At 33.3% G+C, this 72,089-nt stretch overlaps 2 protein-coding genes across 2 annotated transcripts; both read right to left on the bottom strand.

Annotated features, from left to right (window-relative positions):
- Positions 1 to 26,283: 26,283 nt before the first annotated feature.
- LOC110642147 (protein phosphatase 2C 29) lies at positions 26,284 to 34,326 on the bottom strand. Its single transcript, XM_021794102.2, has 4 exons — positions 32,288 to 34,326; positions 29,397 to 29,510; positions 28,178 to 28,442; positions 26,284 to 26,964 (listed from the first exon to the last, which is right to left on the bottom strand). Exons 1-4 carry the CDS (start codon positions 34,136 to 34,138, stop codon positions 26,840 to 26,842), a joined length of 2,355 nt encoding a protein of 784 aa, XP_021649794.2. The 5' UTR covers positions 34,139 to 34,326; the 3' UTR covers positions 26,284 to 26,839.
- A 23,569-nt stretch (positions 34,327 to 57,895) lies between these two features.
- On the bottom strand, positions 57,896 to 59,450 carry LOC110642144 (glycine cleavage system H protein, mitochondrial). Its single transcript, XM_021794097.2, has 4 exons — positions 59,227 to 59,450; positions 58,898 to 58,986; positions 58,340 to 58,510; positions 57,896 to 58,160 (listed from the first exon to the last, which is right to left on the bottom strand). Exons 1-4 carry the CDS (start codon positions 59,330 to 59,332, stop codon positions 58,032 to 58,034), a joined length of 495 nt encoding a protein of 164 aa, XP_021649789.1. The 5' UTR covers positions 59,333 to 59,450; the 3' UTR covers positions 57,896 to 58,031.
- Between the last annotated feature and the right edge of the window lie 12,639 nt (positions 59,451 to 72,089).

Here is a 72,089-nt window from a genome sequence, read left to right as displayed (position 1 = left end):
TAATGTGTAATATTCTACCATCTCACTTTCTCATCTTTATTTAATTTTAAAATTTTGGCCCTCTTATTTCTCTTTCTTCCTAGTAGAAGGTGAAATCGTATTTTCTTTTGCTCTCTTTTTTTCTTCACTTCTGTAGGTGAAAAATATTTTTGTACCTTTCTTTTTCTTTCTTTCGTTGATGATGTCTTAGTTTAATGGGAGAAGGTTATTACCCAATGGCATTCCTCTTTGTCTATATAAAGAAGAAGCAAAATTAACAATATTATTGATGTCCAATTTGAATATGCTTGCTTCTAGAGTGTTAGACATGATTTTTTGACAAGTTTATAGCACTAGTATTGTCACATCTTATGGGAATATGATCAAATTTAATTTCAAAATCTTCAAGCTGTTGTTTCATCCACAAAATTTGTTCAACACAACTTCCAGCTGCAATATATTCAGCTTCTGTTGTGGAAAGTGCAATAGAAGTTTGCTTTTTACTGTGCCATGAAACTAATGCATGACCTAGAAATTGACAAGTTCCAGATGTGCTTTTTCTGTCCAATCTACTACCAGCAAAATCTGAATCACTATAACCAATAAGATCAAATGATTCTCATTTTGGATACCACAAGCCAATGTTGTGTGTGTCAATGAGGTACTTAAAAATTCTTTTAACTGTTACAAGATGAGATTCTTTTGGACATGATTGAAATCTTGTACATAAACATATACTAAAATGAATGTCTGGTCTAGATGCTGTCAAGTAGAGTAAAGAACCAATCATACCTCTATAGAGTTTATTATCTATCTCCTTACCTTTTTCATCTTTTTCTAATTTAACTGTTGAGCTCATGGGAGTCCCGATGCTTTTCATATCTTCCATTTTGAATTTCTTTAGCATATTCTTTATGTGCTTGGACTGATTTATAAAAATTCCATCTTTTATTTGTTTGATTTGCAATCCAAGGAAGAAAGTAAGTTCACCTATCATACTCATTTCAAATTCACTTTTCATCATATTGAAAAATTTTTTACAAAGGGAATGGTTAGTAGCACCAAAAATAATATCATCTACATATATTTGCACAATAAGCATGTCTTTTCCTAGTTTCTTAATGAAAAGAGTAGTATCCACTTTTCCTCTTTTAAAATCATTTTGAAGCAGAAATTTACTAAGTCTCTCATACCATGCTCTAGGAGCTTGCTTTAAACCATAGAGAGCTTTAGTAAGCTTGTAAACATGATTTGGAAAATGAGGGTCTTCAAAACCAGGAGGTTGAGCCACATAAACTTCTTCATCAATATATCCATTTAAGAATGCACTTTTAACATCCATTTGATAAAGCATGAAATTCTTAAAACATGCTAATGCACACAACATTCTAATAGCTTTAATTCTAACAACCGGAGCGAAGGTTTCATCAAAATCAATACATTCCTCTTGGTTGTATCCTTGAGCTACTAGTCTAGCTTTATTTCTAATTACATGTCATTTTTCATCTATCTTATTCCTAAATACCTATTTAGTTCCAATAACAGAATGCTTTTTAGGTTTAGGAACAAGTGTCCACACTTTATTTCTTTCAAATTGATTTAATTCCTCTTGCATAGCAAAAAGCCAATTTTCATCATTTTGAGCATCATCATATGTTTTGGGTTCAAATTGAGAAACAAAATCAACATTACTAAAATATCTTCTAAGTTGAGCTCTTGTCATCATTCTTTGTGATGGACTATCAAGAATGTCGTCTTTGGAATGATTTCTATGATACCTCCATTCTTATGGAATGTCTTGATGTTGAGATTCCTCAATTTGTAATTCTTCCACATTTGGTTGGGAGTCTTCTTGAATTTTAACATTTGTGGAGCAAGGAAATTCTTCTTCTTTGTCATTTTGATCATCCTCCACTAGTTGTTTTGAATCAAGCTCATCTTTATTTGAATTCTTTGAATTTAGAATCTGCTCAATTTCATCATCACAAGAATCTTTCCTTTGCAAGAAAGTGTTAGCATCATCAAAAAGTATATGCATTGATTCTTCCATGATCAAGGTTTTTCTATTGAAAATCCTATATGCTTTGCTATTTGTTGAATAACCTAGAAATATTCTTTCACAATATTTAGCATCGAATTTCTTGAGATTGCTGTCTTTGTTATTCAAAATGTAACATTTGCAACCAAAGACATGAAAATATGCAATATTAGGTTTTCTTCCTTTCCAAAGTTCATAAAGAGTTTTCTTTAAAATAGCTCTAATGGAAACTCTGTTCAAAATGTAGCATGCTGTATTTACAGCTTCTGGCCAGAAATATTTTAGTAAACTGTTTTCATTTAGCATTGTTCTTGCCATTTCTTGCAAAGATCTGTTTTTCCTTTCAACAATTCCATTTTGTTGTGGAGTTCTAGGAGCTGAAAATGTATGACAAATACCATTTTGAGAGCAGAAATTTTCAAACAAACTATTTTCAAATTCTTTTCCATGATCACTCCACAAAAATGTAATGCAATAACCTTTTTCATTTTGAGTTCTTTTGCAAAAAGCTTCAAATATATCAAAGGTTTCATCTTTATGAGCAAGAAAGAAAGTCCATGTGAATCTTGAAAAATCATCAACAATTACAAATGTATATGCCTTGCCTCCTAGACTTCTAGGTGTGATTGGACTAAAAAGATCAAGATGTAATAACTCTAATGGTCTAGACGTAGTTACAACATTTTTTTATTTAAAAGATGATTTTGTATGCTTACCAAGTGCACATGCTTTGCATTGAAACTCTTTTTCAAATCTTAACTTTGGAAGCCCTTTAATAAGATTCCTTCTAGAAAGTTTAGAAAGTATACTCATGCTAGCATGTCCTAATTTTCTATGCCATAACCATGCACTATCATCTGAAGCCATAAAGCATGTTTCACAATTTTCTTCAAGACTTGTTAAATCAAGTAGATAAATATTATCTATTCTAGCACCAACAAACATAACATTGTTTCCATGAATCTCACAATGTGTAGAAGTAAAAATAACTTTAAAACCATTATCACACAGTTGACTAATACTTAAAAGATTATATTTTAATCCTTGTACTAATGCAACATTCTCAATGCAAGGATTTTTACCAATAGTTCCACATCCAATAATTTTAGCTTTACTTTTATCACCAAATTTGACATAACCTTCTTCTTTCAAAGTAAGAGAGGAGAATTTGCCTTTATTTCCTGTCATGTGCCTAGAGCAGCCACTATCTATGTACCAATGTTCTGTTTCCAGCATACTCCTTAGGCAGACCTGAAATCAGTTAACTGTCCTTAGGTACTCAAGCAACTTTGGGTCCTTGTATGTTAGTAATATTGGGTAGGGTTCCTTTAGGCACCCATACTTTCTTTGCCTTAAAGGTTTCTTTCCTAATAGGACAAGCATTAATCATATGACCTTTATGATTACAATAAAAGCAAGTAATATTTGGTTGAGAAAAAGATGAAGCTTTAACAAAATAATGTTTGTACTTTCCATATTTCATAAATCCATCATTGCCAATTCCAAATTTTTCATTTGTGGATCTTTGATTCCCAAGAAGTATATCAAGTATTTCTTTTCCTTTTGTAAATTTAGTTAAATCTCTTGTCAAAGATTCAACTTTTGCTTCAAGAATTCTGTTTTTCTCAAGAAGTTGTTCACACACTTCTTTTGATCCTTGAAGCTCATCATTAACTTCCTTAAATAATTTCATTTGAGATTTATAAAATTCATTTTCCTTTGAAACTATACTCAAAGAAATGTTTTCTGATCTTAAAGCACAATTTTCATGAATCAAAATTTTGCATTTCTTTTTAAAAGATCTATATTTATCATATGTCTTTACGAATGCAAGTTCTAATTCATTAACATTATAAAGTTCAAGATTTACCTCATTATCACTATCTTCGATGTGTGAGCTTTCACATTTTTCTTCAATTGCCATCATACAAGTGTTTGCAGCTTCTTTGTCACTTTTTTCATCATTTGATGAAGAGTCACTATCACTCCACGTTGCCGCCATTGCCTTTTTACTTTCATCCTTTCTAAACTTGTTTTTCTTCTTCAATGTAGGACACTTTGGCTTAATGTGGCCTGGTTTGTTACACTCATAACAAACTATTTCACTTGAATGATTTGGAGTCTTTGGAGCATATTTCTTTGTGAACTTCTTGTATTTGCTTCCACCTTTTCTAAATGCTCTTTTGAATCATTTGACTATCATAGCCATATCTTCATCATCATCACTTGAAGCACTTGAATCGTTACTTGAACTAGCTTTGAAAGCAACACTTTTCTTTTTCTCATCTACCTTTTCGGATATGAAGGCTATACCTTTCTTTTTCTTTTGATCACCTTCTTTCTCATCTTTCTTATAGATCATCTCATGTGCAATGAGAGAACCAATTAGCTCATCATAGGTGTATTTTCTGAAATCCTTGGTGTCTTGAATAACAGTGGTCTTTGCTTCCCATGACTTTGGAAGAGATCTCAAAATTTTCTTTACGAGTTCTTGTTCCTCAAATCTCTTTCCAAGAGCTTTAAGAAGATTGACAAGATCTGTAAATCTGGTACTCATTTTAGCAATAGTTTCACCAGGTTTATCTCAAATAACTCATAATCACGGATGAGGAGGTTTGCCTTTGACTCTTTCACCACATCAGTTCCTTAATATGTGACTTCTAGTTTGTTCCATATTTCTTTTGCAGTTTGACATCCTGAAATACGATGATACTCATTAATATCAAGAGCACAATGAAGAATGTTAATAGCCTTGGCATTGGTAGAAATTTTCTTCCAATCATTATCATCAAATTCAACTTCAGCTTTAGGAATTTGCAAAGTTCCTTCACTGGTTTTATAAGGAATAGAAGGACCAACTTTAATTATTCTCTAAGCATCAATATCAACCGATTGTATAAAGTTTCTCATTCTAGTTTTCCAAAAAGAGTAATTTGTGCCATTAAAAAGTGGTGGTCTAGTAATTGAATAACCTTCAGCTAAGGGGGCAGGTATACCAGCTAAGTTTCTAGATGAACCAGCCATGTGAATGGATCACTCTAAGGGGTTTAATCCTCAAGCAAGAGAGACAAGCTCTGATACTAAATTGATGTCCCAAAATATGTCCAAGAGGGGGGTGAATTGGACTCTAAAAACAATTTTTCAGTTCTTGCTCAAAACCTTTGAAAAATTACAGCTTGATTCAACCTAATTTTCTAATGTGAAATATGAATAATATAGCTCTATTGATAAGTTGATTCAAAGTTGAGTCATAAACAATCAGTATACTGATCTAACAGAATATATTAGCATTCAGTAGAAATTTCAGTAATCTGAATAAGTTCACAATACAGCAAACAGAGTAGTACACCAAATATAATAGTTGACAGCAAATAAAACAATAAGCAAATTAATTCAGATATCAGCAGATTCAGTAGTAAACCAATTTTTTCAGTTTGCACCAAGGTTAACAATAAACAGTATCAACTTTCATATCAACAAAAGCACCTCAATCAGAAAGTTAAAATGCATAAATGTAAAGAGTAAGGGTTGAGAAAATTAAACAATGAATTTTATAGTGGTTCGGCTCAACTAGCCTACATCCACTCTCTCAAAGATTCCACTTTGAGTCTTCACTCCACTAATCTTCTTTTTTAAAGGCAAGAGACAAAAGCCCTTTACAAATCTTGTCACCAAATCTTTTACAAGTAGCTTCACACTTCTACCAAGTGTTATCCCAAATACTTTTCAAAATCAAGCTTCAATAGGTGCTTGAATGACCTCTCATAAATGATAATAAAGTGTTTAAAACTCAATCTCACTCAATACAACAGAATCTATAAAGAAGAGATGAGTAGGTAAGCCAATGATGAGCAATAAAAACACTTTGAGCACTTTGAATGAAAGCTTTTATGATCTTAAAAGGTTAGGAATAGTAGAGAAACTTTCATTAAGTGCAAAATGGCCAAGGATAGGTGTATTTATAGGTTTGGAACGTTTCTGACCGTTTGAGAACTCATTTGAACGTTACAATTTTGAATTTCAAGAAAATAGCCGTTATTTTATCTTTTTCTGTGATGTTGTGCAGAGTTGAGACAGTTAGCATACTAAAACAAGTAGCAAACTTGTTAGCATATCAGGAAAACTTTTCTGCATAACTTTGAAAACTTTAAAACTTTATACCAAATCATAATCAAATGCTTTTAGGCCATTGATTATATTTAAAAGAAAATAATTGAGGGATTAAAAATAAGTATCATTGGCTTCTACTCCTCAATTTTTTTCACAAGCAATCCTAAAAGTTCAAAACTAACTTCTATGCTACATGTACCTTCAAATTTGATCTTCAATGCAGCTTTGGAAGGTAACATTTTCTTCCTTTATCTCCTTTAATTCGTCCTGTGTTATCTTAAAATGTCAATCTTTCTTCAAAAGCATGAATCCATCATGAAATCCTTGAGTCTTTTTCTTTGTTATTTGAGAAGCACAACACTTAAAACAATATTAGTTTGATTCTAGTTGAGTTTTGATATCATTAAAATCTATGTTTCTTTGAGCTTGTGGGGTCAACAATTATGGACCAATGTAAACATTGAAAGAAGCTTTTCTAAGTTAAATATCACTATTCAAATATACATTGTTAAAGCAATTAGCTTATGACTAACCTTGATTATGGGCCATTTTTGCTTCTGCAGCTGCGAATTTGATAATAGTCCCTCAAATCTTATCCTTCGAATCAACTAATAACAAAAAGTAATGTACCCAAAATGGTTGCTCTATAGTGGACAACATTAAAAATTTCCAATAAAATCTAAACTAAATAATGTTGAATCAACCATACGCATTGAAAAAAAGTTACAACAAATAACGTACCTTAACTGAATCAGGCAAAAACAGTAAAGAAAATCCTAAATAGTGAACTTGAAAGTGATTTGTGAGGTAATAGCAGATTCATGAGGAAAATAGTTATCAAACTCATAATCCTTTGAGGGAACAATAAGTAAACTAACGAATCAATGATCTAACGAACGAACAAATCAAGGAAACAATAAGCGAGAGAGAGAAAATAAAGATGAGAAAAATAGCATTCAAGCAAACAGTGACAAAAGAAGCTGTATTATAAGCTTCAAGTGAAATCTTTGATCAACAATGAAGGATGAGACATCGCAAGAAAAAATTGAAGGATTTCAAGTGATGATTTCCAATGAAGAATGAGCTTAATGATGAAAGAAATTGAGGGCATACAACCTACTGCATCCAAGAGAGAGAAAATGTGAGATGAGAGAGTGGAGTAATACACACTGGAGGATAGAGAAAAAGGAAAAAAATAATTTTTATTTTTACCTGAATATGCCACATCATCTTTTTACCTTTAAATTGGTTGTTGTAGGTTGTATGTTGATTAAAGTGTTATTTATTATAATTTATGAGGTTTTAAATGAAGTTTTAAAATTCATGTACTATGGTGTTACCAACCCTAAAATTCATATACCATGAATGAAATTTACCCCTAAAATTTGTATATGTTAATTATTGAAACAATAATAGAAAACTAATCAATACACTAAAATTTGTATATGTTAATTATTAAAACAATAATAGAATAATTATTAATCTAAATACTAATCATTATTATATAATAAGTATAATAACTGTCAGAACAATAAGTGATTTTATTAAATATAAAATATTTTAAATATTTTAATGGGTATATATTTTGAGTGGGGTCAATTGACCCTATTCATTACGTGGTAGATCTGCCCTTGACAACACATATAGATTTTAAGATGCTTTTTTTAATATCATTTTGTATATTAAAAAATATCAAGATAATATATTTTGTATATGATATTAAAATAATAAATAATATCAAGATAATATATTTAAACATTAAGATAATATATAAAGTAATAAATATTACATATAATATCATGAATAATAACGTTATAAATTAATGTAAAAAATGTTAAAAACTTTAGATTACAAGATTATGCACATTATTTAATGTTTATTGATAATTTTTATTAATAATTTTTTTTAAATTTTTAACGGTATAAAAGATATAACGTTAAAATCTACATTTATTACCCTTGTAATTTAATTCTTTTATTTAAAATATGAGAATTGATTATATAAAAAAAAATTTTAGTTTTTAATTAAAGAAGTGTGATTAAGGATAAAATTAAATCCAAAGCTACACTGAAAAAAGTTAAAGTGTGGAAATAAATTAATAATTAGGCTTTTTTTTTTAATAAATCACATAATTTTGTTTATCACATAATAAAATACACACACACATATATATATATATATATATATATATATATGAGTTAATTACAAAAATGAATAGCTATTAAAATCATGTTAATTTTAAAAGATTTTTTATTTTTATATAGCCCACGATCTGAAGTACCAGGCACGTCCAACCCACCACTAACAAGTGCAGTTCCTTAATAACCCAAAGAATTACGTCGCCATGAAAACCTGTGGAACACTAACTCTTTATTTGGATCCTTAACTTGGCAGGAGAAATGAAGATAAATTAAAGAGAGGAAATGAAAAGAAAAGAAAAGAAAGTAAATTTAATTTAATCTATATTGTTTGGATAGGTTATTAGAATAGGAGATAAATATAATTTCTCCTACTGAAAAAATAATTATTGTACCTTCATTTTGTTTTTTTATGATTATATTGTAGAAGAATATTTAGGTATTTTAACTATCATTTCTCTCAATTTCTTTTCATTTCTCCTTATTTCTCTTCGTTTCTCTTCAATTCTCCCTTCTAATTGATGTCCCAACAAAGGAATTTAAAGAAATCAATTTTTTTTTTCTCTTCTCTTCTCTCCATTTCTCTCAATCCAAACAAAGGGTAAGGAAAGAAGATTGAAGAACCAAAAGATTATATATATATATGTATATATATTCTGCAATTTTTTACTTATTTTTCTCCCTGGAATCTAATTAACCAAAAGTCCTTTAGCAACTTTTCTTACATTCTATTAAATTAATTTAGAAATTCCCATCTCTGAAATTGAATGAATATACTCAAATTTACTTTCCAGCATTTTCAACTAGTATTCCAAAGAAAGAGAAAAGCATTTGCAAAACCATCATCATGATGATGATGAGTATGAGTGGTGGAAATTCTCCCAAAAATGTAAATTATTGACCAAATTAAAAAAAAAAAAAAGGGAAATTGGAGTAATCAAAGTCTTGGTGATGAGGTGGTTAACAATATAGAAGAAATGTGAAATGCGAAAAGCCTTGTTGGTCATACATCTGATTGGTAGTGAATGATAATGGAAGAAATATGAAGAAGGAAGGCATTCTCTTTTATGGGGAATTGGAAAATCATAGTAAGACCTTATCCCTAGTCGTTGTTTGTCTAGTGCTTTCGGTTCCTTTGTCTCTTGGTGCTGTATTGGACCATTGTTTGACACCACCCACTCTCTGCAACCAACGGTGCTTGTAGTGCCCCTTCACACGAGCCACAGACGATGGGTCGGGAATTTAAGAATCCCATTCGATAGAGTACCATATTAGTTAATTTTATATATATTCTTTTACTATTAAAATCGATTACCAATAAATTTATATGTTTATTAAAATTTCAGAATTTCCATTTATTAATTATAAAATTGTAAAATAAATATTTAGTTATTGAATCACATAACCAGTTAAATGCTTTCCAATGTGTAAAAAAATAATAGCCACTTAAAAAATGTTTTGATAGCAATGAAGAAAGCTCATCACAACCTTAATTCAATTAAAATTTACATGATTTATTGTGAAACTCACATATAAAATAGGCTAAATTTATATATTTATACATTTATATTTCGAATATATATGTAAATTTTTCTCTAATTCTACTGTATAATGAAAAGGATATGAATATCTGTGGAAGTTATAAAAATAGATAAGGTCTAATTTATTATTATCATCATCTATTTTTATTTGTCATTTAAATTTTTACATGGTGATTAAGAAATTAATTAAATTACTTAAATTATAATAAAATTCTATATAATTTAACTAAATTATCATTTATCTCACCTAATTAAGAGAGAGAGGAAGGTGATAAGATGAGTTATAGAAATAATTATTATATTTAGTAGAGATAAAAATAAAATTAAAAAAAATTAATTAATTTTTTTTATTTTTTTCAAAATGATAAATAAAAGTGGACAAATATATTATTATTAATAGTAGCATAAGAGCATGCAATTATTAATAAGGTATTGATATTGATCCAATGCATTATAAAACTTGACAAATTAATTGATATCCTTTATATTAAAAGTCAACTTTGAATATAAATAAATGGGTCACCCATTGTAAGATGGGTTGGTGAATATAGGTCCATTACTAAGGCATTGCCAAGAGAGAGAGATGTGACAATTTGCTTTCCCACATCAATGGATGAGGTGAGATTGAAGATAGATTCAGAAATAATGATAAAGAGAAAGCTTTAAAAAGTCATTTGGCTTCATCCTCCAATATTTGGTCTCTTATCTCATAATAAGTGTGAATGAAGATAAAAAGTCACTTTGGATGCCTCTAACTTTTGATTATGCCTTGCAATAATTTGGTCATTTGGCCAAATTATAATAATTAAAAAAACTAAAACCAAAAGCAGCCTCCAAACACTATTTGGCAAAAGGAAAGTAATTAAGACAAATTCATGAGATAACATGTACCCTCTTTTCTCTTTCCAATAATCACTTAATAACCAAAATTGTCTCCTCTAATCATCATTATTATGCCAATGCTTAGCTATATGACCTTTGAAACATGTAGCAAACATGTCTCGACATTGAAATAATCGTGGCTTTTTATCCTAAATTGAATCGAATTGAATTTATTTTAATATTTTAATTTAATTTTAATTATTTACTAAAAATCAAACTGAAATTATAACGAATCAAAAATTGAATTTATGCTTATATTTTTTCTATGATTGTTTTAGATGTATTATTACTTTCAATATAATTATATAAGTTATATGTTTATGTATAATTATGAATTAAATACATCGTAACATTATATTTTATTTTTCTATATTTTTTTAAAAATTTTAGTTATAAATAAATTAAATTATCATATAATTCTTAATTATAAGTATACTATTATATATATATATTACAATTATATTGTACCTTATAATTAAAGATTATATAATTAATAAATATCTAAAAAGTATATTATATGGTATATTTGTACGATGATAATATATAACATGCTTAATCTTAAATTATATATGTACCTTATAATTAAAAATTATATAATTTAAAAATAGTTAAAAGATGTGTTATATGATAAATTATATATTAATAACCTACTTCAAAAATTAAATGCTACTTCAAGTATGACTTTTTATAAAACTAATTGCATAAAATTATTTTAAGAACCGAATTAAGAAACGTATTGAATCGAAATTGAAACAATGAAAAATCAAATCAAAATCATAGAAAAATTTTTGTTCAATTTTGATTCTAAACAGATCTTAAATTGAAATTGAAACTGCATACCCTTAAAAGTAATGACTTATCGACATCTGGGTTTATTTATAAAATCATGAACTTAATCACTAACCCAGCTAATTGTCGGTATGCTATTGCTTGGCATAAAATAAGAATAAAATTCAACAATAGGTAAGATTATTTAAGATTTGTTAATATGAAAATTTTGACCCTAATTACATGCTTTAATTAGTGAGTCTATCTTAAAATGGGATGCAACTATAGGAATGTCATGCTAATATGGTCAAAACTATAGTATTGGAAGACATGAGTGATTTTAATATTGGACAACAATATATTTGAAAATCCTACCTCGGGTTTTGCGAGCTCAGCTTTCTTTTAAGCAGAAAAATCTTAAACAAACATGGCTTTATTCTAATATCCAAATTTAGAAATTCAAAGAGCAATCACCTTAGCCGAATTTTAATCCATTGCACATGAAAAATATTGAACAGTAAATGGAAAAAGGTTTACCGGCCACAGGGAAGCGGTGGCCGGAAGCTAGTTAGCCAGTGGTTCTTCCTCTACTTCCTAGGGTTAGGTTGCTGCTTGTTTGGACATTGTATTGGGCATGCCCTTTGGGCTTGGGCAGTTTATTGAACCCCTTTTATCAATAAAATTACCTTTGACTAAAAAAAAATAATAATAATAAAATAGAAAATATTGAAAACCTTAAAATATTATTATATTTAATAATTTTAGATATTGAAAATTGTGGAAACTTGACTGTGGAAAGTAATGGGACATCAGTTGTTGAATTTTTTTTTTATTATATATATTAAAAGATATTTTTGAAACCATTGATAATGAAGCAATCAAACAATATTATTGAAAAACAAAAACTCATCAAGAACAATTACAAATTTAACATTATAATAAAAGTTTATTATATTATGAAATTATTTTTTCTACTCAATTATTATTATTATACATTGAAAATTTATATGCATTATTATTTTTTTTTTCTGAATAAATAGTTTATTATTATATATAATATTTTCTTTTTTTTTTTGAATTGAGTAAAATAAAATTTTTTTGACTCTACTGGCTTAATATTTTGGCTTTCTCCCTTAGTTATCAGCGAATGCATAGACATAACTTATGATCAATTTGACTTTTCATTACTACATATTTATAAAATTCAAGGGTTTAATAATTATTTCATTACTACATATTTATTATAATATCCTTATGGTAATTTTTTTATTAATAATTTTTTTTAGTATTTTTTTAATAATATTTTTATATTAATTTTTAGTAATAATTTTTTATATTATTAATTTATATTAAATTTTTTTTTAAAAATTTTTTAAATTAATAACTGTCACGACCCAACCTATGGGCCGGACCGGCACTAGGACCTGGGCCAGCCTAAAGCCCCCGAGGCCCGTAGTAAGCCTTAACTATTCATTAACCCAACTCTAAGGCCCATTTGGGCCCAATTTCGAGAAAACAAACGGACAGAGTCCGGCCATAAAATGGACTTTCCAACGGGGAGTTTTTGACTCACCCGACCTGTAAACACAATAAATACTCAATTGGGGAGCTCAGCTCACCCTCCACATACTCATCAACATAAAATAAATGGGAGCTTAGCTCCCTCATCCAATCCATCAACATGCATAACATATTTAAGTTTACAGGTCCAACATGATAAAAATATTACAGACCAAATTCAAATAAATACTGCTAACACATGCGGAAATTCTAGGAGTAATTAAAATTACACAATATTGATAAACAACCTGCGAGGTAGAAAAGCGTTAACCTGCAACAAAATATCCTCGTGGCTGTAAAAATTTTTGAACAGAGTGAGCGTTCGACTCAGAGAGTAAAATATCAATCTTAACTATAATCTCTATAACTATCTCAAACTAATGCAACTGTAGAGTGAAATGCAACATCAACACCATATTCACATCATAGCATCAAAAGGTAATTTGGAGCACTCACACACCTGTAACATCATTCATAGTATATGGGAGCCGATCCACTCTCTTAAATCCAACTGTGCCGTGAAGAACTCACTGACTTCCACTTAAATACCAAATCGGGTCCCAAATAAGAACTCAAGCCGTGTCTACCAAGGACCGGTCCAAGAACTCAAGCCGTGTCTACCCGTCCTATCCATAGTCCACACCACATCACACGCACGCCAACGCACGCACACCGCTCCAAATTACCACAACAACACTCATGGCACGCACGCTTATCAATGCAACATAATTCGTGCCTAGAGTTTAACTACATAAATATATGCATATAAGTGATGCATGGGCATGCCGAACATATAATAATATCGAAATTACGATTAAAATTAATATTTTACTCACGCACTTGACGACAAATTGGTGGGAGGAGGAAGAAGGCATCGGCTCACCTGACAATCATATTACATTTATTTAATACAATCTGACTCAATACAACAAAGAAAAAGACCAATTACGTCCTAAGTCGTGCCGAAAATCCGGCAGAGTCTCCCCTATACCTAGGACCTACCCGACCTGCAAAAGGGCTAAAAACGCACTTCTATATTCACAATCCACATATCAACAGTTCAATCATATCACACAGCCTCGGCCCATCAAATCAGACATCAATCACAATACGCAAAATTTCAATTTAGTCCTTATTATTGATCATTTTTGCAAAAACTGCCCAAACAAGCTCTAAAAATTATAAAACTTTGCCCCGCGGTCCTTAGCAATATTACTAAGCTATTGCAAAAAGAATCGTAATTTTCTAAGCTAGCACGAATATTTTATGGATTTTTAATCCTATTTAAGCACTAGAAAATTACGTAAAAATAAGGTTCGGGTTTACCTTTGCCGATTCCGACTTCGGGAACGCGCTCAGGACGTCTGACAATGGGGGGCTAGCCAAAACCTCGGCCCAATTCGGAGACTTTTCCGAGAACGTGCGTCTCGCCGAATTTTGCACCGATCAATCGCCGAATTTCCGCGAATCGAGGATACCTACACGAAGCCCTTAACACGGGGGTTAGTACATAAATTTTTCAGAATTTTCTAAGCTCATTTAATGGTCGAAAATACACTGCGAAGTTCCGTGGGACCCACCGAAAAACGGTGTCGGAAAAATTCGAAATTTATGTCGTTGCGAAGCTCTCGACGAATGGAGCGTGCTGGTGGCCTCGGTTTCCTCGTGGGATTCACGATTTTCGAGAAATTTAGCCCAAAAGTCGAAATGGGCTAAAATCTTCCCGAGCAAAAATCGGACAATCCGCTTGATGGATTTCGGCGTTCTTGGTGTCTATGGAAAGCTCTCGCCGAGTAGATGGTTTTGGACACAAGACCCGGTCCAATCGGACGGATTTGGCCGAGGAAGTCGGGCAGGGGGAATCGCGCGCCGGGAGGCGGCGGCGAGGGGAGGACGCAGGAGGCGCCGGCCAGGGGAGGGGAGGAGAGAGAAAAGAGAGAGAGAAGGGGAGAGCGTCGCTGGGGAGGAAGAGGAAGAAAGAGAAGAGACGGCCTGATTCGACCGGTCCGATCCGTCCGGCTCGATTCGGCCTGATTCGAAATACAAAATTTTGAATTTTTACTCGCCTGGACCAAAACGAGGTCCAAAATTTCAAAAATTCGAAAACTCAAAAATACGTAGACTCCAAATATATTTTTAGTTTTGCCACGTGGTCTTTAAATTAATTTTTAAAAATCATCAAAGTTTATATTTTGAAAATCGAACCCGATTTTTAAAATCCAAAAATCTCAAAATTCCTAAAATTTAAATAAAATTTAAATATCAAAAATACTCATAATTAATAAAATTTTGGGGTGTTACATTCTTCCTCTTACGTAAAAATTCGTCCTCGAATTTTTACACAAGCGTAATAAAGCACATGATTATACATTGAACAAATAGGGTACTTGCTACGCATGTCCCGCTCGACTCCAGTGCACTCTTCCACCGATCGACTCTCCACAAAACCTTAAACATAGTGATCTGTTTAGATATTATTTGTCTCACTTGGTAGTCCACTATTGCTACAGTCGCTCCTCAAATGTCAAATTCTCCTTTAGCTCTATCACATCGTACATGAGAAGGATCGGAATGTATTTCTGAGCATGGAGATGTGAAACACGGATGAACGTGAGAAAGGTTGGGTGGTAGCTCCAACCGTGAGGCAACGGCTCCAACTCTATCAAGAACCTCAAAAGGTCCGATATACCGAGGTGCCAACTTGCCCTTCTTTCCGAATCTCATGACTCCTTCATTGGAGATACCTTCAGAATACATAGTCGCCATCGCAAACTCCACATCCTCCGTCTGGGTCCGCATAACTCTTATGTCTCTTGAAAAGTTGTCCTCGCTCGTTCTCGATTAAAGGAACTACCTCTGAAGTGTACTGTAATAGGTCTACATCATGCACCCTTGCTTCCCCCATTTCTGTCCAACACAGAGGAGACCTACACTTTCTTCCATATAGTGCCTCATAGGGTGCCATCCCTATGCTGGAGTGATAACTGTTTTTATAGGCAAACTCCACCAAAGCTAGCCGCTCATCCCATTGACCTCCAAAATCCAAGACACTCATGCGAAGCATGTCTTCAGATGTTTGGATTGTCCTTTCGAGGGTGGAAAGTCAGATCAAGTTCAATTGTGTGCCAAGTGCCTCCTGCAACTTTCTCCAAAACCGAGAAGTGAATCGCCCTCGATATTATGGGCGGAACTCCATGCAACTGACTATTTCTCGAATGTAGAGCCGCATACTGTGCTACGTAGTATGTAGTCTTTCTGGTAAGAAGTGAGCTGATTTGGTCAAGCGGTCTACAATTACCCATATCGAATCATATCCTCGCGTGGTACGAGGCAACCTACCACAAAATCCATTGTGATCATTTCCCACTTCCATTCGGGATAGGAGCTCTTGCAGCTTCCCGACGGTCTCGTGTTCAAACTTCACCTTCCGACAAGTCAAGCACTTGGACACAAAGTCCGCAATGTCTCTCTTCATGCCATTCCACCAGAGCTATCTTTCACATCATGGTACATCTTGGTGGAACACAGGTGGACTGTGTAGTGTGCCTCTTGCATGATTTCATTTACGAGATTGTCCACATCGGGCACACATATCCTAGAACCTTGCACTAGGGCGCCATCATTGGCAAACCCAAACTCACCACCTTCACCTTGTACTCTTTCTATGATCTTCATCAATTGTTGGTCTCAGGCCGTTTTTGGAAACTCTAACTCTATCCTCAAGTCCGGCCTCACCAAAAGTGAGCCAACAATACCCTCATCTGAAAGATCTAGGATTAAACCTTGATCCATCAACTCATGTACCTCCCGAATCAATGGTCTCTTCTCTCAAATGTGCGCCAAAGCTGTAAGATTTTCTCGCTCAAGGCATCTGCTACAACATTGGCCTTCCTGTGGTGGTACCGATGGTGCAATCATAGTCTTTCGTAAGCTCCATCCATCTCCTCTGTCTCAAGTTCAAGTCCTCTATTGGAAGATGTATTTCAAACTCTTATGGTCGGTGTATATCTCGCACACTTCCCCATACAGTAGTGTCTCCGCATTTTTAGTGCAAAGACTACACCGCCATTTCCAAATCATGGGTGGGGTAGTTCGCTCATGCCTCTTGATTGCCTTGAAGCATAAGCCACAACCTTTCCATTCTGCATCAAAACGCACCCTAGGCCAACTCGAGGCGTCACAATACAGTGTATCCTTCACCACTCACGGTAGTGTCAACACAGGCGGTGGTTAGACACTCCTTAAGCTTTTGGAAACTCTCCTCACGATCATCTGTCCAAATGAATGGAACATTCTTCTGGTCAACTTAGTTAGGGAGCCGCTATCCCGAGAAATATTGTACAAAACGCTCAGAGTAGCTAAACCTAAAAACTTCGCACCTCTGTAGGCCTAAGCCAATCGATGACTTCAATTTTCTTGGGATCCACTTGAATGCCATCACCGAAACCACGTGTCCCAAGAATGAGATGCTTTCTAGCCAAAATTCACATTTTGAAAATTTGGCATATACCGTGCTCCTCAACGTCCGCAACACCATCCTCAAGTGCCACACGTGTTCTTCCTCGGTCCGAGAGTATACGAGAATGTCATCTATGAATACGATGACAAACGGTCCAAAATGGCTTGAACACCTGTTCATCAAGTCCATGAAGTGGTGCATTAGTGAGTCCAAAAGACATCACCAAGAACTCATAATGATCATATCTTGTTCGAAAGCCGCTTTGGACACGTCCTCATTCCCGATTCTCAAGCGATGGTAGCCTGATCGCAGGTCTATCTCGAAAAAGAATCTAGCTCCTTGGAGCTGATCAAACAAATCATCGATTCGAGGAAGTGGATACTTGTTCTTCACAGTGACCTTGTTCAGCTGTCTGTAGTCGATACACAACCTCAATGACCCATCCTTCTTTCTCACAAATAGAACAGGAGCACCCCAGGGTGATGTGCTCGGACGTATGAAACCCTTGTCCAAAAGCTCCTGTAGTTGCTCCTTCAGCTCTTTCAATTCTGCTGGTGCCATCCTGTAAGGTGGCATCGATATGGGGTTTGTACCCGAAATAACATCAATGCAGAACTCTATTCCCTTGTGGCAACCTCGAAGCTCTTCAGGGAAGACATCCATGAATTCTCTGACAACAGGAACATTTTCCATGCTGACACATTCTACAGATGTATCTCTCACCAATGCCAAATACCCTTGGCATCCACGCCTCAACATTTTTCTAGCACTAATTGCTGACACCAAATTATATGGAGCCACGCTCCTGTCACCATCAAAACTAAACTCTTCCACACCAGGTATGTGGAAGTATACCTTTTTGTTCCTGCAGTCTAAGGTGGCATAATGAGTTGCCAACCAGTCCATTCCCAGGATTACATCGAAATCCACATCGGTAGAGGAACCAAGTCTGCTGGGAGGATCTTTCCATCCACTACCACTGGGCTACCCGGAAAAACCATATCTACATCTATGTTGTCACTAAGTGGGGTAGCTACTGACAAAGGGCACTCTAAAGTTATGGGATTTCTACCCAACCTCATGGCAAATACAGGGGAGACAAATGAGTGCGTAGCACCCGGATCTATCAAAACACGAGCCTCATAAGACGGATACTGTAAGAATACGCCACAACCGCATTTGAAGCTTGAGCATCTGGTGGGTCGTGGTGAAAACTCGAGTTTGTCCCCTACGAGTGGCGTAACCACGACATCGACTTCTACCTCTGACCGCCTCCAAATCCACGCCCCTTGTCCTCGGCCATCGATCGCCGCCATGTTGGAAGCACCGGATACAATTGTCGAGAACATTTGCAACCTCGTGACCCCATCGCTCATCAAAACGGGCGATCTCTAGCAAAGTGGCCGGTTGGCCACACACAAGCATACTCGACCCCATCAAACAAGGTCTGAATGTCCTCTTCACACTGCACACGGTGCCAAAGAGGATCTGAACCAGAGCTAATCGCTTGCGAACTATTACCACCGCTGATCCGCGGGTCTCAACCCTCGGATTTGTGTCTAAAACCACTCCTCTTATTTCTCGCTTCTTCCTCTGTAAGTAGTTTGGCCACCACTATCCATAGTACCCATGTGGGGAACACCAAGAACCCTCGCTCTGCTTTTTCTTTGCTCTTCCATTGTCATCCACAAAGATAGCTAACCTCAACATGCTGCTCGATCCACCACCACATCAAAAGATCGGACATCATGGCGTTCGCATACCTCTGTCAAGCCCCTTTAGGAATCTTTTCACCTTCATCTTTTCTCAGAGCTGCTGCAGGGGCATATCTGCTCAATTCCGTAAATTGCAGAGCATATTCATCTACTGCACCGCCATTCGTCTTAAGGCCTCAAAGGCCCATCTTTGATCTCTCAAGCTTTCGCACAAACCGATTGATGAACAGTTCCACAACCGAGCCCATGTCAAACCCTCCATCCGGTAACACGTAGTCATTCATCCATTGTCTAGGCATGGGCCCCATGACGTCCGCATACACTCTATCAATCTTCTATCACCAATCGTAATTCTGCTCTGCCATGCAGGAATCCAAAACCGATATGCGTCGTCTGACACATCATAAGTACCGGGCACCAACTTCTTGAAGTTTATGATCTGTTTGTAAGATTCCTCTCTTGGTGCGGTGGACTGCTGCTGCTGTGGAGGATGGACTATATACTGAGCCATCATATCGATGGTTCTCTCGCAGAGTAAGCGCCATGGGGTCCATGGGACCTGTGCCATAAAGGACTGCTCTCAGGGGTTGGTCGCTCCTCTACTTGAGCCTCTAGGCCTCCTACCCCGCCTCCTGGGCGGCGCCTCATCTGCCGACACCTCGTCGGGCACATCCGTTCTCGTGCAAGCCTCTCCGCTTCTACGCATTTTCTGAAATTCAGAAAGATTAGCCCACAAAATTCAAGCGCACATTACACAGCTCTATAGACTCATATTTATACATAACATATGGAGCAGAAACTAGAAGCAAAGATGACAATGCAAGACGAATGTGGACCCTATATTTCCGCATGTGACTCCTAGTAGACTCTTCCCAACACTTTAGACAACTTTTCCCTAGCAATCTGGAGCCTAAGCTCTGATACCACATTTGTCACGACCCAACCTATGGGCCGGACCGGCACTAGGACCTGGGCCAGCCTAAAGCCCCCGAGGCCCGTAGTAAGCATTAACTATTCATTAACCCAACTCTAAGGCCCATTTGGGCCCAATTTCGAGAAAACAAACGGACAGAGTCCGGCCATAAAATGGACTTTCCAACGAGGAGTTTTTGACTCACCCGACCTGTAAACACAATAAATACTCAATTGGGGAGCTCAGCTCACCCTCCACATACTCATCAACATAAAATAAATGGGAGCTTAGCTCCCTCATCCAATCCATCAACATGCATAACATATTTAAGTTTACAGGTCCAACATGATAAAAATATTACAGACCAAATTCAAATAAATACTGCTAACACATGCGGAAATTCTAGGAGTAATTAAAATTACACAATATTGATAAACAACCTGCGAGGTAGAAAAGCAGTTAACCTGAACAAAATATCCTCCCGTGGCTGTAAAATTTTTGAACAGAGTGAACGTTCGACTCAGAGAGTAAAATATCAATCTTAACTATAATCTCTATAACTATCTCAAACTAATGCAACTTTGAGAGTGAAATGCAACATCAACACCATATTCACATCATAGCATCAAAAGGTAATTTGGAGCACTCACACACCTGTAACATCATTCATAGTATATGGGAGCCGATCCCTATCTGACTCTCTTAAATCCAACTGTGCGAAGAACTCACTGACTTCCACTTAAATACCAAATCGGGGTCCCAATGAAGAACTCAAGCCGTGTCTACCCGAAGGACCGGTCCCAAGAACTCAAGCCGTGTCTACCCGTCCTATCCATAGTCCACACCACATCACACGCACGCCAACGCACGCACACCGCCTCCAAATTACCACAACAACACTCATGGCACATTAACGCTTATCAATGCAACATAATTCGTGCCTAGAGTTTAACTACATAAATATATGCATATAAGTGATGCATGGGCATGTCGAACATATAATAACATCGAAATTACGCTTAAAATTAATATTTTACTCACGGACTTGACGACAAATTACCGTGGGCGGCCGGGCGAGGAAGAAGGTCATCCTCACCGACAATCATATTACATTTATTTAATACAATCGACTCAATACAACAAAGAAAAAGACCAATTACGCCCTAAGTCGTTAGAAAATCCAGAGTCTCCCTATACCTAGACCTACCCGACCGCAAAAGGGCTAAAAACGCACTTCTATATTCACAATCCACATATCAACAGTTCAATCATATCACACAGCCTCCCGGGCCCATCAAATCGATCATCAATCACAATACGCAAAATTTCAATTTAGTCCTTATTATTGATCATTTTTGCAAAACCGCCCAAACAAGCTCTAAAAATTATAAAACTTTGCCCGCGGTCCTTAGCAATATTACTAAGCTATTGCAAAAGAATCGTAATTTTCTAAGCTAGCACGAATATTTTATGGATTTTTAATCCTATTTAAGCACTAGAAAATTACGTAAAAATAAGGTTCGGTTTACCTTTGCCGATTCCGACTTCGAACGCTCAGACGCTCGACAATGGGGCTAGCCAAAACCTCGCCCAATTCGAGACTTTTAATTTGCGATCAATCGCGAATTTCCGAATCGAGGATACCTACGAAGCCCATAACACGGGGTTAGTACATAAATTTTTCAGAATTTTCTAAGCTCATTTAATGGTCGAAAATACACTGCGGTTCGTGGGACCCAGAAAAACGGTGTCGGAAAAATTCGAAATTTATGTCGTTGCGAAGCTCTCAACGAATGGAGCGTGCTGGTGGCCTCGGTTTCCTCGTCGGATTCACGGTTTTCGAGAAATTTAGCCCAAAAGTCGAAATGGGCTAAAATCTTCCCGAGCAAAAATCGGACAATCCGCTCGATGGATTTCGGCGTTCTTGGTGTCTATGGAAAGCTCTCGCCGAGTAGATGGTTTTGGACACAAGACCCGGTCCAATCGGTGGCCGGATCGGCGGCCGAGGAAGGCGCGCGCGGAGGAGGGAGGCGGTGGCCGTGGCGGAGGAGGAGAGAGAAAAGAGAGAGAGAAGGGGAGAGCGTCGCGCGCGGGAGGAAGAGGAAGAAAAAGAGAAGAGACCGGTCCGATTCGACCGGTCCGATCCGGTCCGGTTCGATTCGAAATACAAAATTTTGAATTTTTACTCTGCGTCAGGATCGAAAACGAGGTCCAAAAATTCCGAAAAAATTTCCGAAAACTCAGAAAAATACTTAGACTCCAAATATATTTTTAGTTTTGCCACGTGGTCTTTAAATTAATTTTTAAAAATCATCAAAGTTTATATTTTCGGAAAATCGAACCCGATTTTTAAAATCTGAAAAATCTCAAAAAAATTCCTAAAATTTAAATAAAATTTAAATATCAAAAATACTCATAATTAATAAAATTTTGGGGTGTTACAATAACAGACTAAAATCCATTGCTAATAGCAACGAATATTTTAGAATTTAGGGACACCTAAAATATCTACCCAAGCTTCAATACAACAAATTGGATAAATTCCTAGAAATGCTAGCCATAGAATACATCTAAGGTGTTTAAACAGTAAGAAAGATAGGCTAGCTTTAATCACAACTGATATGCCCAAGAGAATTTCTAAAAGAAGGGTTGATTGAACACTTTTTGGATTTTTCAACTCTTTCTTGTAGTCTCATAAAAATTCTTAGCTTAGTGCAAAGATGCAGCAACAAGCCATAATAAAGTATCAAACAAAGTGTAGCATCTACATTTTAAGAAATATGCTTTGTTTTGAGACATGAAAATTGGGTATCATAGAGGGGATTTGTTGATATCTCAAAATCTAACTTATCAATCAAATTTAAGCATCAAACAAGCATAAACTAAGCATCATTCACATATATCTTTAAATATCAAGCTTGGCAAATAATCACCATTTAATCACATTTAAACTGCAAGAATGAAAGAGATTATTCGGTACACAAGGCCTACATCAATTACTCAAAGATATTTTTTAGATTTCTTTCTTTTTTACTATATGCAACTTTTTTCATGAGACTTTTGCAGCCATAGATCTTCCAGGCTTCCTTTAGTGCTTGTAATCATCCTTAATCTTCAATTTAGGTGCTTAAAAAAACCTTTATAAGAATTTTTTTTTTTTTTCTATTCTCTTAAAACTCTTAATTACAATATAAAATCTAATAAAGAAAATATCAATTTTAAGATTTTTTACAAGATGAAAACTTCTTCATAGCTCTTTGAAATACTCTCAGAATTATCAGTTTTCATAACTCATAAAAGGAGTAAGATAGCTCTTTATATTTGAAGTTTCAAAAAAAAAAAAAATACCAAGTCTTGATTTGATAGAAACCTAGCCATTGTTGAACAAGTCATCAAAAAATTATTAGGTGCACTCAATATTTATACGCCTCTCTCATATATTACATGAGATCTACCTTTTAAAATTAAATATGAAATGATTTTTTATTTCTATAGAGAGCATTATTTTTTAGTGCTTTCAATATATTTTAAAATCTTTCCAAGTTATCATGTCTGAAAATAGTGTGATAATTTCAAAATTAGCATGCTAATTAATAATATTGCTTATATGCAATTGTGCATAAGTGCACTTGGAACCTAAGACTAGATTAGCATGCTATTTTAGCTACTGTTACAATGAGTTTGATTTTCAAAAACCTTTTAAAAATTGATTTTAGTATTTCTAAAACATCAAAACATTATATTAAAAGTATTTTCAAACTAGTACAAAAAAAGAAAATAGAAAAACAAAGAGTGATCTTGTAAGGTATTTTCTCTCCATCTTTGTATATCAAATCTAAGAACTTAAAACTAAAGAATATGAATCATGGGTTGATATTAATTTTCCATTTTTTATATTAAAATTCTTTAAAAAATAATTAAAATGTGATTTCATAATTTCTTATATTACAAGGCAATTATTTACTTTATATGTTAAAAAACAAATGCTTATACTTTGGCCATTAGTCAAATATTTTTTTATACAGTTCACTATAATGAATTTAAACTTCAACAGTATACCTTATATGCTTTTAAAAATTTAAAACATAATTTTAATTAAAATTATCAGTAAGCACCTAATGATGTGTATAAATCTTGCAACTTAAAATTTTTAATAATATTTTTACACTAAATTATAATGCTATTATATATGATGTATATATTATTTATTACTTTATATGTTATCTTGATATCTAAATATGTTAGCTTAAAAAAAGTTGTTAAAGTTTAAATTTATTGCACATAGTAAAGTTAGCCCTTTTGTTTTGGGTAAAAAGTGAGAGGCAGAGAAAGAAAAAAGAAGGGGAGAGAGAGAGAGTTAGGAGAGAGAAAATGGGATTATTTTTATGATAGAATTAAATGATTTTATGAGAAATATAATATTAAAATTCAAAATCACAATTATATCCTCTAATATTTATAAGCTGAAGTTTAGCCTCATACTAATGAGGATTAATCTGTAATTTGACATTTCAATTTAAAAAATCAATGGCTTTCTTTAGCTTTGCTTTTGAATTTGGAGAAATTATATGCTGCCACTGTAATTTCATATAGCATACCTATATGAATTGGTAAATCAATAAATAATAAACATATAAATAAAGTAATTATTAAATTTTAAAAAAAAATAAATAATTATTTTGAAAATAAAAAGATAAGAATGAGTGATCATTGCATCCAAAATCAAAAGTTGGGATTTAGTGTTAAAATAAAAAAAGTTTAGTATAATCGTTTAGACTTTTAGATATAATTGTCTATTGGTAATTAACCTATTTTGATTTGCATAAAACTTGAAATAATATAAACATGAGTAATTAACAATGTAATTAAGAGTCAATCCAACAACCTATAATACTTGAACTAAGATAATCCATGATATAAACAACCCAAATTCTAAAAATATAACATTTTAATCCAAAACAATTCTCTAATCTTGTGTTTAAATGGAAGAATTTATAATATGATATTTGAATTTGATAAAGGGCATGTTTTAATCAACTTATTAACATATAATAGGCTAAAAAATATGGAAAAGTCTTATTTGAGTGTGGATATGAAATGATTTATAAAATGATATTATTTCAAATCCTAATTAGTAAAATGATATTATTTAAAATTCACAATTTATCAATAATTTATACTAAAATTAAATCTAAAACCTTTATTTTAAACTTTGATATCCAAACATAACATAAATGATTTAATTTTATTTAAACACAATGGGTAATCTAAAATAGCTTAATCCAAACCTATTCAAAAAATACAAAACCTGAATTAACTCAAAAACTTTGTTACAATGTTTCGATCATGGTTTAAAATGGTTTCATATTGTATGATATAGTTACTCTACATATTTGAAAAGATTGTTTCTAAAAAAAGCCATCTTTTTACCATAACTTTTCAAAACACCATGTTAGTGGTTTGACATTATTTTGAATTTTTACTTTTTCATTTTATACCTATACAATATATAAAATTTCAGTTATATAATTTCAATATCATATATTTATAAACCATATTTAGTGATTAATTAAACAAAAATAAAATATCTCTAATTATTATTATAATAATATTATTTATAAATAATATTTTATTTAAATAAATATTTTTAAATCATTTATAATAATAATAAACGATATTTAAGTAATTTTTATATTTATTTTATCATAATCAAACAAGGAAAAGTTACTAAATCATCTCATATTATACCATTTTTTTCAAATTTATTAAAAATCATAACAAAACAAGTTAAAGTTATTAAATCATCTCATACTATACTATTTTTTTTCAAATTTATTAAAAACTAAAATCATATATATTACATAATACAATACATTAATAAATCACCTCTATTTAAAGAGAGTAAATAATCCAAACTAACCTTGCTCTTTTACCAAATCTAACTCCATTGCACTATAGGCGAGTGTTGAGTTATATCACAGCAAGGTGACATATATAAATAAATAAATAAATAAAATAAAACCATATCCACAAATTAAATCCTATACACATAACAATTTTCATCTCCACAAGATGTTCTCGAATAGTCAAATAGTTGAATTGAGATAACATGAGAATATTAGTATATCAAGAAGAGAAAAGGCTATCCTTCAATTGTATTTAAAAAAAAAAAAAAAAAGATTTGAGAAAAGAAAAATGAATACTTTTGAACCGCGTTGGTGGAAATCCACCTTCAAAATTACAGAGCTCACTTTAGACTAGGAAATGATCGAGTTCAGTATACCCCCACCATATTACAGACCCTCTTCCCCAAGATTTTTTTTTTTTTTTTTGGCTCTAAAAGGTAAAATTAATGCACCTATGAATAGAAAAAGGTCTCCAACTATGAAAAAATATATAAGAAAAACATGGGTTTACAAGGAAACAAACATTTTCATTCCAAGGAGCATTTGCCACCAACCCCCATCTGCAGATTTCCCTAGTGTTCTTTTTCCTTCAGGGCATCTACTCAACCATTAATGGCTACCTAGCATTAGTCTTTGCTAATATCATTGGAGTGGCCCCTGTTAACTCTGTATAGCCCGAAGATATGTTTTTCTAACCCATAAAAAAATGGATCATATCATCCAAACTCTCTAAACTGCTTGCAGAAGAATCAACTTGAGAATTGAAACCGCATTCTATTGATCTCACTTAAATGTGGTCACCAGTTGAGAGACAGCAATGTACCAAGATTTCAAGGATACTTTCCTGATGACTTCCAGATTCTTCCTTCAAGAGATATCACCATAACAGTAATGTCATCATGGTACTTCCGTCGATCTCCCTGTGGTATGTCTAGTAATTTATGGAAATCCATCCCTGCACACAACCAACAAAGATGAAAACCAAAAGACAAACAATTCAAAAGCTCAAGCAATAATGAGTCGCACAAAATAAATGTCTTATTGAAGATACAAAACAAATAGAAATTTCAATGAATGAGGCTTGAATTCATCAACCTCACTTTTGCAGCGTGAGTTATAAATGTCTAGCAATGACAAGGTTCACAACACACAAAAAACAAGGAACAAAGTCAAGGCTTATAACAATTTGAACTAACTACACCATCCTTCTTGTGTTATTCATTTAAGAAATGGGTCATGTGCATAAGGATAATGACAGAAATAAGTAATCGTGTCATGTTCGTGTCAATAAAAAATCTGCTGTAGCTGCATTTCCCCAAATACCTCATTATTGAATAGATAATACGAACTTCAGCCTGGCAAGTATTAACCAAAACAAATATCCACCAACTTCATGCCATTCAAACAATTTAGAGCACTACCTGGATATAAGCTTCATTTCTATCTCTAAGCTAACATATTGAGCTTTATACCAAATTTTATTGCACCAGAAAAGTTCCAAGACTTTTTTTTTCTATTCTAAGATTGGGAACAAAAATGAGTTTAGGAATCACAATACAACAAAAAAGAGGGGGGAAACAAAAGCAAAGTGACTAGATAATGCTTTACTAGAAGATTAGGCTAACAATATGGATAGACCAATTTGACACAGTAAACAATAAATTGAAGACCAGGAGAGAGAAAAAAAAAAAAAAAAAAAAAGAAAGAAGAAGAAGAAAGAGAGAGAGCAATGGTTGGAATCTAGTGTTCCAATACCTTTTCCTTTTTTGGGGGGTGGGTGGGTTGGGGTTTGTGGTTTATGTGTGGAAGGATAACAAGTAGGGCACCAGCTTTCAAAGAATGTATCAATATCCCCATTGCCAAAAACACACTAAGCATACCCCATAAAACAGTATATACATTTGTCATTTATCTATTTTCTCTATGGCCAATATGGTTAGTGACACAAGACGAAACAAATAAATAGCATGCAATTTTTATGGGCCTTAAGGATTGTTTTGGATGATTGACATTTTCACTACCAACCTTTCAGTTAGATTGCTTCACATTATGCATGACCCAAGAAGAAAAAAGCATTTCAAGTAATCAATATATATATATATATATATATATATATATATATATATATATATATATATATATATATATATATATAATATTAGCTATACCAGCTTTCTTGGCTGCGCGAGAAAGAAGCTCCTCTATCAGGTGCTGCGCTGGGTCTCCATCTGGAAACTTCTCCATGAAACTCTCAATATGAGAAACCACTTCCTGATTGGTCAGATACTGATATAGTCCGTCAGATGAGAGGACTACAAATTGATCTCTTGGACACAGTCGATGGTGACAGAGAGAAGGCATGCAGGATATATATGGTGCAGTACCAATATACTCATTCCGAAACATCTCCAACACTGCATCATTAAATTTGGGCTGCACCAGCATGAATTTCATTTTGTTAAAATCATTGTATTGCTGTACAATAATAAAAGTACACAACATCCTAAAATGAGCTCAACTCTTTAATTGTATTGGCAGAGGAAATATGAATAAGTAACCTACCACAGGAAAAAGAAAATGCTATTTTGTAGAAGAAAATTGACCTGATTTGGTGCGTCAAAATAGGCAAATACATGGTCAATGCTGAATTAAAAAACTTGAAGAAGTTAACTGATTAATTCTAAAGAGGTGGAAAACCATGCAAAAGATCAAATTTCATTAGTAACATCATGAAAAATTAGAAAAATGCTCGTGTATTTGTCTTCTTGCCCTCCCCCAACAAAAAGAAGGGGGAAAACCACTTTTTAATTTTGACCACAAAAGCACCAATCACCAACATAATGCTACACAGTAATAACTTTTCAAGACTTAAGAAATTCACTATATGCACGATATTCCAAAATTCATGAATTCAAATGATTACAACTTACAAAATTCAAAACAAAGGACTTCGGGTGGCTACAGAGTGGTCCTGGATGATAAATTGTCAGTACATATTCCATAATGTCACTAACACAACCTGTTCTTAACACGTGAATTGGTGGATGTTTATTTGTACACAAGTACCATGTGCATACTTGTCAATTGCCAACATATGAAATCCTAAATTAAATATAACTACCTATTTCTATGTTTAATACAACATATTTTTGTAATCTATTAAATGACAAAAAAGTATGTCATACCAGTTACCATCCCAGTTTAACATGAAACCATGCACAGAATATAAATAATAGATAATTCAATTATGGGTATGTATTGTCTAAATGTCACATTGAAATACATTAATCATGAGTAAATATGCAATTCACTGGAACAACGTAGCAGACAGAACAAATCATGGGTGATAGGCTTTATTTCTTTCATCAAGCAGAACATTTGGCATACCTGTTTGAGAAATCCTGCTCCGAATGCTCTGGTAACCTTAAGACGACCTTTCACTCTATCATTGACAATACACTGGCTGTCATCAAGGTGTTCAGTCTTGATTCTTAAGATTTCCTGCATGAGTTGCACAGATACTTCAATTTCTTAGCAATTAAATCAATCAGTCACACAAATAGAAAACTAATTAAAGATAAAAGTTGAACAATGATATTAAAGTTTGATCAATCAAGATATATGCACACCAAAATGAAATTGCACAAAAGCATAACATAAATTTTGAATATTTGTGCCTGTATAGAACACATATATGCGTCATATTCATGGTACAATATTTTAAAACAAAGATAGTCCAAGCATGTCTAATACAAAGACAAAGACAACTGCAAGATAATGACGGGGTTATAGTGCCGTTGCAAACTCATAACAATGCAAATTCACAAATGTTTTACACTGCAATGAGACTGTCAATTTTTCCCACGATCCAAGGAATAAATGAAATCTGTTTTCTTTTCAAATATTTCTCTTCAACATAATAATAATAATAGTAATAATAATAATAATAATAATAATAATAATAATAATAATAATAATAATAATAATAATAAATTAAAAAAAATCCCTACTATTGACATTGAAGTTGTTGACAAACTAAGGATTTGGGACTTAACCACTAGAATATATTGTTCCTCAAGAACTCAGTAAGAGATCTACGATAAAAGATATAGCGACCAATCCAAATTCACCAATTCGCCAGAATGGTTCCTCTTCTATTTAAATGCGGTTAAGTCCTTAGATAGATTCCTCTTAATTAATATATCAGACTCAAACAAAGACTTACAAGTGTAGGTTCCTATGTATTCATATATATACACACTTTCAACAAAGTCAAAAGGCTATCAAGAATCTATCCAGTGAGATAAATAACTTGTTCCTGTGAAAAAAGAAAGGCATCTGTGCCAATAAAAACAATTATCTTATATAAAATTTTCATAACAAAGATGTGTTGGATTTGGAGGCCCATATACAGAAACAAACCACATTCTTGTGGACCAAGCATTTTACCAATCAGCAAAGCACTTGAGTGTAGAAACACAACAAACATTGCAGAGTACCAAAAACTGTCATTCAGTCACTAAAGTGTCATCTATATTCATCAAAGACAAGCTTGTAGCCTTTAGCCACATCACTTATTACAATGGCGCAGACACACTCTAGAAGCACAAGAAGTAGGCAATCAGAATAAAGTAGAGGATTTTTACACTCTAGAAGTACAAAAAGTAGGCAATCAGAATAAAGTAGAGGATTTAAAAAAAAATAAATAAATAAAATAGAATAATAAGTTTCAAATTAAAACTTACATTTCATATGATTCAATCTTACCAATTAGACCGAATATTATGAGCAGGGAAAGGGGGGATCTCGACTCAGTTAGTCTTAAGCAACAAATAAAATATTGCATCCGTTGATAAATTGAAGATACTTGCAAAAACAAACAAACCAAAAAAAAGAAAGGATTTTGACAAAGGAAGCATCCAACTGTTCAAGCATAACCCAACTAGGAAAATGAGGATAAACAAGGAAGTTTCTGTGTCTCTTCCTTGTTTTATCCTACAAAGGAAGCTTCCTCAAATCACATGACCATGCAAGAATATATACTGCTATCATGTGTGGAACAAGATAGGATAGATAATATGCCACTTCAATTGACAGGCAACAAAATGGGGCCCGCATGTGACAACTGAACATGAAGAAAAAGGGGGCAAACAAGTTTCAAATGCAATATAATTCCTTTTTCTCCTTCAAACAGTACAAGGTGACTTGTACAACCCCATTTTTAAAATTCAACTCATTTTTCCATCAAGCTTACTTTTTAAAGAAGGGGGAGACTATTGATAAAGCTAGCAGCCACAAGTCAAACGAGGGATAAACTAAGAATAAAACAAATAATAAAGGATCCAGCTACAATAGTAAATGTGGGTAAATTGAAATAAAGTATATCCTGCAGGAACGTTCCTTAACATATCAAAATCTGGTTCAACAACTAGTAATACTAAAAATGAGCTCAGAAGAACAATAAATATGCATACGACGATGTGGGCCGACAATTAAGAACTCAAGAAACCATGAAAACTACAAAATGACTGAAGTGAAACGCCTTATAGCAACAATTTTAAGTGTTAACTCATCTTTTCAGGAAAGAGAAAAATTCCTTCAATCTTTGATCATAAGTCACATTGCCAAATAATCGCTAGAAATTGAAACTAGTAGGATAAGAGCCCAAAGAATCAAATGCAGAACCCAAAAGTGACCTGTTTATTCATGTTTTTAAATCTAACACTGGGTACACAAGTAACACTCCAAACAAAGATAATGAGATTAATTCAGAAACTGAAGAAAACCAATGATAAAATGAGGTAAAAAAAAGTACGTGATTTTTACAGAATACAGACAATGGTAAAGCATTTAACGGACTCGATGAAACAATGCGTGGTATCCATGAGGCTTACAGCTTAATTGGAAGGTCTCAAAATCCTTCTCATGTCAATCTTCTAGGTATACCTCTGTTGTATAAATAGCTGGAATTTATTGTAGTAAAAGCAACTACAAGATAGAGGAGCAGTTATGTGAATTGTAAAATCAGTGTTCTTCTAATATTCTAAGCACCAGTCCTTTTTCAAGGATAAACAGATTACAAAATATGAGCAGACCAAGTGAAGAACAAAAATCCTAACGATACACAATCAGACAAACATCATGCTCCAATATATATTGAGCAGTTCTAATCATCCAACCATTACTAGTAAAACTAGATAATCCAAAATGGAAAATATTCTACCAACACATAAAGAAAGGGATAATTAACAATGGACTTTGGAAAACAGAAAACTTACTTCTTCAATGCTTGTGCTGTGATCAGTGGACAGCTGCAATGCAGTCAACCTCATTGCTTGAGCAGGACCCTCAGTTAGCCCCTCCATGGTCAACCCGGAACCATCCACACAAGAACCAACATCTTCTGGCTCATACTGTGCCACGATTGCCCTGCTATCACCCACATTCATCACATACACGTCCTCATCCCTCATCAACACCACCAATAAGCACGAACCCATCAATGCTAACTCTGGGTTTGTATCCAGCACCTTATCGGTCATATCCAAGTATGCTAGCTCAGTCATTTCTAGCGCTCTTGATAATGCCCTCAAAACCAAATCATGACCAACAGGTCCTACCTTCCGCTTCCTCTTCAAAACCCTCTCCTCCACTCTACTACTCTCCACCTTCTCCTCTCTTCTCTCCAATCCAAATTTCCATGGAAAAATATTATTCTCCCTACGTTTTGACAACCCTTGTTTCAGTTTTGACAGCAATAACCACCTTCTACTGACTGCAGACCCCGCATTGCCAACACTAATTGCATCATCAACAGAAAAGGCAAATCTATCAGACCCTGAAAGATCAAGCCCGTCTTCTGCATCATCCTCAGCAAGGAATTCCCATAATCGTCTTCTCTGTGTAATCTCTATCCCCTCTGATTGAAACGTTACCCTCTTTGCCCTTTCATGAGGCCCCGAGCTCGATTCAATTCCGCCAATTGTACCATCCCCGTCCTTTTCAGCACCCGTTTCCTTTGACGAATCATCTTTAGCTACATTTTCTAAATTAACTAAATTCGATTCTGCTTCACCGATTGAACCCTCCCCATAATCTTTACCGTTTCTTTCTAGTGATGAGTTAGTCGTATTGTCACTTTCCACTACAATTGTTGATGCTACATTACTTGCCTCGTCAGGCTCTTCAAGGTCCCAAAACAACCCTTGAAGTTCGTTATACACAGCCCTATAGAGATTCCCCATCAAGAATTCAGGCGCGTCAGGGCCGTTAAACCCATCATAAATCCCAACAAATAACCAACCCTGCTCCTCCGACACAACCACATGGACCCGATCCTCTCCCGCCTTCCCTAACGCCCACTGCACATTACTCTCATCATGTTTCTCCCTCTCCTCTCCGGTTCCCGAAGTCTCTTTGCGGTTCACGAAATTCAGCACCGGCACCACCCACGGCCGTTTCTTCTCCGATAAGTTCCGATATAATGCCTTCTTAATCCCAGAAATGCCATTCCTTCGCTTCTTTTTCATATACGTGCCACCAAGCGGCGCCGAGAAGTGTATCCGCCCGCTACTGTCGGTCCCCGAGTTCGTGTCGAGTGGACCGGATAGAGCACCCTCGTCAATGGGACCCGACATGAAGAACCCCTCTCCGCCAGGCGGCACCGGTTGCAACCGCAAAGCCCTGAACGACGCCGTGCTTTCGAACCCCTCCACGTTCACAATACTGTCCCTCACTCCACCACCAGTAACACCAGCAGCAAACCCACTACTGTCAAAGGCATCATCGTAAATATTCTCAAGTTGGAGTACAGTTCTAGGCGTCGAAGCGTTGGCACTAACAGAAGCGCCGGAAATGGACTTAAACCCAGTCTCAGGCAATCCGGGTCGGGTCTCGGAAACGGTTGCAGCCCGGGAAGGAGAGAAACGCAGGGAGTGAGAAGGAGAGACAAATCGATCGGAGGGAGTGGGAGAGACGAAGCGGTTAGAGGATCGAACGTAGCAGAAAGAGTGACCTAGGGTTTCATCCAACGGCTCAGAGGCAGTGAAGATCAAGTCGGGTTGTTCGTGTTGGGTCCGGTTAGTCCCCGGTTTGAAGCAAGGGAAGAGGGAGGAGAAACCACTTCCCATCACATTTGATTCGCCACGTTCTGTTTGGACGCCAAGATAAAAAATGGATTTTCCTCTTACTTTTCTCCCCTTCCCTCCCTTTTGAAATGAAGTTCCGGCCAAGTTTTTAAGAGAACCAGCTTTAAACAATATAAATAAAGGAATTATTATAAGCCAATAAAGCCAAAGTAAACAGAGAGAGAAGGTGTTGAGGGAGCGAAGACTTTCTTTCCTTCCTGAGGGAAAGTGTTTCTTTTTCCTTTATTTTTTATTTTTTCTCTCTCTATCAAATTTTTGTTTTCTTGTGATTTGAATTTTGGTTTTCCGTTGTTGGTTCTTGGTTGACGGTTACACCTGGCATCTAGCTAGTGCTCACCTCTTTTTTTTTTTTTTAATATGGGTCCACGTAAAGAGCCAGCAGATACTTTGTGGGGTCTACTTGCTTCCATGTGGAAATTATTTGGGACCACATTGCATTGCCAGGTTGTCTTTTTTTTTTTTTTTTACATCTTTGAGACCCGATTTCCCAATCCCCATTCCATTCCATGTGTCTTCTTGGCTCCGTTTGAAATTTTAGTAAAAAGATTAAAAAATTATTTTTTAAAAAATAATATGTTAAATATTAATAAAATAAATTATTTAATTATTTTAAAATTCTATAAATAAAATAATCTTAGCAATATTTCATTATTGTATTTAGGTATTGGACAAACCAATGGCAGTTTAGTCATTTAATAAACAAAACTGTGGGCCAGGGAAGACAAAAAAAGCTGGTTTGACAGGCTATGCTATTAAAAATTAATTAATTAAAAGGAAAAAAAAATGGAGCAATTATATTATCCGTCAGTGTCCGTGGGCTGGGAGGGTATCTTTCAGTGCCATGTCAGCAAAAGCTAGAATCACAGGATCAAGAAATGAACGGCCAAGATTCAGTCAAAGGAGAGAGAGAAAATGGCGTTTGCATCTGTATGAGACTCGCTTGTCCGATGTAGTCAAAGGACACGAATTCCTTAAAACACTTAATAATATTATAACTAATTAATAATTTATTATTTCTTAAGGAAAAATTCTCGCCTTTTCCTTAGCAAACAAGTAAAAAAAAAAATTAAAATTATATAATTTATTAGGAATTTTAATTTATTTTTGAAAAAAGAATAAGATTATGTTGCATGTGAAGGCGGGAAAGGCATTTTGTTTATCTGTCTATTTAACTTTAGCTGCAAGTCAAAGAGTTTGTTGGTTGCTACGAATTTTTAGCTAAACGACAATTAGCAAGTAATGTCACGCGACACGTGTGAATGCCCACATTCTCTCTCTTTCTGCATAAGCAATAATATATACATACAATATTTTTATTTTTAAGTGTAAACATGTAAAATTATTTAACTAATTAGTGGTTGGATTAGAGAATAGAGTTGATTTCTAAGCAAAATTTACCTGTTAAATCAGGATTTAAATTTTAAAATTATTATTATTAAGAGAATTTTACTTAAATATTATTTCCGTATAATCATACGATCAGTTATGTTATATGATCATGAGTATTGGACAATATATGAGTCACATATATCTAAGATGAAAGTTGCGGATATGAGAATGTTGAGGTGAATGAGTGGCTATACTATATTAGATAAAGTTCGTAATGAGATAATTAGAGAAAATATAGGAATTGTGCTAATTAAGAATAAGTCGAGAGAAGAGAAATTGAAGTGGTTTGGTCATGTGAAGCGTAGACACACGGAGATTCTAATTAGACAAGTAGAACACATTGAATTAGAGGATAGAAAGAAAAGAAAAAGTAAACCTAAACTAATTTGAAGGAAAGTAGTATAACATGACTTATAAGCATTACACATTTCCGAATATTTAACATAAAATCATTTAGAGCATAAAAATAAAATCTATATAGCCAACCCTAATAAATTTTTGAGATAAATGTTTAGTTGAGTTGAGTTGAGTATTACTCCCGACTTAACATAGAATATCATATTAAATAGTCACATAAGTCATTAAAATGTTTTGAGGTTCAATTAAACTCTTAAATTTTTTTAAAAAATTAAGTAAATCTTTTAAATTAAAAAAAATAAATCAAATAAGCCCTCGAAGATAAATAAGCCTTTATAAATTTATACTAGAAGTAAATAATAATTCAATTAATCTATTTTTAAAAGTGTAATTGCACTTATTCGATTTATTTTTAAATTTTGAATGGCTTATTTAAACTCTAAAATACTCTGAGTTTTTATATGATTATTATCTTGTACTTTAAGAGTCAAAATAGACTTTTTGTCAATTTAAAATATATAAATAATATCAATGTTAAATTTCTTTTATTTTAGGTTTAGAAAAATTATAAAAAGTATCCTATGCATTGATAGATTTATAATTAGTTGTATGATTTGATTTATGACAAACAGGTGCAATATAGTTTGTCATTTTTGACAAAGTGAAGATTTTTCTTAGCCTCATATGGTGAATATTCAACTTATATTCTTGGCATATGATGTTGATGTTAGGGTGTGATTGCCCATAATATGTTAAATTAAAGAGAGTGTGCCACAGGATTTGCATTGACTATTAACAGTATAATAACAATTTCAACTGAGGAAGTTTCCCTTTGCTTTGAAATAAATATTAGGTGAAGTGGCTCACAACTGTTCATGAGGATCCTCACCAACTTACAAGGAAATTAATGAGTCCTATAAAATCTTAGGAAATTTTGTGAGGGTCTTTTCAATATAAGAGGCGGTAGGGAATCTTACATACACCTTTAAAAATGTGTGGTAGGAATTTCACTAACCTTTAAAATCAGATAAATCTCGCAATACTTTAAAAATATAATGATATTTTCACTAACCTTTAGAAGTTAAAGAATCTCATAACACTTTTGAAAGTACTATAAGAGTCTTGTCTTAAAGATTACACATTGAAATAATATAAAAATTAATAAAATATTAAGCTTCCTCACTTCAATATCTAAATATTGAAACTTAACTTGAATTTCTAATATGATATCATAATCAACTCTATGCTACTTATTTTGTACATTGTCATATTGCCCTTGTGTCAACACTTGCATCCTTATATTGCCTATTGTGTTTGTAATGTGCTTCTACCAAGTAAGCCTAATTTTGGCTAATTTGGCCTTTTTATTATTCCTTCTCATGCATTTTTAATTAATTAATGATATGTTTTTTGCATTTTTTTAATATATAATTGCTTTGACTGTAACTCAAATTTGAAATATCACAGCTCCAGAAATAACTTTTCATTAGTATTCAAAAAAATGGGTCAAATGAAATAAACAAATTTAAAGAAAAAAAAACTTAAATTAGTATAATTTTGTATAATTGAAAGGGTTAATGACATTTTTATTTACATTATATAGTTTAAGAAGGAGATTAATGATAATTAATTTGGTGAATGATAATTGGGTGTTTCAAACACATGGTTGACTTGTCTCATTGCTAGGTGCCATTAAGGATTGGCAGTGCAACCACCAGCTGATTTTAGTGTTAATTAATTAAATCTCTAATATCTAAAATTGTTGAAATAATTTAATATATTTCACATAAATAATCACAGCATAAGTAGTTAATATTTCAATTAATATTTGTTTTTTAGGATAATGACATTTTGAATGTTTAAATTTTTAAAGATTTTTTATTTGACTATCTATTTTTTTTTTTTTTAGTATTGCATAATTAAGTGTTTGGAATGATAAAAAGAATTGTAAGCAAATGCTATTGCATTTTTTCAAGATTGAATTTGGTGGGATCAATTAAAGTAATATAAACACATGTTGATTCAGCATTGCACAATTTAAGAGAATTTTAAAAATTTTTTGTAATTAATTATTTATAAGAAAAAAATTCAATTAAATTCTCACACAATGATACTTAATTTTTATTTTTTTAAAATAAATTTTTTGAATTAAAAAAATTTGAATTCTTTAATTCTAAATATAGAATTAATAAAAAAATTAAATAAATTAAATTTTTGCAAAATTTTAGATTTTAAATATGGTGTAAGTGTTTTTATTATAATATGAAGTTAACAAATTTGTGGTATTTCTACTCTTAAAAAGGGTGTGCAATTTTTTCCTGTTCTGCAAAATTTTCTCTTAAAAATCTTTATTTATTTAATTTATCTTCTCCTTTAGCCATACATAATGTAAAAGTGTTTGATGGACTTATAAGTTTTGAATTGAACAAGAGAAAGAAGTTTGAAATTTCAAGAAATGGTGTGAAGCATAGCAAAAGTCACATGGGGAAAAGGAGTTGATTTTTATGATGTAAATGCAAATTAAAGGTGAGAGAAGGAACTCACAATTCTACTCTTTATTCACCAAATCAAAGCCTACATAAAGAGTCTTCATTTAAATTGGTTTGAATTGTTCATTGTGACTATAAATTCTACTCTTTGATTTTTTTTTTTTTCATATTTTGAAACTTTTTAGGAAAGATAAAAAATTATTTTTAAAAATTTTTATTGATCAAATTTATGAGTATTGAATGCTAAAAGATGCAAAAATATTTTATAAAATAAATATTCAACCAATGATTTGATAATTTCTTTTTAAAAAAGTTGAAGTGAAACCTCAATACTGAATATTAACTAGAAAGGATCAACCTGTTATCTTTTTCCTCTGTTCTTTTTCTTTTTTTCCTTTTCATACTTTGAATTCAATTGCTGTTTGTGATTTATTCAACCCAACCTAACCAATTTTTTCAATCCCCACTGTATTTCTTGTTGTTGAATATATATATATGCATGAGTTTTAAATTTTTTTCATTTTTTTTCCTTTATAGAAAGTGAGAAAGAGGGATTGAAAATGTGTTCTTGGATTATTTTATTATTATTATTATTATTATTATTATTATTATATAGAAGAAGGGTGACATTTTTTTTTTCTCTTATATTATTTTCTACAAAGAATAGGTTTTTTGGATAAGAAAAATTTAAATAATTTTATGAATTTTTTTTAAGAAAATTAAAAGATAAAATTTGATGTTCACATGTTTCAAAATTTAAATGAAAAATTATGAAATCAAAATTTTTTAATTTTTAAAAATTTAATTAAAACAGTTGAAAGTTTTATTTTTCAATTGTTTTTAAGTAAAAGTAATGATTTTTTATATTTCTAATGATAATAATAATAATAATTTATTTTTTAATTATAGGAGATGTAAATAATTTTCTTAATTTCAAAATAAAAATTATTTTAATATTAATAAGTAAATATATTTTTCTTATTTTTCATAAAAATAAATAAAAATATAAATTTTCTTAAAAAGAAAAAAAAAAAACTATTTTTCATCACTAATAAATAGGCACGCGTTTATGTGGAAAAGCACTTGTCTTGACTATCTCTGTTGCCCTCTGGCTTCTGCCACATGCCACATGCAATTTTAAAGTAAATTGACTATTCTTGTCTTCTTAAAAAAAATTAAAAAAAAAAATTTTTTTCCCTCTAATCAAAAGCAATTGTTCATATGTCAAATAAAAATATTTTCATCATATAAAAGAAAATTGGAAAAGGTGAGTGAGTTTTAGCTCAATAATATTAAAATTATTTCTAAAAACATAAGATTTAGAGTTTAATTTTTAATAAGAATCAATTATAAAAGAAAATTATATCTATTTAGAGTAATTATTATAATTAATGAATTAAATAATGTTAAATTGTTAAAAAAAATTAATGACAAAAATTTAAATATTTTTGTAATTTTTTTTTTAATTTTATGCATAACTTATACTTTTGATAACTTTATTTAGATTATAAATGGTTACTGTAATTTTATTCAATTTTTGTTTTATGAATCATAAACTTCATTCTTCGATTTGTTTATGTTTATTCATAAAAATATACATTGATTTTTTCTAAATTAACTTAAAAAAAAATTCAGAATCGAAAAACAAGTACTACCGTAAAAATCATATCAAATTGATTTTATTTAACTATTTTGGTATGATTCTTTATTGATAATCGGATAAAAAATTATACTAAATAAAAAATTAATATTAAAATTAATTATATATATATATACTTTTTTTTTTCAATAAATTTTTATATACACTATATAACTGATGCGGTACATAAAAATTTCTTACAGGTATAGTAACAGATAACAAATGGGTCAGAAGCCCATTGGAGTATTTTCAAAGTGGACTCTCTGACGCTATGAGAAAATATTGTATCAAATTAATTAGGGAAAAGAATATACCTTATTATTATGATGTGATTCCTTTATAAAAAGTTTTAGATGGTGACTGGTTATAAAAAGTCAATTGTATAATAATTAGCTAGTATAATCAGAGGTATATATTTCCATTTAAAATTAATAATTATAGGTATTGTTTTTAGTAATGTGTCTGGATGAGTTACCTATCTGGATAAGTTATTTTCCTAGGTGAATTATCTGTCTGGATAAGCTCGAGCTCTAATTTAATTTGCGCATCTGAATTATGCATGGCCAATCTCTGTCTACATGTGGTTGAGCCGATCTACTTGTGGCCGAGCCAAGCTAATTGATTTACTTATGGCCGAGCCGAGCTAGCTGATCTACTTTTGGCTGAGCCAATCTAGCTTGTAACACCTATATTTGCATAGCCTGATATATTTTACTGTTTCGATTATCGGTGTTGGTCCGGACAATTAAGGGAAGTAGAACCATGTCTAAGATACGTAGATAAGCCCTGAATGAAAATAAGTAGAGATCGCTAGACAGTTAAGTATAACTAAGAAAAATGGAACATAAAAGGTTAAATGAGCTGGGAGTCACAGCGATGGGTGACCTTCCCGGGATGTGACTGCGAGGTCAGTCTTAACTCGAATTTTGAACCAGAAAATGTGACGCCGCGGTCTTTAGGACTATTACGAATACAGTGGAAAAGAGAAAGTCACAAAAAAGAGTTGATAAGCAGGTCAAATAATTAGGTCAGGGATTCGGAAGAAATATCGAATAACTTGCAAACCGGATTGAACTAGCGAGGGGCAATTTAGTTAATTCACCTCTAGAGCTGACTCCTGACCTAACTGTCCAATAAAATTGGAGAAACGAAAATTTCTGAATTGGGAATTGAATAAAAGAGAAAAAAAAAAGAAAAGAGAAAAAGTTTTATTGCATCATGTGATGACATCCCTAATGATGTCAAAATTAATTTTATTTTCCCACCATATTTGACTAAGTCAATTACACAAAATTAATCATAAAAAACATAAAATTAAAAAAGAAAATTTCATCTTCTCTCCCATTCATTTCGGCAGCCTCTTTCTCCCTTAGCCATCTCCATGTTCAACCTCCATTAAAGCTTGAACTCAAGCTTATAAACTCCCACTTAACCCTACTTTGCCCCCAAATTGTTCCATTAAAGCTTGTTAACTTCACTTGAGGAGGCATTTGAAGAAGAAAAGAAAAGGAAAAAGGGAGTGAAGTGAAGAATTGAAGTTCGAAGTAAAGGTAAGCAATTGAAATTGAAAATTTTGGTTTAATTACTTGTGTTTTAGCTCAATTCACTTAGAAATCAACTTAAAAATCAAAAGAAAACTATTATGGGGGATTAATATAGAATTTCGGTCAGCTTATATGAGGGTTTGAATTGAATGAATTTGGTGCAATTGAATTGCTAATTTAGGTGAATTAAAGGTGTAGACAATGAATATATACTTTGATTTCATTAGACTTTAAAATTGTGTAATTAGGGTTCTTGGCATTTTGAAAATTGGGGAAATTAGTCAATTGATGCAATTGACCTTAATTGAGTTGAGAAATGGTCAATTGGGACTATTTGTGGTGTGTGTGAATTGGTAGAATGAGATTTCAATTCGGATTGGTTAGTGTTCATATTCTGGCAGCTTGACCTAGGTCCATTTCAGGGACCAAAACTGAAAATTTACCAACCCAATTGGTGTGAGGTCAATTAGGGATGAAAACGGACACATAATGGTACATTTTTCATTCAAAAACTATGCCCAAAAAATGACTATAACATAGTGAACAGTTAGGTCAAACCCGAGTATAGTGTACTGCCACTGTACCAAAATGACCAAATGAACAATATTTGTTTATTTGGCCATAACTTGGGCTATACAAGTCCAAATGACCTGATTTTTGTGGCATTGGAAAGGTATGACATAGCACTACAACTTTCATGAACAATAGTTTTGCCACCTAAACTTAATGGTCCAAAACTGCCAGAATCAAATTAGGTGCCCAGAAATCTGGGTTAGACCAATCCGACCAGCTATGTTCAAATGGCCATAACTTGGGCTACAAAACACCAAATAGAGTGATTCAAAAAGAGAATTAAAGCTAAGACAGTAAAGAACAAGTTTTATGTAGAATATTTTATCAAATTCTAACAGCAACTTGACCAATGGAACAATGAAAAATAGGACACCAAATCTGAAAATTTACAATTGAGCCTAGGAGACCTAAAATTTGAATAAACAATCAAAACCAACAAATTAGGCACCCAAAATATGGTACGTGGGTATAATTGGATTTTTCATACTTATTAAGCATAAGAAAGTCAACATTTTGACTTGAATAGTACCATAAATAATAACCCCGAAATGAAAATTTTCAAGAGCGTTAGTTTAAGCATATTGGGGCCAGAATTGAGTATATATGAATTAATTATTAGATTTATTATGAGATAAGGTACTAAAACACTATCAATTATGTGTTTTAGCTGAAAAAGACTCGGAAGAGACAAAGAACTGAGTCAAGGCCTAGAGGCGACTCATATCAGACCTGTGCACAATAATTCTTATTTAAATATTTTATTCTTGAAAATTTGACTTCTGTGTTAATTATGAATTGTGTTGCCATTTTATGATCGCAAATATGACTTTGAAAATTGATCAGATTTCTCTCCAATTTATTTGAGTAAATTATTTTGAATTGATTCTGTGTTCACACTTAGCATGATAGTACCACATAATTCCTCCTCCATTTATGGGGTTGAGATCGTTTATTTTTCTCCCTCTCTGACTTACCAGTTGAGGTCAAGATCAGATGAGTACTCATTTGCTAGCTACCACCTACCTCATTGATTTCGATTAGTGAGGTTGTAGATTACCTTTTCGTAGTGTACAACACGGCATTGATCGAAAATTTTGTGTCATGGCTTAAGTTGTGTATGGATTGACAACACTACATTTATTAAATTATTTGACCAAAATTGTGCTATAATGAGTTTTGAAAAATTGTGAAATATGATTGTGAAATTTTTGAATTGTGAATTGTTCATAAATATTTTATATTACGTGTATTACATTTTATTGTACACCACTGAATATTTTTATACTCCGCGATAGCTCCTTTTGCTGTCGCAGATAGAGGCAAGGAAAAAGCAGCAGAGTGAGCTGCTGATTGGGGGGACTACCAGAGACTTTTATATGGGTATTTAATTATACCCTTGTAATTAGTTGATGTAACTAATTTTGTAGTCATATATATTATTATAACTGAGCAGTTGTACTGTCAATGCATAATAATATTATCTTTTGGATTTTGACGTCTGTAAGTTAAATTTGTAAATGTAAGTGACTTATTTTGAATGCAATGGGAATGAATTTATTTAACTGTTTTGAAAATATTATGAACTGTGGAGATTGGATGGATTGTATTGATTGAGTGATTTGGTGGTTGAGATTTGTTGAAGTGCATAATTGAAAGTGCTTTTCTATAGGTAAAAATTTTTTGTTTTGTAAATACTGCCGGCACTCTGCTAAAATTTTTCTAAAATTTGCGGAAACTAAAAAATGGTCAAAATTTTTACATAGTTTTAAACTTTGAATAAATATTTTTAATACCTGCTAGAAATGCTCACCACTTTCAAAAAGTAAGAAAATTATTTTAAAATCCCTTATAGTGTATTTAATGGGTTATCGGTAGATGGAGTCGGTAATTCATTAGGTATACTATGGGATCATATTATGCCTTGCAGGGGGGGTAAGGTGTGACATGTTTAAGGGGTATCAAAGCATGGTTTTGAAATGAATTTTGATTGTGCATGTGCATATTTCTTTTGATAAGTACAATTGTTCAAGTGTCCTAAATTGATACATATGACATATTTACATCATGAATATGCACTAATGGAGGTCAACCTCCTTGTGTTTGATCTCAGAAAGTAGAAATTTCTGAAAATGGAATAGAAGAGGGAGATCATTCTGTAGAGCAATTTGTTGAGGCTGAGGCCCAAGGGGAAGCCCTAGCACTCTAGAACGTGAGTGGGTCAACCACTCCAGCTCCTCCTCAAGCACCGCAGTTCCCTGCTCAGTTTGCACAGCAGATGGCTGTGTTATTTCAATAAATGGCCGGAAATTTACCACAAGCTCAGATGCAAGCACCAGCGGCACAACCACAGCCCCCAGCTCGGCAATATGAAAAATTAATAAAATTTGGGGCTACTAAGTTCAAGGGCACCGTGGATCCACTGGAAGCATAACAGTAGCTAGAACAGATGTAAAGGGTATTCAGAAAGCTGCAATGTGCTGGAGAATTAAAATTTGAATACTTAGTATCTCTTCTGCAAGGGGATGCGTATGAATGGTGGAAGACCATCCCCCACAGCCTGGTTGAGCCCCCTGTTCTTACATGGGCAGACTTCCTGAGGGAGTTCAGATAGAAATGGGTCCCCGATACCTATGTTGATATGAAATTGCAAGAATTTTTGAACCTAAAACAAGGGGATAGAACCATAGCAGAATATGAGTGGGACTTTTCAAGACTAAGCTACTATGCTGGAAGCTTGGTCTCCACTCCCAGAAATAGATGCAAGAGGTTTGAGGCCGGGTTAAAGCCCACATTGAGAATACAAGTAGTGGGGTTCTGACACCATAATTTTTCTAAATTGATATCACAAGCCTTGGAATGCGAGAGGATAGAAATGGAAGGGTCGGTAAAGAAGAGTACCTAAGAGAAAGAGAAAACTGAGAAAGCTACTAGCCAACCTACTAAGAGCAATTCTGGGAAGCGAAAATAATTTGGGGGATCCGGATCTTGCAGATCTCGCAGAGGCAGATTCTCTGGCCAACGACCACCCCGGTCTGGTCAACAGACCTAGCAGGTACATCGGGGAGCTTTATCAGTCCGACAGTGTGAGACCTATGGTAGAACACATGGTGGGATGTGTTTCAAGGCAATCGGTGCATGTTTTAATTATGAAGGGACCGGACATTTTACCAAGGATTGTACTAGTCCACACCGATCTGGACCTCCTGCAACATCTGAGGGATCAGCCCAAGCCTCTACTCTAAGAGGGTCACAACCATCTAGTAGAGGTAGAGGCAGAGGTAGGGGTAGCACCCCAAGAAGTCAAAGTACTATTAACCAGCCAGAACCTAGTAGCGCACTAGCTAGAGTGTACATAATGCGTCAGAGGGAGGAGGCTGAAACATCAGATGTAATAGCTGGTATTTTCTCAATCCTTTACCAAGACGTATATGTGCTATTTGATCCTGGCTCCACACATTCGTATGTCAATGCTAGTGTGATTTGTTCTACTGCTATTCCATGTGTAAGAATGGACTATGATGTGCTAGTAACTAGTCCATTAGGCCAAGAGGTTAGGATAAAGATAATATATAGGGATTGTCCTTTGGTGATCCAAGGACACACTTTTCTGTCCGACCAGATTGAAATGCCCTTCAGAGATTTTGACATCATCTTGGGCATGGATTGATTAGCCAGGCATCAAGCTATGATTGACTGTTGACTGAAGATAGTTACTTTTAGTCTCCCTCAGTATGGTGATGTGGTAATACACGGGGAGAGGCAATTATTGCCATCAAACATCATTTCAGTTGCACTAGCCAGAAAGATGATCAGAAAAGGGTGTGAAGCATATCTAACATATGTGATGGACACCCAAGTGGGGAGTCCAGCATTAAGGGACATCCCTGCTGTATGTGATTATCTGAACGTGTTTCCTGATGAGTTTTCAGGATTACCTTCGGAGAGAGAGGTGCAGTTTGAAATTGATGTTATGCCTGGTGTGGACCCAATTTCCATAACACCATATAGAATGGCACCTGTAGAATTGAAAGAGTTGAAAGTACAGTTACAAGAACTGCTTGATAAAGGCTTTATTTGCCCTAGTGTGTTACCTTGGGGAGTGCCAGTGCTGTTTGTAAAGAAGAAAGATGGCACTCTCCGCTTATGTATTGACTACCAACAGTTGAATAAGATGATAATAAAGAATAGATATCCATTGCCCTTATTGATGACTTGTTTGATCAGTTGAGGGGTGCAGCTGTGTTCTCCAAAATTAACCTGAGATCTGGATATTATCAGCTAAAAGTACAAGAGCAGAGTATCCCAAAAACTACCTTTAGAACCCGTTATGGCCATTATGAGTTCTTAGTCATGCCATTCGGGTTAACCAATGCTCCAGTTGCTTCATGGATCTGATGAACACTATCTTCAGACTATACCTCGACCAGTTTGTAGTGGTATTTATTGATAACATCTTGGTTTATTCGAGGAGTGCAGAGGAGCATGATAAACATCTGCGCATTGTATTGCAGACTTTAAGGGAGAAATAGCTATATGCAAAATTGTCAAAGTGTGAATTTTGGCTGAAGGAAATATCCTTCTTGGGGCATATAGTATCGGCAGAAGGTATCAAGATAGATTCAAGTAAAATAGAAGCTATACTTAATTGGAAGCCACCTAGAAATGTCACAGAAATTCACAGTTTTCTGGGGTTAGCTGGATATTACCGTCGTTTTGTTAAAGGGTTTTCTATGTTGGCATCTCCATTAACCAAATTACTTTGAAAAGATGTGAAATTTCAGTGGACTAACAAATGCCAACAGAGTTTTGATGAGTTAAAGAGATGTTTGACTGAAGCTCCAGTCCTCACTTTACCTACCCCGGGTAAAGAATACACAGTTTACAGTGATGCTTCTCATAATGGGTTAAGCTGTGTACTGATGCAAGATCGGAATGTCATTGCATATACATTACACCAGTTGAAACCGCATGAGAGGAATTATCCAACACATGACTTGGAGCTAACATCTATTGTTTTTGCTCTTAAGATCTGGAGACACTACTTATATGAGGAAAAGTGTTATATCTACATAGATCATAAGAGTTTGGAGTATTTGGGTACTCAGAAGGAGTTAAATTTGAGACAGAGAAGATGGTTAGAGTTGATAAAAGACTATGATTGTCTGATAGACTATCAGCCAGGGAAAGCTAATGTTGTGGTTGATGCCTTAAGTTGTAAGACTATGACAAATCTACGAGTTTCTCCTTTGTCTATGGTACATGAGTTAAGAGCATTGCATGCCAGCTTAGAGATTAATGATGAGGGGTAGACAGCAGTTGCATGGCATGTACAGCCAGTGTTGATTGATCAGATCAAAATAGCTACTCAGAATGATCAGAAATATCAGAAGCTATTAGAAGAAGTCAGACAGGATAAGAAAGCAGAATTCTCAGTGAGAGATGACGGTCTACTGTCACACCAGAGCAGAATGTGCATTCCCAAATTCCCAATGATATAGATTTGAGACAGATCATTATGAAGGAAGCACATGAGTCTCCTTTTGCTATGTACTCTGGTGGTACTAAAATGTATAGAGGACTGAAAGAGCATTACTGGTGGATGAGTATGAAAAGAGATGTAGCAGAATTTGTTTCCAAATACCTAACTTGTCAGCAAGTGAAAGCAGAGCATCGAGTTCTAGCTGGTTCGTTACATCCACTACCAGTGCCAGAATGGAAATGAGAGAGAATAACTATGGATTTTGTGATGGGACTTCTGAGGACACAGAAGAGCTATGATGCAGTATGAGTCATTGTTGACAGACTAACCAAGTCTGCTTATTTTTTGCCAGTCCGTATGGACTATAGCTTGGAGAGATTGGCCAAATTATATATAGATGAGATTGTGAGACTGCATGGAGTGCCCATATTGATTGTGTCAGATAGAGACCCTAGGTTCACTTCTAGATTCTGGGGTAGTCTGCAGAGAGCCCTAGGAACTAGATTGAACTTCAGCATGGCATTCTACCCACAGACAGATGGCCAGTCTGAAAGGATAATACAGATATTGGAGGATATGCTATGAGCTTGTTTGATTGAGTTTGAGGGCAGTTGGGATACACACTTGCCTTTGATTGAATTTGCTTCTAATAACAGCTACCAATTAAGCATTAGGATGCCTCCATATGAAGCTCTGTATGGCAGAAAATGTAGAACCCCGTTGTGTTGGGATGATGTGGGTGAAAGAAAGATGATTGGATCCGAAATTGTTCAGCAGACTGAAGAGAAAATCAGATTAATCAAAGACCGACTCAAGGCTACATCAGATCGTCAGAAGTCCTATATTGATCTAAAGAGGCAAGATATTGAGTATGCAGTGGATGAGAAGGTATTCCTCAAGGTTTTCCCTAGAAGAAAATTATGAGATTTGACAGAAAGGGAAAACTGAGTCCTCGTTTTATCGGGCTATATGAGGTTCTGAAAAGAGTGGATCCCTTGGCATATTGATTAGCATTACCTCAAGAGTTAGAGAAGATACATAACGTCTTCCATATGTCCATGTTGAGGAGGTATAGATCAGAGCCATCTCATGTACTACCAGTGGAAGAAATTCAAGTGAATCCAGACCTCACATATGAGGAAGAACCCATAGAGATTCTGGCTTATGAGGTGAAGCAGCTACGGAACAAGCAGATACCATTAGTAAAGGTGTTGTGGAACCATCATTCAGGCCAGAAGGCTACTTGGAAACGTGAGGAGGACATAAGGAGACAACACCCACAACTGTTCAGAGATTAATGCCAGGTAGAATTCGAGACAAAATTTATTTTAAGGGGGGGAGAGTTGTAACACCCCTATTTCTATAGCCTGGTACATTTTACTGTTCTGGTGACTGGTGTCAGTCTGGACAATTAAGGGAAGTAGAACCATGTCTAAGATATCTAGATAAGCCTTAAATGAAAATAAGTAGAGATCCCTAAATAGTTAAGTATAACTAAGAAAAATGGAACATAAAAGGTTAAATGAGTCGAGAGTCACAGCGATGGGTGACCTTCCTGGGAAGTGACTGCGAGGTCAGTCTTAACTCGAATTTTGAACCGAAAAATATGACGCTGCGGTCCTTAGGACTATTGCAAACACAGTTGAAAAGAGAAAATCACGAAAAAGAGTTGCTAAGCAGGTCAAACAATTATGTCAAGGATCCGAAAGAAATATCGAATAACTTGCAAATCGGATTAAACCAGCGAGGGGCAATTTGGTCAATTCACCCCTATAGCTGACTCCTGACCTAACTATCCAATAAAATCGGAGAAACGAAAATTTTGGAATTGAGAATTGAATAAAAGAGAAAAAAAAAGAAAAGAGAAAAAGTTTTATTGCATCATGTGATGACATCCCTTATGATGTCAAAATTAATTTTATTTTCCCACCATATTTGACTAAGTCAATTACACAAAATTAATCATAAAAGACATAAAATTAAAAAAGAAAATTTCATCTTCTCTCGCATTCATTTCGGTAACCCCTTTTTCCCTTAGCCATCTCCATGTTCAACCTCCATTAAAGCTTGAACTCAAGCTTGTAAACTTCCACTTAACCCTACTTTGCCCCCAAATTGTTTCATTAAAGCTTGTTAATTTCACTTGAGGAGGCATTTGAAGAAGAAAAGAAAAGGAAAAAGAGAGTGAAGTGAAGAATTGAAGTTCAAAGTAAAGGTAAGCAATTGAAATTGAAAATTTTGATTTAATTACTTGTGTTTTAGCTCAATTCACCTAGAAATCAACTTAAAAATCAAAAGAAAACTATTATGGGGGATTAATATGGAATTTCGACCAGCTTATGTGAGGGTTTAAATTGAATGAATTTGGTGCAATTGAATTGCTAATTTAGGTGAATTAAAGGAGTAGACAATGAATATATACTTTGATTTCATTATATTTTAAAATTGTGTAATTAGGGTTCTTGGCATTTTGAAAATTGGGGAAATTGGTCAATTGATGCAATTGACCTTAATTGAGTTGAGAAATGGTCAATTGGGACCATTTGTGATGTGTGTGAATTGGTAGAATGAGATTTCAATTCGGATTGGTTAGTATTCATATTCTAGCAGCTTGACCTAGGTCCTTTTCAGGGACCAAAACTGAAAATTTACCAACCCAATTGGTGTGAGACTAATTGGGGATGAAAACAGACACATAATGATACATTTTGCATTAAGAAACCATGCCCAGAAAATAACCATAACGTAGTGAACAATTATGTCAAACCTAAGTGTAGTGCACTGCCACTATACCAAAATGACTAAATAAACAGTATTTATTCATTTGGCCATAACTTGGGCTATACAGGTCCAAATGACCTGATTTTTGTGGCATTGGAAAGGTTTAACATATCACTACAACTTTTATGAAGAACACCAATCCAAATTCTGTCTATAACCCAGTCATTTTGTCACCCAAAATTAATGGTTCAAAACTGTCAGAACCAAATTAGGTGTCCAGAAATCTGGGTTAGACCAATCCGGCTAGCCATGTTCAAATGGTCATAACTTGGGCTATAAAATACCAAATGGAGTGATTCAAAAAGGGATTAAAGCTAAGACAGCAAGGAACAAGTTTTATGGAGAATATTTTGTCAAATTCTAACAGCAACTTGACCAATGAAATAGTGCAAAACTGGACACCAAATCTGAAAATTTGCAATTGGGCCTAGGAGACCTAAAATTTGAAGAAACAATCAAAACCAATAAATTAGGCACCCAAAATGTGGTATGTAGGTGTAATTGGATTTCTCATACCTATTAAGCATAAGAAAGTCAACATTTTGACTTAAATAGTACCATGAATAGTAACCTCGAAATGAAAATTTTTAAAAGTGTTAGTTTAAGTATATTGGGGCTAGAATTGAGTATATATGAATTAATTATTGGATTTATTATGTGATAAGGTACTGAAATACTGTTAATTATGTGTTTCAGCTGAAAAAAATCCGGAAGGGACAAAGGACTGAGTCAGGGCTTAAAGGCGACTCATATCAGGTCTTTGCACAATAATTCTTGTTTAAATATTTTATTCTTGAAACTTTGACTTATGTGTTAATTATGAATTGTGTTGCCATTTTATGATCGCAAATATGACTTTGGAAATTGATCAGATTTCTCATCAATTTATTTGAGTAAATTGTTTTAAATTGATTTTGTGTTCACACTTAGCATGACAGTACCACATTATTTCTCCTCCATTTATGAGGTTGAGATCATTTATTTTCCTCCCTCTCTGACTTGCCAGTTGAGGTCGAGATCGAATGAGTACTTATTAGCTAGCTACCCACCTCCCTCATTGATTTCGATTAGTGAGGTTGAAGATTGCTTTGTCGTGGTATACAACACGGCATTGATAAAAAATTTTGTATCATGACTTAAGTTGTGTATGGATTGGCAACACTGCGTTTATTAAATTATTTGACCAAAATTGTGCTATAATGAGTTTTGAAAAATTGTGAAATATGATTGTGAAATTTTTGAATTGTGAATTGTTCATAAATATTTTATATTATATATATTATATTTTATTGTGCACCACTAAGTATTTTTATACTCAGCGATAGCTCTTTTTGCTGTCGCAGATAGAGGCAAGGAAAAAGCAGCAAAGTGAGCTGCTGATTGGGAGGACTACCAGAGACTTTTGTACAGGTATTTAATTATACCCTTGTAATTAGTTGATGTAACTAATTTTGTAGCCATATGTATTATTGTAACTGAGCAGTTGTACTGTTAATGTATAATAATATTATCTTTTGGATTCTGACGTCTGTAAATTAAATTTGTAAATGTAAGTTTCTTATTTTGAATGCAATGAGAATGAATTTATTTAACTGTTTTGAAAATGTTATGAACTGTGGAGATTGGATGGATTGTATTGATTGAGTGATTTTGTGGTTGAGATTTGGTGAACTGCATAATTGGAAGTGTTTTTCTACCAGTAAAAATTTTCGATTTTGCAAAATTTTTCCAAAATTTACGAAACTAAAAAATGGTCAAAATTTTTACATACTTTTTAAACTTTAAATAAATGTTTTTAATACCTACTATAAATGCTCACCACTTTCAAAAAGTAACAAAATTATTTTAAAATCCTTTATAGTGTATTTAATGGGTTATCGATAGACGGAGTCGGTAATTAATTAGATATACTACAGGATCATGTTATGCCTTACAAGGGGGGTAAGGTGTGACATAGCTGATTTACTTTTGGCCGAACCAAGTTAGTTGACCTACTTATGATTGAACTGAACTAGTTGATCTACTTATAGTCGAACACGAATACGGTTTTGCTCATGAACTATTTTAAAAACCTGTGTTTCTAGATAAGTGTATAATTTGAGGAGCTATATCAATAACTTCAATATAATTAATTATATATTTTTACAAAATTAAGCATGCAACATTTTATAGATAGTATGCTTATAATAATAGACAGTATAAAATTATCTCTTACTACTCTATTTCTCTTAACAGCTTATAGTAATAAATACATTAAATTAGTTAAATTAAAATGTTCTTTTACTAAATTTTTATCATAATTAAAATTTCTAATTAGTATTTCATAATAAGACATCAAGTATTATGAAAAATGAATTATATACATTTTGATAATATCTTTCATTTCTTTAATTTTTTTTCTTAACAACTCACGGTCATAAATATATTAAATAGATTTTTTTAATAATTTTTATTCATACTTAAAGGTTATAATTGGTGTATTATAATAAAATACTTAATATTATGAAACATTGGTTACAAAGTTAAGAACATTTGTTAAATTATATAATTATATATATGACTTAAAATTAATTAAATTGTATAGTTGAATAAACTTAATAATTTTATTTTACGTTCAACTCAACTCAACTCAACTAAGCCTTTATCCAAAAAATTTGGGGTTGGCTATATGGATTCGCTTTCTCCACTCTGAACGATTTTGGGTTAAATCCTCAGAAATGTGTAATGCTTCTAGGTCATGTTGTACTACTCTCCTCCAAGTCAATTTAGGTCTACCCCTTTTTTTTCTTTCTATCCTCTAACCTAATGTGCTCTACTTGTCTAACTGGAGCCTCAGTATGTCTACGCTTCACATGACCAAACCACCTCAATCTCTCTTCTCTCAACTTATCTTCAATTGGCACCACTCCTACCTTTTCTCTAATACTCTCATTACGGACTTTATCTAGTCTAGTATGTCCACTCATCCACCTTAACATTCTCATCTCTGCAACTCTTATCTTAGATGCATACGACTCTTTCAGTGCCCAACACTCACTACCATATAACATAGCCGGTCATATGGTTGTACGGTAAAACTTTCCTTTCAATTTATTGGGAATCTTACGATCACATAAAACTCCCGTGGCACGTCTCCACTTCAACCATCCGGCTTTAATCCTATGACTAACATCCTCCTCACATCCCCCATCTACTTGAAAGACTGAGCTTAGATATTTAAAGTGATTACTTTGGGACAGTACCACTCCATTCAAACTAACTCCTTCCCTATCATCAGTTTGGCCTTCACTGAACTTGCAATGCATGTATTCTGTCTTCGTTCTACTTAACTTAAAACCCTTTGACTCTAGAGTACTTCTCCAAAGTTCTAGCTTTCTATTGACTCCTTCTCGTGTCTTATCTATCAAAACAATATCATCCGCAAACATCATGCACCAAGGAATACTCTCTTGTATATGTTTCGTCAGTTCATCTAAAACTAATGTAAAAAGGTAAGGGCTTATGGCTGATCCTTGGTGTAATCCAATTGAGATCATAAAATCTCTTGTGTCCCCTCCCACTGTGCGCACAATAGTAGTTGCTCCTTCATACATATCTTTCAATACTTGTATGTACCTAATAGATACCCTCTTTTGTTCTAACGCATTCCATAAGACATCTCTTGGAACACTATCATAAGCCTTCTCCAAATCAATAAAAACCATGTGTAGATCTTTCTTCACATCTCTATATTTCTCCATCAAGCTTCTAATGAGAAAGATCGCTTCCATAGTTGAATGACCGGGCATGAAGCCAAATTGATTGAGAGAGATAGAAGTATCATGACGTAGTCGATGCTCCACAACTCTCTCCCACAACTTCATAGTATGGCTCATGAGTTTAATTCCCCTATAGTTTGAGCAACTCTGTATGTCTCCCTTATTTTTAAAAATAGGTACTAAAATACTCTTCCTCCATTCATCAGGCATTTTCTTTGAGTTTAGAATCTTATTAAATAATTTAGTTAACCATGCCACTCCCATATCTCCTAAATACTTTCACACTTCAATTGGTATTTCATCGGGTCCACAGGCTTTACCACTTTCATTCTCTTAAGTGCTTCCTTTACTTCTAAAGATCTAATCCTTCTAGTATAATTCACATTCTTTTCTATTGTTCTATAATCTATATTCACGCTATTACCATTTTGACTATTATTAAAGAGATCATTAAAATAATTTCTCCATCTTTCTTTAATATCCTCATCTTTCACCAACACTTTTCCTTCTTTATCCTTAATGCACCTAACTTGATTGAGATCTTGACATTTTCCTTTTTCTACTCCTTGCTAATCTATAAATATCTTTCTCCCCTTCTTTAGTTCCAAGTTTCTCATATAACTTTTGAAAGGCCTGTGCTCTTGCTTGACTAACTGCCTTTTTTGCCTCTTTCTTTGCTATCTTGTACTGTTCATATGCCTCATTATTATCACATTTAGGTAATTTCTTATACCATATCCTCTTTCTCTTTACTGCCTTTTGTACTTCCTTATTCCACCACCATCTCTCTTTTGAGGGTGGTCTATGTCCTTTAGACTCTCCAAGTACTTTTCTAGCTACTTCTCTAATCTTTAATGCCATCTGTATCCACATATCATTGGCCTCCATATCCAGCTTCCATACTTCGGACTTGAGAAGCTCATTTTTGAACTTCACTTGCTTTACTCCTTTGAACTCCCACCACTTTGTTCGAGCTACACTATTTCTTTTGACCTTACTTGAATTGTTCCTAAACTTGATATCTAAGACCACCATCCGATGTTGATTTGTTAAAGCCTCTCCTGGAATGACCTTGCAATCCTTGCATAGAGCTCTATTTGTCTTCCTGGTTAAGAGGAAGTCGATTTGGCTTCTATGTTGCCCACTTTTGAAAGTCACTAAATGTGACTCTCTTTTTATATATTAGGTATTTGCTAGTATTAGGTCGTATGCCATAGCAAAATCCAAGATGCTTTTTCCCTCCTCATTTCGACTGTCAAAATCAAAACCTCCATGAACATTCTCATAACCTTGTCTATCACTTCCTATATGTCCATTCAAATCTCCGCCAATGAAAACATTCTCTTCATTCGGTATGCTTTGCATTAAATCATCCATATCTTCCCAAAACCTTTGTTTACTCTCACTGTCTAGTCCTATTTGTGGGGCATAAGCACTAACTATATTTACTGTTTCTCCTTCTAGTACTAACTTTACTAGTATAATTCTATCTCCTACTCTTTTCACAGCTATTACTGCGTTTTTCAATGTCCTGTCTATGATTATGCCTACTCCGTTCTTGTTTCTCTCCTTTCCGGTAAACCACAGTTTGTACCCTGAATTACCTACTTCCTTTCTTTTCTCTCCTACCCATTTAGTCTCCTGAATGCAAGCAATATTCACCCTTCTCCTTTCCAAGGTATCCACAAGCTCCATTAATTTTCCTGTAAGTGATCCAACATTCCAAGTACCAACCCTGATCCTCCTCCTATCCTACTCCTTCCTAATTGGTCTCCTTCTATGATATCTTCTATTGTTTTCTATGTCTATCTTGTGTTCTGTTCCACTATTTATTCTACTATCTGTCCTATGGACTAACTTCTTTACCCACACCCGTCCATGATGTGGGAACCCTTGCTCACTTAACACCACACCCGGGCGCCGGCATGGTGCGTCGCTTTCGGTGAATGCCCTACACCCTTGCATATTTCTTACTACACTCGGGCTCCGATGTAGCGCGTCGTTAGTAGAGGACGCTCCAACGTTTATATCATTTGAATCCATATCATAGGGTGTGACAAAATTTTTACGCTGGTTGTCACCTACCGCAACCCTCCTCCTTTATCCGGGCTTGGGACCGGCTAAGCGCAACTTAGGCGGAGTTAAATTTTATTTTACATTAATTAAGTAAAACAAATAATATTGTTTCAAAAGAAAAATAAAATGGTTACATGATTTTATTTAAGTTAAATAAGTTATAATGACTAAATTTAAAGACAATCTTTATATAAAAAAATTAAATAAATTATATATAAAAGAATTTTCAATTATACAAATACGTTAAATAATACATATTATAATTTAATGAAAAATATAATATATGACTTTTATATATTTTTAAAATTTCTAAAAATATTTATATTTAAAAAGTAATCTCTAATTAATTTTATTTATAAAAATTCATTTGGGCTTTATGTTTGATTGTTGGATCTTTGGATTTTCAATTGTCTATTTGCATGGCTGGAAAGATTTGCTTGTTGTACATATTTATGGAAATAAGATTAAATAAATAAGTTTAAAATTAAACTTGGGTCTAAATAAGGATGAAACATTTTAATTAAAGTTAAATAAGTACTCACTTAATAAAATATAAAATTTTAAATGTTAAAACTTGTTTTTTATTTTTAATTAAAATAAAATTAAAAAAATTAAAAAAATGATAAAAATTATTATTTTTAATATTTTATTATTAAAAAAATAAAGAAAATAATATATATATTGTTATAAATTGAATCTATTTGGCCTTAATTAAAAAATTCCATTTTTATTTGGCCTAAAACTTGATTTTGTGTTTATTTAGCCCTCAACTAATAATACAAAAACTTATTTGATCTTATTTCTGAATGTTTATCGATGGGTTAAATTTAATATGAGATTTAATTGTTGAATGAATTTGTTGAAATTTAACTTGGGAATTAATATTGTTAATTGTTTATGGGTAATTGTATTCTTTTTCCTTTCTTATGTATTGATTTCATGTTGTTATTTTTTCCTTCTTTCTATTTCTGTTTGATTCATGGAGTTTGTTTGCCTCTATTGCATTTGGGTGCTCGATTTGAGAAGGGTGCATAAATTGCCTTTTTTTTTTTTTTTTTTCCTTTATATTGCATCTAGATATAGAATTGACAATTTTAAATCAAATCGAACCAATTTGATTCTCTCTTAATTTAGTTCGATTAGTATTTTAAATAATTTTATTTTTTCAATTTTTTATATGATTTAAATCAGAATCGAAACAATCAATTGCATATTACTAGGCACTCCACTTTCTTATCCGGCTCATATAAGAAGTGTGCTAACTTAACTTATGAGTAGCCATATGGTATATAAAATATTTATTTAAATCTGATTTATCATAAATTTAAAATATAAATATATAAATTTTATTCTTTTACACGTAAATTCTACTATATATATATGTTTTTAAATCTATGATAGTGATTGAATTTAAGTAAAAATTTAGTTAACTTTCAAAATGAAATAGAAATGATAATGAATATGTACATGTTGAAATTCTACTTCAAGATTTTTTTAAAATGAAAATAAAATTTTAGTGTTAATTTGAAAATTTTATACTAAAAATTAAATGCCATTTAAATATAAATTTAAGTTAACTAAATAAGAAAATATCATAAAATAATTAAATTAAATTCCTTGTGAACCAAAAAAAAAAAAAATTATATACCAAGAATTATAACTAAACATATATGCATATCTTAGTTATACGAAGTTGCAGAAACATGCACAACATAAAAGGGAAGAACTGGGACTTCAAATAGTTCTAAAACAAGTTAGTCCAAGAGAAAATATGCAAGCTTGTTCAAATTCTAATGAGCAGCATCTTCTTCCTCACAGAATTTTGTGTATTCTTTTGGACCCAATAAGGATTCTAACTCCGATGGATTGCTTGGCTTCACCTTGATCATCCATCCTTCTTCATAAGGACTTGAATTAATCTTCCATCATAGAAAAAAAAAAAAGATTGAAATTAGATGAACATATTAAACAACATTTATATAAGTTAAAAGAGTAAGGCTATCGAGTTTTAATTCAGTGATGTTGGAGTCGTTTGAATTTGAATTCGGAGCTTAATAAAAAGAAATTGAAATAAAAGGGGTTTGATTTGGAGACTCACCGCTCCAGGTGATTCACTAAGCTTGGAGTTAACCTCAACAATCTCACCGGAGATGGGAGAATTGATATCACTGGTAGCTTTCACACTCTCCACTGCGCCAAAGCTCTTGCCTTGAGTGGCTGAAGTACCAACTTCTGGCAGATCCACAAACACAACTTCTCCCAGATGGTCCTGCAAAGAGTACATGCCATATATTTCATGGGGTTTCTTGCTTAATTTGTCTCCTATTGGCTTGGGTTTCAATTCTACTCCTCTTTAGCCCATATCCCTCACTCCCTCCTCACTTCCCAAAAAATGTTAGTCTAAAATACAAATTTTAACTTGTGTGGTCATGGTTTGGCCACACCTTACCCATCTGAACAATTTTCGAACGACCGGTGATGCGACCATCCAAAATTTCATCAACAAAAGAGCAGCTTAAAAAAATAAAATAAATCAAACCCACTAAATTGTTGTTGATTTTGCATTGCTTTCTGGATTTCCCCCTAAATGTTAATTATTAATCTGATCTGGTAACCAAGAAAATTAATATAATGGTGAAAGAAAAAGAATATAAACCTGAGCATGATCAGTGATGCCAATGGTAGCAACCGAGCCTTCATGCTTCACCCATTCATGTGAAGTTGCATACTTAAGTCCATCAATAACTGCACATCCAACAGAGTTTTTTTTCCACATATTAACTTCCCTTTTACATAATTAACAAATCTAAAAAAAAGCTCTCAGAAATAAGAAAAAGAAACAACTTTCATTCGAAATCTCACATCCCTCGAAACGATTCCAATATCACTTTACTAAAACTCATTAGTATCATGAGTATGTGTAAGTACGGAATTTCTAAGATGTATGAGAAAAAAGAGAGAAGATAGCTAATAAAAGAGATGTACCAGCAGAGAAGCATCTTGAGAAAGAGTATGGAGAAAGCCGAGCTTTGGAGGCAACAGAGATTCTTAGTGCATTGGCTGTGGAAGAAGCCCACATTCTGAGTGCCATATTATCTTCTCTTTTGCTTCTTTTCTTTTACCTGTAATTTTTATTGTTTTTGGATCAGCCTCCAACCCTCTAGGCAGTTGAAAGGTGGTGTTATGCATATCTTCTACAGGTTTTATCTTGGACGAATGGTGGGCAACAAAAGCCTCATCCTAAGACCACCCCCCAATAGCAAGACCCATTATTATTGGTTTTGTGATAATATGTAAATTGTAATGACTAATGAGATCTGCCTTTGAATTAACGTCTATATTTTAATTTATTTTTAAAATATCCATTCTAAAAATTTCTCTTTTTTTATTTATAAAATAAAGGAAAAAAAGGAGAGTTGAATTTAATTAGATATTCAATTTATATATATATATATATATATATATATATATATATGTTCTATTTCATTAATCAATTAGCACAATTTGTGATAATGTTTTAAAAAATTGAAGCAAATTTTGGTTAAAAAAATTATGTAATTTAGCCATAAGTAGAAATGAGATTTCGTTGATGGAATTTTGCTTAATGTTAAAATTTCAATTAATTTATATTTATAATCTATATCTATTTATAATATATATAAATATACAAATAAGGGATGGACATTTGAGTGATCAAATATATCCTTAATATATTTATAAAATACTATCATTATTAAAATAAATAAAAAATAAAATTTTAATCCTAAAATATTAGAATTCTAATGCTACAAAAATTCTAATTAAATTAAAATTCTTATTAAAAAAAAATTCGAACGTTCCTATCTATTTGAATTCTTTGAAAAAAGCTATTAACTTAATTAATTAATTAATTAATATAAAATTTATTTGATATAATTTATGACATCATGAATTTTTAAATAATTATTTTATATAAAAATTATAGTATTTTATTGTATTGAATATTATGAAAATTAAATTAAAATTTTCTGGATTTTCAAAATCGAGTTTGATTTTCTCGAGACAATAAATTTGTCGATTTTTAAAAATTAATTTAAAGACCGCGTGACAAATTTAAAAATATATTTGGACTTTACTAATTTTTCTGAATTTCTTATAATTTTTTTAAAATTTTTGAATCTCATTTTGGGTCCCAGGACATAGTAAAAATTTAATTTTGAATACCTTGAATCGAACTTACTGAATTGAACTAGACTGACTGAATTGAACTTGATTGAATTGGAGTAGTCGGATAGGACCGTTCCCCTTTTTCTTTTCTCCTCCCCTTCTTGCGTGTGCTGCCCTCTTCCCCTTCTCTCCCATTTTTCTCTCTCCTCTCCCTTCCTCACCACTGGCTGACCACCCCTAGCCCTCCCCCACATGCCGACACCCCACTAGAACCCCTCCTTGCCGCCGGCCGCTGACCTAGTAACCTGAAAAATGCACCAAAAACTCCTTCCTTGTGTGCGTGCTGTTTCAACTTCGTAGCCTAATTTTGGTCGATCCGGCCACCAATTAGAACGAGTCCAGTCCCAATTGTGAAGGAGCAGAAGCATGTAAATTGTGAGATTAGAGTATTGAATTTCAAAAATTTCTTCTAGGGTTTCATGCATCATACCACATCCATTATGTGCCTAATTAATTTTAATGCTCAATTGCATATTAAAACACTTTTAATATGTATTAGTATCTATGTTTGCCATTTAAGATTTTTGAATTAACAAATTAATTCAATTGAACCCTAGTTTGAAAGAAGAAAATGTGCACTAACCATATGATGCACTATTGATGTAATTGGCACCTTTAGAAAGAACCTAGGACCCCAAATGTTGTCCCTTTAGCTTATCCACACCAAAATCACCAATGGGAAGCCCCTAAATCAGCTTCTCAAGCCTTGCAACCGATTATAATTTAGGTTTTTGCCTTTAGAGAGGTTGTAGATGTGTATAGGATACTAGAAACAATTTCTAGCAGTTTTAATTCAAGGGAATTTAGGCAATTCTCTTTGACTTGATGAGAAAAGAAGAAGAGGAGTGGGAGAGCTCAAGGTGGCGGCACCTTTGAGACAAAGAAGAGTGCGTTTTATTTTTCTCTCTTTTCCCTTTTATAATTAGGTCATCACTTAAAGCACTTGCCACATGTTATTACCATATTGCATCTTAATTTTAATTGACTTAATCACATTAAGCCAAGTGTCAAAGCTAGACTTAATCTTGACTTTGATCATCTTACATGATTGAAAGAAAAATGGCAAGCTTATATGGTGCCATGTGTCACCATCTAATGGTGTCACATGTCACCCTATGAAATGACCAAATTACCCTTATGTTTTAATTTTGAGTTCTCAACCCAAAATCATTATTTCTCCTCTTCTAATCAATTTATATCAAATATAAATTAATTAATTAATCTCTATCAATTAATTTCTCACAATTAAATTCATATTTAAACACTTTAAATATAAATTTAACTTGTACTATACATCCAATAACTTAGATTTGATTTCAAGCCATGTTAGGGGCTTTACAATCTTATTGCAAACCAAACCTATTTAATTAATCAATTAAACTCTTTAATTAATTAATTAAATCACAATTAACTTGGTAATTAATATGTGTATGTATGTGACTCATTAGACTCATCACTAATTGGCAATGAGATATGATATTAACTCTTAATATCATCAGAACTCTTTCTTATCATATATGATTTCTCTAAATCATTTTAGGCACCTCATAGACCATGATTAACACTTAGCATAGCATGCCATGGCCACCCAATCAGTAATAAGGAATACATTTAAATGAACCTTTAATCATATATTACCATGCACTAGAATCTCTCTGTTACGAAATCCCAATTCGAGTTGGAGTCGTGGTTTATGTCGAACTCCATTTGCTATAAATATTATGTTCTCTTTTAATCAAGTTCTTGATTAATTATATTTTCTTGTCAGAAACTCTTTTCTGACTAAATCTGTTTGTCCTGGCCAGGAACTTGAAATATCAAGAACAATTAACTGAACATAGGATTTTATCCCTATTTACTTAGGGTAACAGATTCCATCTCGATCAACACCTACCTCCATATTTAACTAGTAGGAGCCAACACATGCCCATATACTCATACATAGTACAAGTATGAAAGCAGTATCAAACTCAAATCACTTATATACAAGATAACTGTATTATCTCAGGTCTAAATATTATATGCACTGATATGATATATGACAATGCATTGACAAGAGTAAACTCCATGTGCTTGTCATATGCATCACTGGTTCGGCCTACTTATCATGTATAAGTGCCTATCATGTTTGTTATATGGCATGAGACTCATCATTCCATCTTATTTATATCTCATATAAATACATTGGGAACAAACATGAATACAATCTTTCTGGATAAGTCATGTCCTTATTGTGAAGTATCCTCGATTGTGAACCAATTTATGATATTTTGTGCTAGAAATACTGTCACTCATTCTTAACAACTTAAGAATAAAATTTTTAACAAAATATCAATGGATCTTTTCTATTATACAAAAATACATTATATAAATGGAAAAGTGAAATTGCCTTTTATTAATAAAATATGTACTAGATACATACTAAATGATATACTCTAGGGCATACTACTAACAATCTCCCACTAGCACTAGAGCCATTCATTATAATATCTTAGACCCATCTTCTCAAGATGTCGGTCTAACTGAGCTTGTGACATTGGCTTCGTGAATGGATCAGCTGGATTTTCAGCTGATGCTATTTTCTGCATAGCTACATCGCCTCGCCCAACTATCTCCCTGATAATGTGGTAGCGCCTTTCTCTGTGTTTGGATTTCTGGTGAGACCAGGGTTCCTTAGCCTGTATGACTGCTCCATTGTTGTCACAGTGGAGTGGAACTGCTAACTCAATAGAAGAAACTACTGCAAGTTCTATCACGAACTTCTTTATCCAAATAGCCTCTTTTGCAGCATTTGATGCAGCAATATACTCAGCCTCTGTAGTGGAATATATAGTCGTACTTTGTTTGGAACTCTTCCAACTGACTGCACCTCTATTAAAAATGAACACAAACCCAGAGGTAGACTTTCTATCATCAATATTTGATTAAAAATCAGAATTAGTATAATCATCCAATTGCAAGTCACCACCTCCATAAATCAAGAATAAATCTTTAGTTCTTCTCAAGTACTTAAGGATATTCTTGATAGCTATCCAGTGTTCCAAACCTGGATTGGATTGAAACCTGCTAGTCAAACTAACAGCATATGCAATATCCAGCCTAGTACACAACATTGCATACATCAAACTTCCAATAGCCGAAGCATATGGAATCCTGTCCATTTTATCTCTTTCTTTAGGTGTCTTTGGAGACATCTCTTTAGAAAGGTGGATATCATGTCTCACTAGTAACAATCCTCTCTTGGAATCAAGCATGTTAATCCTCTTTAGCACCTTTTCCAAGTATAGACTTTGGGATAAACTAATTATTCTTTTCGCTCTATCTCTATAGATACGAATTCCAAGAATATAGGTTGCCTCCCCTAAGTCTTTCATGGAGAATGTATTTGACAACCATACCTTTACAGCTGTCAACATACCTATGTCATTATCCATCAACAAAATGTCATCCACATATAAGACAAGGAAAGTGATAGCACTATCACTAACCTTCTTATATACACATGGCTCATCCTCATTTTTGATAAAATCAAATGACTTAATGGATTCATCAAAATGGATGTTCCAACTCCTCGAAGCTTGTTTCAACCCATAAATGGATTGCTTTAGTTTGTATACTTTAGAACCATCTTAGGATTCAAAACCCCTAGGTTGTTCCATGAAAATATTTTCTTCAATATATCCATTGAGAAAAGCTATTTTAACATCCATTTACCAAATCTCATAATCATAGTATGCAGCTATAGCTAATAGAATCCTAATTGATTTAAGCATGGCAACAGGCAAGAAAATCTCCTCATAGTTGATTCCTTGCCTTTGGCGAAACCCTTTTGCTCCTAGCCTTGCTTTATAGGTCTCTACCTTTCCATTAGAACCAATTTTCTTCTTGAAAACCCATTTATTCCCTATAGGTACAATCCCTTCAGGTGGGTCAACAAGATCCCAAACTTGATTCTTATACATGGAATCAATTTTGGATTTCATAGCATCAATCCATTTTGAAGAGTTTATATCTGATATAGCTTCTTCATAGGTAAGTGGATCATCTCCATGATCTACTTCTTCATGAGTAAACAACATTTGTTCTTTTTCATGAAGAAAATCATATCTCACTGATGGGTGAGCTATCCTGGTTGATCTGCGAGAAATTACTGTAGATGTCTCATCAATAGGTGTAGGTTGACTAGACGGATCTATATCCATTTGATCAGTTGGTTGGTCAGAATTCTCCAATTCTAACTCTATTTTCCTTCCTTTGCCTCCTTCTTGAACAAACTATTGTTCAAGAAATGTGGCATCTCTACTTACCACAACCTTTTGTGATGTAGGAAAATAAAAATAATATCCAAAACTCTCTTTTGGATATCCAACAAATCGATATTTTTCTGATCTGGTTTCTAATTTATCAGTATTCAGCTTTTTGATATAAGCTGGACAACCCCAAATCTTAACATGCTTAAGACTTGGTTTTCTTCTATGCCATATCTCATAAGGTGTGGAAGAAACTGATTTTGATGGAATCCTATTCAGAATATGCAAAGCTGATTCTAATGCAAATCCCCAAAAAGAGATTGGCATATTATTATAGCTCATCATAGTACGTACTATATCTAATAGGGTACGATTTCTCCTTTCAGATACACCATTCAGCTATGGCATTCCTGGAGGAGTCAGCTGGGAAACAATGCCATGCTCTTTCAAGTATTCATCAAATTCAGTACTCAAGTATTCACCCCCACGATATGATCGAAGAGCTTTAATACTTTTTCCTGTTTGATTTTCTACTTCAGATTTAAATTCTTTAAACTTTTCAAAAGATTCATGTTTGTATTTCATCAAATACAAATACCCAAACCTTGATTTATCATCAGTAAAGGTAATAAAGTAATGAAAACCACCTCTAGCCATTTTCTTAAATGGACCACATACATCACTATGTATTAGCTCCAAAATATTTTCAGCTCTTAGTCCTTGTCTAACAAAAGGTGATTTAGTTATTTTACCCTGAAGGCAGGATTTACAAGCTGGAGTAGGTTCAGAACCCAATGAGGATAAAATCCCCATTTTCTCCAATTTTGCAATCCTATCTTTTGCAACATGACCTAATCTTAAGTGCCAAATATATTTTGAACTTGAGTTTATTTTCACCATGGCATTGCATTTATTTAGATTGCTTGTATTCATTTTGTGTTTATCATTATTATCCAAATAATAAAGACCATCATGCATATAACCCGAGCTAACATATTTATTTCTAAAATAAATATTGCAAACATTATCTATGAACTAAAATTCATAGTCATTTCTTGTCAAATTAGATATAGAAATGATGTTCTTAAAAGCATCAGGTACATATAAAATATTATTCAAACACAAAACATGTCCAGACATGTAAAAAGATTTAGATCCAATGGGTAAAGCTTCAACAGTTGAGCCATCACCAATCCGGAGTCTAACATCTCGAGAACGCAAGCTGCTACTGTTTGCTAGTTCCTACATATCATAAGAAATGTGAGAACTAGCACCAGTATCTAAAATCCAAGCTGTAGATGAACTATGAGCATCATCAGCATCTAAATAACAAGATATAGACATACCTTCTAAAGGTGTATCCTTCTTGTCCTTTAGAGAAGCAAGATACTCTGGGCAATTCCTTTTCCAGTGCCCATCCTTCTGGCAGTGGAAACACTTTCCTTTGCCTCCATCAGCTTTGGTCTTCCCTTTCTGTTTAGCTATCTTCTTGGAAGGACCAGGAGTTTGAGGTTTCTTTTTCTTATTGCCCTTCTTCTTGTTGGACTTTTCAGCAGAAGAAGATGCAATTAAAGCTACCTCTTTTCCTTTATTGCCTGACATATTCTTTTGGGCAATAACCAGCATGTTAAGTAAACCAGCCAAGGTGTATTTCTGCTTAGTCATATGAAAATTTGTTACAAAATTCCCAAATGACTCAGGTAGGGACTGAAGGATCAAATCCATCTGTAGTTGGAAATCCATGTGAAAGTCAAGATATTCTAGCTGCTCAATAAGCAGAATCATCTTGTGGACATGATCCCCAACATTCTGTCCCTCAGATATCCTCATACGGAATAACTGTCTAGATATCTCATACCTAGCATTCCTGCTGTGCTCACCATACAACTCTTGTAGGTGAAGGAGGATCTCACTCGCACTCTACATGTTCTCATGTTGCTTTTGTAACTCATTACTCATGGAAGCAAGCATGTAACACTTAGCTCTCATATCATGCTCCTTCCACTTGTCCAAAGTTTCATGTTCCTCTTGAGTGGGCTCTGGAGGTAAGGGACCAGGACCCTTTGAGTCTAAAACATATCCAATACGTTCTAAGTTCAGGATAAGTTTTAAATTTCTTAGCCAATAAGAAAGATTAGGTCTTGTCAACCTATTGTGATCAAGTATGCTCGCAAGGATATTAGATGGTGGTGGTTGTTGTGTGCTCATTATTATTAGAAGAATAATTGTAGAAAATAACTAGATTAATTAGTAAATGTATCATGTAATTAACCAAAATGATTATGGTCTTTTAATCAAATTGGTCCTCCCACTAACTTAGCAAATCCTACACTTCCAAAATAGGAAACGGAAATCCTAGTTGGATGGATTTCTAGTAGGTGATTGAATTCTTATAGTCTTATTGATCATCCTCAGGCACATCCATTATTGGAATTACAATAAACTGTAAGTGAGCAACTCCTTGCCCATCACATCTCATGTGAGGTTCAATCATTTACCTAGTCCTTAATGCTCAAAATCTCAAGCACATCCATTATTGACTTGTCTTGCATTAGTTAAGTTGATCTCATTGAGCTAGTAAATATGCAAATAATTTTAATATCCTCAGGCACATCCATTATTGGCCACCAAACCATTTACATATTTACAACATCTCATACTTAACAATTATTCTTAAAAAAATTTCTTAAATTAATTACATCATATGCAAGTATTTAAAAATTTCTTAAAATAATTGCCTCAATGAAGGGCCCATGATATAATTACCTTAATTATACCATTTCCAACTTAATCATTTGTTTGGAAGATTTAGTGGTCGGCTTAATTACTATTATGGTATCACTTTGCACATTATCCAATTAGCATGCATATATCATATACTTGCATACATTCCCATACATATCATGCATATATGGATAAACATATAAAATGGAATTATCATGGACTTTCTAAGAGATTCAATTCTGAGCCACCAAGAATTAAATCAGGGTATTCCTAGATGCATTTCATTCATTCATATTACAAGAGTTGCTGAAGGAGTACATAATTAACACTTGATCTTGAATTCCTCCCACTGGTCCCATCAATGCTCTTGACCTCCTTGATCTTCTTGCAATCTAATTACATTGTAATCCTTGGCATACCAAGGCAAATTTATAAGAACATGGACTTTAAAGTCCTCAAATAAATGAAATTACAATCTAAAATTATTACAACACTTATAATACATGCCATCAAAATAAATTAATTAATTTACAACCCAAAGAAAAATAAAAGAAATAAATCCAATCACATTGGTCTTTTATGAAGGAGCGGAAGCATGAAAAACATAAGTTTAAATCACTGAATTCAAAATTTTTCTTCTAAGGTGTCATGCATCATGCAAGATTCATTGTTTATCTATTTGATTTCAATGTTAAACAGCATATTAAAACTCTTTTAATATATTTTTGGATCTACATTTTCTATTTAAGATTTTAGAATTAACAGATTAATTCATTAGAACCCTATATTAGATTAAGAATAAGTGCACTAACCTTTTGATGCACTGCAGTTGTGTTTGGCACCTTTGGGATGCGCCTAGGACACTAGATGTTGTTCCTCTAGCTTGTCCACACCAAGATCACTAATGGCAGCCCCTTGGATAGCTTCTCAAGCCTTTCCAATCAATTAGAAATTCAGGTTTTGCCTTTAGAGAGATTACAGATGTATACAGGACACTAGAAACGATTTCTAGCAATTTTAATTCAAGAGAATGTTGGCAATTCTCTTTGAATTGATGAGAGATGAAAAAGAAGAGACAAAGAGCACTCCAAGGGTGGTGGCACCTATGAAGAACAGCAGCTTATGTTTTTACTCTTTCATAACAACACATTATATAGCTAGGTTACCACTTAAAACCCTTGCCACATGTCACCTTATGATTGGCTTTTAGTTTAATTAACCCAATCACATTGTGCCAAGTGTCAAACTTAGATTTAATCTTGACTTTGATCATCTCACATGATTAAAAGACAATTGGCAAGCTTATGTGTAGCGCCATGTGTCACCATCTCATGGTGCTATATGTCGCCCTGCGAAATGACTAAAATACCCTATTTTGAGTTCTCAATCTAAAATAATTATTTCTCTTCTTCTAATCAATTTATATCAAATATAAATTAATTAATTAATCTCTATTAATTAATTTCTCATAATTAAATTCATATTTAAATACTTTAAATATAAATTTAACTTATACTATACATCCAATAACCTAGATTTGGTTTCAAGTCATGCTAGGGACTTTACAATCTAATTGCAAACCAAACATATTTAATTAATCAATTAAACTCTTTAACTAATTAATTAAATCACATTTAACTTAGTGATTACTTGTGTATATGTGTGACTTACTAGGCTCATCACTAATTGGCAATGAGATATGATATCAATTTTTAATATCACCAGAACTCTTTTTTACCATAAATGATTTCTCTAAATCATTTAAGGCACCTCATAGACTATGGTTAACACCTAGAATAGCATGCCATAGCCACCCAACTAGTAATAAGATTTACCTTAAATGAACCTATAATCATATGTTACCATGCACTAGAATCTCTGTTACAAAATCCCAATTCGAGCTGGAGTCATGGTTTATGTTAAACCCCATTTGCTATGAATATTATGTTCTCTTTTAATTCCAGTTCTTGATTAAAAAGATTTTCTCATTAGAAACTCTTTTATGAATAAATCTATCTGTCCTGGCCAGGAACTTGAAACATCAAGAACAATTAAATGAATATAGGATTTTATCCCTATTTACTTAGGGTAATAGATTCCATCTTGATCAACACCTACCTCCATATATAACTAGTAAGAGCCAACACATGCCCATATACCCATACACAATACAAGTATGAAAGCAGTATCAATCTCAAACTACCTATATACAAGATAACTGTGTCATCTCAGGTCTAAAGATTATATGCACTGATATGCATTATGACAATGCATTGACAAGAGTAAACTCCATGTGCTTGTCATAAATGTCACTGGTTCGACCTACTTATCAGGCATAAGTGCCTATCATGTTTGTTATATGGCATGAGACTCACCATTCCATCTTATTTATATCTCATATAAATATATTGGGAACAAACATGATTACAATCTTTCTGGATAAGTCATGTCCTTATTGTGAAGTATTCTCGATTGTGAATCAATTTATGATACTTTGTGCTAGAAATAATGTCACTCATATTCTTAACAACTTAAGAATAAAATTTCTAACAAAATATCAATGGACCTTTTCTATTACACACAAATATATTATGTAAACAGAAAAATGAAAATGCCTTTTATTAATAAAACATGTATAAGATATATACTAAATGATATGCTCTAGGGCATACTACTAAAATTTTATTGTCCATAATCATCCATCAAGCATATTAAAATTTAACAACTAAATAAAATATACATCCTCAGAAATTAAATTGAATATCTCATATTTAACAAAAAAATTCAGATTTGAATCTTATTCAACCAAAATTTAAAAATTCAGATTTGAATCTCATTCAAACAAATTTAAAAATTCAGATTTGAATCTTATTCAAACAAATTTAAAAATTTAGATTTGAATCTCATTCAACCAAATTTAAAAATTTAGATTTGAATCTCATTCAAACAAATTAAATTTAGAAACTCTTTTCAAATTTAATACCTTAGAAATAATTTTTAAAATTTAATTGTGTGATTATAATTCCTAATTAAATAATTTAATTAGTTATGGACCTTAAAAATATACAACAATTGTACATTTGAAGTCCAATACCAGGCGCACCATGGAGGTGCTCAAACCATGCACACCATATGAGCATAAAAACATGCCGCCACCTCTTGATTGAATGCAACCAGCAATGAATCATTCAAAATTTGGTCAAATCACACAATTAAATCTCATATTAAACAATCTAAATGGCAAATATAGTGGCTCTGATACCAATTGAAGGAGCGGAAGCATATAAATTATTAGATTAGAGCATTAAATTTCAAAAATTTCTTTTAGGGTTTCATGTATCATGCCACATCCATTATTTGCCTAATTAATTTGAATGCTCAATTCCATATTAAAACACTTTTAATATGTATTATGATCTATATTTGCCATTTAAGATTTTTGAATTAACAAATTAATTCAATTGAACCCTAGTTTGAAAGAAGAAAATGTGCACTAACCTTATGATGCACTATTGATGTAATTGGCACCTTTAGGAAGCACTTAGGATCCTAAATGTTGTCCCTCTAGCTTGTCCACACTAAGATCACCAATGGGCAGCCCCTAAATCAGCTTCTCAAGCCTTGCCAACCAATTATAATTTAGATTTTTTCTTTTAGAGAGGTTGTAGATGTGTATAGGACACTAGAAATAATTTCTAGCACTTTTAATTCAAAGGAATTTGGGCAATTCTCTTTGAATTGATGAGAAAAGAAGAAGAGGAGAGGGAGAGCTCAAGGTAGTGGCACCTTTGAGACAAAGAAGAGTGTGTTTTATTTTTCTTTCTTTTTCCTTTTATAATTAGGTCATCACTTAAAGCCCTTGCCACATGTCATTACCATATTGCATCTTAATTTTAATTGACTTAATCACATTAAGCAAAGTGTCAAAGCTAGATTTACTCTTGACCTTGATCATCTTACATGATTGGAAGACAAATGGCAAGCTTATATGGTGCCATGTGTCACCATCTCATGGTGCCACATGTCACCCTGTGAAATGACCAAATTACCCTTATGTTTTAATTTTGAGTTCTCAACCCAAAATCATTATTTCTCCTCTTCTAATCAATTTATATCAAATATAAATTAATTAATTAATATATATTAATTAATTTCTCATAATTAAACTCATATTTAAACACTTTAAATATAAATTTAACTTGTACTATACATCCAATAACCTAGATTTGGTTTCAAGCCATGCTAGGGACCTTGCAATCTTATTGCAAATAAATCTATTTAATTAATCAATTAAACTCTTTAATTAATTAATTGAATCACATTTAACTTGGTGATTAACTTGTGTATATGTGTGACTCACTAGGCTCATCACTAATTAGCAATGAGATATGATATTAACTCTTAATATCATCAGAACTTTTTCTTACCATAAACGATTTTTCTAAATCATTTTAGGCACCTCATAGACCATAGTTAACACCTAGCATAGCATGCCATGGCCAACCAATTAGTAATAAGGAATACCTTTAAATGAACCTTTAATCATATATTACCATGCACTAGAATCTGTCTGTTACAAAATCCCAATTTGAGCTGGAGTTATGGTTTATGTCAAACCCCATTTGCTATGAATATTATGTTCTCTTTTAATTCTAGTTCTTAATTAAT

Source organism: Hevea brasiliensis, chromosome 15 (genome assembly GCF_030052815.1).
Source record: "Hevea brasiliensis isolate MT/VB/25A 57/8 chromosome 15, ASM3005281v1, whole genome shotgun sequence".
Taxonomy (NCBI): domain Eukaryota; kingdom Viridiplantae; phylum Streptophyta; class Magnoliopsida; order Malpighiales; family Euphorbiaceae; genus Hevea; species Hevea brasiliensis.
The sequence above is the reverse complement of the archived record's forward strand: the minus strand, read 5'-3'. Positions and strand labels throughout refer to the sequence as shown.

Coding starts and splice junctions, on each gene's coding strand:
- LOC110642147 (XM_021794102.2), bottom strand. CDS start 34,138: ATGGGAAGTGGTTTCTCCTCCCTCTTCCCTTGCTTCAAACCGGGGACT. Junction 29,511..32,287: donor ACAGCACAAGCATTGAAGAA/GTAAGTTTTCTG, acceptor CAACTCATGCAG/GAAATCTTAAGAATCAAGAC. Junction 26,965..28,177: donor TCGCGCAGCCAAGAAAGCTG/GTATAGCTAATA, acceptor GGTTGTGTGCAG/GGATGGATTTCCATAAATTA.
- LOC110642144 (XM_021794097.2), bottom strand. CDS start 59,332: ATGGCACTCAGAATGTGGGCTTCTTCCACAGCCAATGCACTAAGAATC. Junction 58,511..58,897: donor GCATCACTGATCATGCTCAG/GTTTATATTCTT, acceptor TACTCTTTGCAG/GACCATCTGGGAGAAGTTGT. Junction 58,161..58,339: donor TTAGTGAATCACCTGGAGCG/GTGAGTCTCCAA, acceptor CTATGATGGAAG/ATTAATTCAAGTCCTTATGA.